Source organism: Oryza glaberrima, chromosome 11 (assembly GCF_000147395.1).
Source record: "Oryza glaberrima chromosome 11, OglaRS2, whole genome shotgun sequence".
In the NCBI taxonomy this organism is placed as follows: Eukaryota; Viridiplantae; Streptophyta; class Magnoliopsida; order Poales; family Poaceae; genus Oryza; species Oryza glaberrima.
This window is the reverse complement of record NC_068336.1, coordinates 1205584-1266531: the sequence shown is the minus strand read 5'-3', so window position 1 is coordinate 1266531 and position 60948 is coordinate 1205584. Positions and strand designations below refer to the sequence as shown.

The window sequence follows — 60948 nt, the reverse complement described above, 5'->3', positions numbered from 1 at the left end:
GCTGACCTGCACGATGCATGCATCAGGCATGCAGTGGCCGATTGCAGGCCGGACAAGCATCCATTATATTTTGTTGACGAAGCTGATCTGAAGGCGGCTGGCCAGCTACTGCTCCGGCCGCCTACCTCCGCCGTGCGTGGCCTCCTGTGCTTCACGAATCACGATGCAGCCTGCTGGTGCCCTGGAGGAACGGGTACCTGGCATCTCTACGTGGCATCTCCCGACGCCCCGCATTCGCAACATAAGCCGCCGTACCGCGTACGCGTATGTATACCTCGCGTCTTTACAGTCTACACTACACGTTCTTGCCCTCATTGCCACATACAATGTACACAAAACCCCAGATCGAATCTCACCCTTCCTTCTTACTCCACTTACTATTGCTAATTAATTCTCAACATGTATATGGATGATCCTGAATATTCTCAACTGGATATATACATTGATCTGATCAACTAGACTAGAGTCACTATTAATTAATAATCATCGATTAATTAAGTCCTGTTAATTCCCGATTCTGCCCTCCGCCATACCAAGTTACCAACCCACGGCTTCATGCAGCAACCACAGGTGCAATCCTGTACTTCCATTCGACTCCCTTTATATATATCATCAGTAGCTCCATACTTGAGCATCCTTGATGCTTCCCTTTCCTCCAGCAGCGCCATTGCTACTGAATCTGAAACATCTCCGTTGCTGCAAACTACAAGCCGCCACTAATTAATTAGCAAAATGGAGAAGCCGGGTGATGATGAGAAGCTGACGGTTCCTCTGTTGGAGCCTAAGCCGGCTACCAACAAGCATCAGGAAGATGATGATGCAGAGGAGGATGAGGTTGGATCGGTGAGGCGGCGAGTGGTGGAGGAGAACAAGAAGCTGTGGGTGGTGGCGGGTCCTTCCATCTGCGCCCGCTTCTCCTCCTTCGGCGTCACCGTCATCAGCCAGGCGTTCATCGGACACATCGGCGCCACCGAGCTCGCCGCCTACGCCCTCGTCTCCACCGTCCTCATGCGCTTCAGCAATGGCATCCTGGTAAGTCATGCCGCTGATTCCCTTTTTACTTATTATTACAGAGTTATCATTACACAGTTTTGGGTTTAAATTATTATTACTACGTTGTAACAATTCAAATTGATCTTTCTTTTTACCTGTTTCGTGTTTTCGGCAACTAGCTGTTTTTTATTTCTAAAAGCTGACTTTGATGACGTTAAGTTTTGACTTAATTGTGCCGATTCAGAGACTAACAGCGCCGCGCGCGCTGGAAGTTTTTTGTTGTGCTTTAATTTGCCCATCGATTAATTGAGACAAACAATGGATGTTCAGTTGCTGTCTTTATAGGTTCAAAACAGAGTGTTCGATCTTGTCCAGCATTGTTGTACTATAGCTAAGAAGCTATAGGCTCGATTTTTTTTTTAAAAAAAATGGATATAGTACATACTGCAGGAAGAAAATTAATCATGTGAGACCTTGCCTCCTTGGATTTTCAAAGTACCAGTAAAACTTTGAAGTAGACTCTTGACCTAGCCATCCTTCCCTTGCACGGCTTTCTCTCCAGACATTAATTAGTACTCCCTCCGTCTATAAATACTTCACGCTGTTAACTTTTTTAAACATGTTTGACCGTTTATATTATTTTAAAAAATAAGTAATTATTAATTATTTTCCTCTCATTTGATTCATTGTTAAATATACTATTACTACTCAAATTTTTTAATAATATTCACAAAAGTTTTTGAACAAGACAAACGGTCAAACATGTTTAAAAAAGTCAACGGCATCAAATATTTAGGGACGGAAGGAGTATATAGCATCTACCTCATGTATTCTTTTTGCCGGGTCTTTTTTCATGTGTATTCTTGTTGGATCTTCTGATATATATTTTTTTTCTTCTGTAATTAAAGTAGTTTGTACTACCTCTGTCTACTAGCTGTGCAACAATAGCAAAAGTCTTTACCTAGATTTTTTGAACGGAATATACAAATAAAACATAACCAGACCATACTACAAGTCACTCCTATGAAAACTTCTTTTTACTAAATATTAATTTGCACTATAAGTCATCTATTGATATGCATATAAAATATGCATATAAAAACAGTATATACTACAAATTAACTGTATATGCACATTGTTGTAAATTGCAGCTTGGCATGGCGAGCGCATTAGAAACGTTGTGTGGACAATCATATGGCGCCAAGCAATATCACATGTTGGGCATCTATCTACAACGCTCATGGCTAGTTCTCTTCTGTTGTGCAGTCATCCTTCTCCCGGTCTATATCTTCACAACTCCACTCCTGATTGCTCTCGGTCAAGACCCTGAGATCTCTGCCGTCGCTGGCACCATCTCTCTATGGTATATCCCCGTAATGTTCTCTTACATATGGGCATTCACGCTCCAAATGTACCTACAAGCGCAGAGCAAGAACATGATTGTCACTTACCTTGCCTTCCTCAATCTTGGGATTCACCTCTTCTTGTCATGGCTCCTAACAGTCAAGTTCCAACTTGGTCTTGCTGGGGTCATGGGATCCATGGTCATCTCCTTTTGGATCCCTGTGTTTGGCCAACTCGCTTTTGTCTTCTTTGGTGGTTGCCCTCTAACATGGACAGGGTTCTCATCCTCTGCTTTTACTGATCTTGGTGCTATTATGAAGCTTTCGTTATCGTCTGGAGTGATGCTTTGGTAAGTAACATGGTTACGTTTATGTGTATATATGAAATTTTCGACAAAAAAATTGATGATGGCAAATAGAAAGTTAATATTTTAGATGCTAACTGTTAATCAAGTTCTTTTATACAAATAATTAGAAGCTCATTAATTTATTCTCATTTTTCTTTTACCTTTTCAGTTTAGAATTGTGGTACAACACCATATTGGTGCTCCTCACTGGTTATATGAAGAATGCAGAGGTTGCTCTTGATGCTCTTTCTATATGGTAATATATTCCACTCTAATCTGTTGTGTATTAGTTTAGAAAACAACAACCAGATCATGTTGTATCATGTATATCATTGTATTGTTTTGTGTTTCTCCTCTAGTAATTGAAAAGGTTGCTTATTGAACATTGTTGTTTTCACTTGCAAACTTTGTAGCCTTAATATCAATGGTTGGGAGATGATGATTTCTATCGGATTTTTGTCTGCAATAGGGTAACTTCACGATCTCAGCTGTCACTCACTATGTGGTTCATCTAACTGATGCAACATGAACCATAAATTTGACATATACTTAATGCATGTACATTTTTAGAGTGCGGGTGGCAAATGAACTTGGAGCCGGGAGTGCAAGAAGGGCTAAGTTTGCCATTTTCAATGTGGTCACCACTTCTTTCTTGATAGGATTTGTGTTGTTTGTGCTCTTCCTTTTCTTCCGTGGAAGCCTTGCATACATATTTACTGAAAGTAAGGCAGTAGCAGATGAAGTCGCTGATCTTGCTCCCCTTCTAGCTTTCTCCATTTTGTTGAATAGTGTTCAACCAGTGCTCTCAGGTATGTTATTCCATTTGAAGGACAAGTATATCAAAGTAATTCAAAATTTAACAATGAAATTACTAATTTTCTAATTTTTCTATAGGTGTCGCTATCGGATCGGGTTGGCAAAGTGTAGTTGCCTATGTTAATGTTACATCGTACTACTTGATTGGTATCCCTCTTGGTGCAATACTAGGCTATGTGCTAGGATATCAAGCAAAGGTAAGGAATTTTTGTATGATAGAATTTCACTAGTTAATCTGGATTTAAGTTGTGTCCCTCACTTATGTTCATTCTTTTTGCAGGGTATTTGGATCGGCATGCTTCTTGGAACACTAGTCCAGACTCTTGTGCTTCTATTCATCACACTTAGGACCGATTGGAAAAAACAGGTTGCCTTTTTTTACCTCTGCTCATATTTTTTTCTTATCCTTTTTTTCTGATTAAATATCTTTTTTCAAATAATTTAAGGGTCTCTCTAGAAAATTCATGGGTCATTAGAAGAGCATATTTTTCTCATTTAATGATGTGCTTCATGTTTAATTTTTTCAGGTAGAGATTACTCGAGAGAGATTAAACAGATGGTATATGGATGAGAACGGACGATCACAGAATTCAATAGGAAATGCATGATATAAAACTTCTGCACACTTGTAAAGAATTTTGATGATTTATGAATCAACCTGTCAAAATGGGATTGTGCTCGGATTTAAGATTTTCAAGGTTTGAACTTTCAAAAAAAAATCATCAAGGTCACGTATCCACCAAAGAACAATTTTAATCATATGGCTTGGGGTGATGGCTTTTCCGCCAGGAAAAGTTATTGTATATAGTAAAGTCCATCACCGGTCCCTAAATTTGTACCGTTGTGTCATCCCGGTCCCTAAACTCGCAAATCGACTGTTCAGGTCCTCAAACTTATTCGACTGTGTCATCCCGGTCTCTAAACTTGCAGATCACTCGTTTAGGTCCTCCAACTTATTCAATTGTGTCACCCCGGTCCCTAAACATGACGGTCTAAAAACTTTATATAAAAAATAATTCATAACTTTTTCATGTGAACTCTAATGAAGACAAACTTTATATCAAAATTGTAGCCCTCGACGCGACCTACAACTTTGTAGTTGAAAAGTTTTTGAATTAAAACTGTTTAGGGTCCCAAAATATTGTTGCATGTTTATATATTTTTAAATTTTAATTTTAAAATTACATTTTGGGACAAAAAATGACTTAAAATAAAAAAAATTCAACTACAAAGTTGTAGATCGCGTCGAGGGCTACAAGTTTGATATAAAGTTTGTTTTCATTAGAGTTCATATGAACAAGTTATGAATTATTTTTAAATATAAAGTCTTTAGACCGTCCTATTTGACCCAGATGATATTCAAATCCAATTTTAGGGACCGGGGTGACACAACTGAACAAGTTGGAGGACCTAAACGAGTGATCTGCAAGTTTAGGAACCGGGATGACACAGTCGAACAAGTTTGAGAACCTGAATGGTCGATTTGCGAGTTTAGGGACCGGGATGACACAGCAGTACAAGTTTAGGGACCGGTGATGGACTTTACTCTACTGTATATATACCCCTTATCCTATTATTTCACCAAGCCCTTGCACAATGTGAGTTTTACATGATTTTTTGTATTAATTAGAAAGAGCTTCCATGTAAGTCGATTGTACTCACTAAGCTTTATTATCTATCGTGACTAAATTTATTGATTGAACTATCAAATATGAGAAACAGTCAAATTTCACAAAAAAAAACAGAGAGAAACTGGCCATTCCTGTTCTTTCAAATTCTAGCTTCTAGACCATAGCGATCACACTTTTCAAACCATTAAACACTAAAAACAAAATATTATATAAAAGTTTTATAGAAAACTAAAAAAATGATCATTTTCAATATCAAAAAAGACCATGCGCTAATTGAGTATCTGCTCCTATAAGCAAATCGGTTAATCCAGCAAAAAGCTATATCAAACGGACCATTCTGGCATAGTGTTTTGTGATAATGTTTCAATTTTAGAGCATCTCCAAGAGATAACCGATCATGTTACCTAAAGCTATACTATTTGGGAATTATGTCTAAAACACAGCCTCCAACATATATCCAATCATGGCCCCAATATTCCGACATGCCCAATCCTATCATTGCCCTGGCGTGGCTGATTGACCTGGCAACTAATGGAACCTCACGATGCCCTTTCTCGTCCCGACGGCTGGCGTGCACTCGTGTCCACCTTGCTGACGCGCTGGCCCAGTGATGCGCGATCGCCCAAGCCCTAGTGCTTGCAGGTCGTTTGCAATGTGACAACAGCTAATGGAACCCTCACAATGTCCTTTCTTGCCCCGACGGCTGGCGTGCACTCGCGTCCACCTTGCTGACGGCCCAGTGATGCGCGATCGCCCAAGCCCTAGCACTCGCAGGTCGTTTGCAACGTGACAAAAACAAAACAGATCGCTAGAAACAATAATTGAAGGAGAGCCCACCTAAGATGACATGACAAATTTCTAACATTTTGCAAAGGGCACTGCTATTGCTAGAGAGGCATGATTTTCGGGCCTATTTTTTTTAGAAAAAGTTCGAATTACGCTTGAACTATCGTGGTAGTACGAATTATCCACCTCTATTTAAAAACTAGACATTCTTCATCCTCAACTTTTTATACGGACGAATTATCCCCTGACAGACTCCGGAACGCTAGCGGTTTTGGTCATACGTGGTACACATGTAGCAGTCTAGTCAGCATTAATATATATATATATATAAGGTAGGGCCCACATGTGGCGACCTAGAAAAGATGCAGAACTGACAAGTGCCCTACCATTTTTTATTTTTTTTATGCTGACTGGATTACCACATGTGTGCCACGTTGGACCAAAACTGCTCCGGAGTCGGGTGGCCGGGGGGGGGGGGGGGGGGGTGGGGCCGTGGGGGTGGGGGAGGGGATGCAGCACAGCATGCAGCAAGGCCGGGCAAACATCCCATTAATGGACTACGTATAGAAAGCTTTAGTAGGATAAGAAAACATTGACAGCACATTAGGTGGTGTTCTTTTCTTGTGAAGATGAAGATAAAGATTATGTTTTTTTTACATAAAATGAGGTGATATTAACACATAATTGATTGAGTTTTAATTATTAAAAACTTGAAAAATAGATTAATATGATATTTTAGAGCAACTTTCATATAGAAAGTTTTCACACGAAACGCACCGTTTAGCAGTTTAAAAAGCGTGCCATAAAAATTTTAATCTTTATCCAACTTTTGTTGGAGCAAAGAACACGTGCTTGCCCTCCTTGCCACACGATCCAACTGTTAATTCCTGTTAATTTGATCACTCGTTGTCCGAGAATCCTAATCAGGAGTCACTGTTACTTACAAGGTAGTACAACTAATTTCCCCCTCTGTCATCCCTACCTACCCGCCATCTGCAGAACCATATATAATTTAGGGGCAATCTCACAGCAGGTTGTGTTAGAGAGAAAAGTATTAGAGAGGACTGAAAATATGCGCAAAACAAAACAAGTCACAAACACATAATTAATTAATTATTAATTATTTTAAATTTAAAAAATAAATTAATATAATTTTTAAAATAACTTTTTTTAAGAATACATACTAGCAGTTTAGAAAACGTGAGGATATAAAACGCGAGCATCATGCTTTCCTTTCCTTGCAGCCTTCCCTTCTTCAATTCACACAGCTACTAGATAGCAGAAGATATGATTTGATGCAATTGAACTATATTCCACGATGTTGAATTAAATCGTGAGTTAGCTGGTGGTGGTGTGCTGCCGATGGGTTGACGAGAACAAGGTCACAGGGCATGAATTGATGAATAGGATGGCCATTTTTTTTATTATTAACCTTTTTTGTGTTTAAATTTTAAATAAACATCCCAAAACTTATTTTTAAAATTTAAAACTTTTAACCACGCCACCCCGGCTGGCATAACGAAACTAAACTATCATAAACTATCATGTTCATCCTCATTTGACTTGACAATATTATTTCGCCACATCAGACCAGCCAGTACGATTAAAAGGTCTAGTTTTAAAATTAAATTTTGTAAGAGTTTATTTTTAAATTTTAAAAAATAAAAAGGTTCGAAAAAAAAGTTCATCGATGGCCGACACGAGACGGCGACTCGATGTCGATGGTGTCTCCATGCAATGATGTAACGTTTTCCTTCCCGTGATCTCCTTTTTCCGGGACGCATTGGTTGGCATCGTTGGATGAGGAATCATTTTTTGTAGCAACCACTTTAATTGCCAGTGACCGTGACGCAGATACATGAGGATGCACTGATGCAGCACAGCAGCGAGGCCGGACAAACATACCATTTATCGACGACGTTGATACCGGTAGGCCACATCGCTGCTACTACTTATATTACTCCATTCATCCAAGAAAAAAAAAGTTAAATTCTAATTGTACTTAAAACTGATGAAGATAAAAGTTACGTTGATGTATATAAAACGAGAAAGTTATTAGTATATAGCTAATTAAGTTTTAATTTTAATTATTATAGACTTAACAAAATAAATATATTAATATTTTAAAGTAACTTATGTATGAAAATTTTTGTCGCGGAAGCGTCTAGTATAAACTGGTCACATGAGCGCGAGTAGAGTGGCCAGCGACGTGATCGCTCCTCTGCCGTACGCCCGGCCGTGCTTCATGATGGTGGTGGAGGTACGTGGTGGAGATTACCTACAGTATCCGTCGGAAACAGAATACGTATGACTTTTAAAAGAGAAAGTACACGTGATTGCCCTCCTCGCCACATGCTGACATGCATTATGTTTACACACAACCCCTGCCTGAATCGATGATTGTATTCCCACACACAAGATAAGGATAAAGAAGATAATTAAGTATTTTACGTAAAATAAGATGGTATTAATATATAATTAATTAAGTTTTAATTATTAAAAAAATTAATTTGATATTTTAGAGTAACTTTTATACAGAAAGTTTTCGCACGAAAAGCGTGTCACGAATATTCAAAATTTTATCCAATTTTTTTAAAGAAAAGAACAGGGCTTGTGTAATTGTTTATTAATTTCTTCCCACACTGCCCTCCCTACCTACCCACCATCTGCAGCAACCACAGGGCCAATCATGTACTTCCTCGCTCGATCGTCTCTGGCCCAGCCATTAAACGGTAGATGGGGAGACTTGAGCATCATCGATGGATGCTTTCCTTCCTGCAGCCTTCTTCAATTCAGACAGCTACTAATATCTGCAACTCAAAGTATATTCCTGCTCCTATTAACTCCATCGATCTCCATTGTTGTGCACTGGAGAGCTAGCTATCAGAGCAGAGTAGCAATGGAGAGGACGACGGAGGATGATGAGAGGCCGACGGTTCCTCTGCTGGAGCCTAAGCCGGCGATCAACGGCGGCGGCGGAGGCAGCAACGAGGAGGAAGAAGAGGTTGGGTCGCTGGGGCGGCGCCTGGTGGAGGAGAACAAGAAGCTGTGGGTGGTGGCGGGTCCTTCCATCTGCGCGCGCGCCACCTCCTTCGGCGTCACCATCGTCAGCCAGGCCTTCATCGGACACATTGGCGCCACCGAGCTCGCCGCGTATGCCCTCGTCTCCACCGTCCTCATGCGCTTGAGCGTCGGCATCCTGGTATGCCTGATGACCACTGATTAATTATTCTTTGCTTATATACTACTCCCTCGGTTTCAAATTATAGGACACTCTTTTTTTAAAAAAAATTAAACTCGGTAACTTTTTACTAATAATCATATTAACTAAGTATTATGGCATACTATATCACTAGATTTATATTTTAAAATACTTTGATATGATGGCTAATTTTATATTTGTTGAGAATATGGAATAGAATAAAATAATGGTCAAAGTATAGTACTTAGTTTAATTACAGAGGGAGTACTTAATTTAATTACAGGTTTGTTTTCATTAGTACGTGTAACAGTTCAACTCGATTTTATTTCACATGATTGGTCCTTCTGCAACTAGCAACATTTAAAGACAAAATTTGATACATGATATTCACAAATTATGGTAGTATTTACTAATACGCACCATCAAAACATGGCTTTGTACGAGTACACCTTGAAAGGTGATAATTTATTAGAGAATATCATAGCTATTAAAATACACACCTGTGAGAGGGCTATTTTGGTCTTTTTCAAATATGCTAAAAATGATAAAATAATAATATGATATTTTCTAGCAAATTAACACGTTCTTTTAGGTGTCCTTAGGTCAAGCCACGTTTTAGGAGTATCCCTAACAAAATCACTCTTATAGTAAATTTTGCCAATTTTTTTAAAAACTAACTTTAATAATGTTGGAGTCATGACTTAATTCTATCCATCGAGACTAATAGCGTCACTAACTTTTCTTTCTTTAATTTAATTTGCACATTGATTAATTCGTACAAATCATGTATGTTTGATTTGCCTTTATAAGAGTTAGGCTCGATATAAAAAAGACATAAAACGTATCGAATAAAACGTATCGAAGGAAGAAAATTATATGAGATCTTTGCCTCCTCACATTTTTTCCTTCTTGAGAAGGGGATCATCAAATTATTCAACTTTCAAAACACTAATTAATATTTGAAGCAGGCTCTTCATCTAATCATCCACCCCTTAATCATGGCATTTTCTTCATGCAATAATTATATAGTGTGCTCTTTCTTTATTCTTCTTGGATCTTCCGTATGCTATCTTCTTCGTGCTACCTCTGTTAGCTAGCACTGCAACAATAACAAACTCTTTATGGTACAAAATATACAAATAAAATGTAAACATACCTTACTTTAAGTTATATAAAAATATTTATCTTTTACTAACAATTAATTTTTGTTACAAATCATCTTGTACAAAATGCATACATAAACAATTAACTATTTACAATTAATTGATAGTTAACCATACATATACATTGTTGTAACTGCAGATAGGCATGGCAAGCGCATTGGAAACATTGTGTGGGCAATCATATGGTGCCAAGCAATACCACATGTTAGGCATCTATCTACAACGCTCATGGATAGTTCTCTTCTGTTGTGCAGTAATCCTTCTCCCAATCTACCTCTTCACCACTCCGCTCCTAATTGCCCTTGGTCAGGATCCCGATATCTCTGTTGTGGCTGGCACCATCTCACTATGGTACATTCCCATCATGTTCTCCTATGTCTGGGGATTAACAATCCAAATGTATCTACAATCACAGAGCAAGAACATGATCGTTACCTACCTCTCCTTGCTCAACTTTGGACTCAATCTCTTCCTATCATGGCTCATGGTGGTCAAGTTTCACCTTGGCCTTGCTGGGGTGATGGGCTCCATGGTCATTGCCTGTTGGATCCCTATATTTGGTCAGCTCGCATATGTCTTCTTTGGTGGTTGTCCTCAAACATGGACAGGGTTCTCGTCCTCTGCCTTTACTGATCTTGGTGCTATTATCAAGCTTTCGATATCATCCGGAGTGATGCTTTGGTAAGTAACAGTTCTGTTTATGTACACATATGAAATTTTGTATAATTTTGATGATACCAAACAAAAGGCAATATGTTATATCTAACCTAGTGTTAACCAAGTTCTTTCCTACAGCTAATTTGGTAGCTCATTGATTCATTCTTGTTGTTCCTTTGCCTTTCAGTGTAGAATTATGGTACAACACCATATTGGTGCTCCTCACTGGTTATATGAAGAATGCAAAGGTTGCTCTTGATGCTCTTTCTATATGGTAATATGTTAATATATATACTATTGTTGCATACTAGTTTAGAAAATAATAGCCAAATCATGTTGTATCATGTACATCAATTTATTGTTTTGTGTTGATCCTTTAGTACTTGGAGAAATTGCTTGTTGAGCACTGTTGTTTTCACTTACAAAATTTGTAGCCTTAATATCAATGGTTGGGAGATGATGATTGCTATTGGATTTTTGGCTGCAACTGGGTAACTTCATGATCTTACTTGTTACTCATTAAGTGGTTCATCTGACTATTCCATTATGTCCTATAAATTTGACTTATACTTAATACATATACATTTTTAGAGTGCGGGTGGCAAATGAACTTGGAGCTGGGAGTGCAAGAAGGGCTAAGTTTGCCATTTTCAATGTGGTCACCACTTCTTTCTTGATAGGATTTGTGTTTTTTGTGCTCTTCCTTTTCTTTCGTGGAAGCCTTGCATACATATTTACTGAAAGTCAGGAGGTAGTAGATGCAGTCGCTGATCTTGCTCCCCTTCTAGCTTTCTCCATTTTATTGAATAGTGTTCAACCGGTGCTCTCAGGTATGATTATTTTATTTGACGGACGAATATATCAAAATAATTTAAACTTTCACTTTGAAATTACAACGTTTTCTAACTATCTATAGGTGTCGCTATTGGCTCTGGTTGGCAAAGTGTAGTTGCCTATGTTAATGTTGCATCGTACTACTTGATCGGTATCCCTATTGGGGCAATACTAGGCTATGCTCTAGGATTTGAAGTAAAGGTAAGGTCCTGGTTGCTATTGTAAATTTCATTAGGAAATCTTGGGTCTAAGTTGCGTTTCTCACTTTTATTAATTGGTTCTATAGGGCATCTGGATTGGAATGCTTGTTGGAACACTAGTGCAGACTCTTGTGCTTTTATTCATCACACTTAGGACTAATTGGGAAAAACAGGTTGGCTTTGTTATCTTTTTTGCTCATATTTTTTGTTATCTTGTATTTAATTATATCTTTTTCACATAATATAAGGGTCTATCTAGAAAAACATGTGGGACATTGAAAGAGCACACTTTTTTTATATTTTAATGGTGTGCTCCATTGTTTTTTAGGTAGAGATTGCTCTCGAGAGACTAAATAGATGGTACACGGATGATAATGGAAGATCACAAAATTCGAGAGGAAATCCATGATCTGAAACTTTCGCACATTCATAATGGAATTGAAAGAGTTCAAGATCCTTCGAGGTCACATCATCCATCATCCATGAACCAAACGTTAATCACAAGGCATGGATGATGTTTTTTTTTTTCCGGAAGTGTCAGATCAAGGAAGAACCACGATGTTAGTGTAGTAACCTTGAATATAAGCCCCTTATCCTTTTATTTTTAGCACGACGCAGCATATGCTTGACCTTTATGTGTTTTACATATTTTTTTGTATTTGTTGACAAGAGCATGTATGGCTATGTGCTTGCATGTGAATTGATTGTACCCATTGGATTTTGTTTTCTACCTTTGAGTAAATTTATGGATTCACTATCAAATGAGAGAAAATATCCACACTAAAAGTTGTGGGTCGTTTGTCCCTTTCTGGAATAAATTGCTTTGTAAAATGATTCCAGTTTTAAATAGCAGAAAATATGATTTGATGCAATTGAACTATATTCCACAATTATTCTCCTCTCCTGCAACCAAGATTTTTTTTAGCCATTTGACGCGCTTTATTGATATCAAAACACAAGCCATTTGACGCGCTTTATCGATATCAAAACACAGTTATAACGTTCACTACAACGTTTAGCAAGAAGCTAATGGGTTCAACCCAATTACAAGAATTCTTCAAAATGAAAGCATGATCTAGATAATTTATGTGCTACACAATTTGCCTCTTTATTACAATGTTAAATATGGAGATATTCTCTAAATCAAATCTAAGCATAGGGACATTGGCCTACTCTGCCATCATCTTAAAAAAAATGAAGAAAAAAAATGCTGCGTGGGCTGGGCCGAATAGACGATTGAACAACAGGCCGAAGAAACCAAAAATGGTGTAGCCTGAAGGTGAAGCTGTCAAGCACCCAAATGGCGGCGCCGGTGAGGTCGGTCCTCCCCGTCGTCCTCCTCGGCTGCGGCGGCGTCGGCCGCCACCTTCTCCGCCACATCGTCTCCTGCCGCCCGCTCCACGCCAACCAGGTACCTCGTCTCGTCTGACCCGTCCCCTTCCTCTCCGATTCGGTGCTCTCATCGCCCATACTTGTAAAGGGCGTCGCCATCCGGGTGCTCGGCGTCGCCGACAGCTCCTCTCTGCTCGTCGCCGACGACCTCCACTCCAACGGCTTCGACGACGCGCTCCTCGCTGATCTCTGCGCCGCCAAGTCCGCCGGCTCGCCCCTATCTTCCCTGCTCGCTCGAGGTATCCCCATTCTATTTCGTTATTCCTTTTTTCTTTTTTTAGAATATTCCATAGCTTCCTTGGGTAATGAATACTTTGTCATGAATTTGCATTTGTACACGTGATATTTAAAGTAATGGATGGTTGGATTGTGCAATTTTCAGGGCAATGTCAGCTATTCAACAACACTGAGGCTAGGAGGAAAGTCATTGACACTGCCAGCGTTCTAGGGAAAACAACTGGTCTGTGATCCTTCTCCCTATGCAGAATACATTGCGCGCTAAGTTTTTGAATTCTCTGGAATAGAAACCAGTGGGGAAAAAAAGGAATCTTTGATATGCTGTATGATTGTTGATTAGTTCCTTTTTTAAAAAAAAGGAGTGTAATATCTTCTTTGGTTCTTATCTTATGATCCTTTTTGCAGGTCTTGTACTAGTTGATTGTTCTGCAACTTATGATACTGTTGGCATGCTAAAGGATGCCGTGGATTGTGGATGTTGTGTTGTATTGGCAAACAAGAAACCGCTTACTTGTGCTTATGTAATGTCCTCCTTAAGTCTTCCATCCAGTATTTTTTGTCATTTTGACACATAAGTTCATGCTTACCAAATGTGTTCCTTTTTCATGCAGGAGGATTTTGAAAAGTTGGTCTCCAACTTCCGTCGCATAAGATTTGAATCTACTGTATGCATACGCCACTAGTAATTCCTTCATTTCACTATTAAATGTTATTATACTTTTCCCCCAATCTTAATGAAATTTGGTCGGCGTTTCTTTCGCCGACCCAGCAAAAAATGTTTTTTATATTTATTTTTCATGGAAATCCATTCATTTATTTGATCTGGGGTTGTATGATATGACTCTGGCCATATGATTAAGCACAGCCTTTTTTTTTGGCAATTTCTTTTATTATTACAAATGAGTTGAGGGTCTCTGCTGATATTTACTATTCCTACTCTTAGGTTGGAGCCGGTCTGCCTGTAATAGCTTCTGTGACTCGTATTATTGCCTCTGGAGATCCAGTTTCTCGTATTGTTGGCAGTCTGAGTGGTACACAGTTATTATTTTATTTGTTTGTAAAAGGTGTCTGTTTTCCAAATAGCAGAGCAATGTACACTTCCATTCCTATGATTCTGCAGGTACACTTGGTTATGTGATGAGTGAGCTGGAGGATGGAAAGAAATTTAGTGAAGTTGTGAAAACTGCCAAGTCTCTTGGCTATACAGAACCAGGTCTAAAAATTTATTCATTCATTGGACATTATAACATCAATGTGTACTCAGTATTCAATTCCTTATCTGTAATTACAGATTTCATATTTACCGAAAGTCTACTGATGCTTGTGATAAGTGCACTTACTCAGTTGTTCAATTTTGGTAGATCCACGTGATGATCTCAGTGGGATGGACGTAGCTAGAAAGGTTAATTTTTCATCTGATGAATTACATGCTACTCTACATAATTCACTTTATATGTGCCTTTGTTAACCATTGCCACAATTTTTTTCTACTCCTAAGTCCATGAACTAATATATCATGAGCTGCTGCTGTGTATCTGTTTTTTGTTTAATTGTGTCATACCATGATTTGATCCAAAATATATTCACTAGCACATCAATATCATAAATACTAAAGTTCAGGAAGGTCTATATCATGCACTTATCCTATTTGGAATTTCAATAATAACCTTGCATAGACATTGACATAAGGGAGGTTTATGTTCAGGTTCAGATGTTTTATTTGATTATTTCATTCTTTGTCAATAGATGATGAGGTCTAACAAGTTCATCTTGGAATGCAGGCATTGATCTTAGCTAGGCTTCTGGGGCAACAGATTAGCATGGAGAATATTAATGTATGCATATAATTAATCTTGATGGTATTTGCACTCTAATGTTTTGTGTAAACATAGGTTGGTGTGCATGGGCTGATGTTTTCGCTAATATAACTGAGGGTCTGAGGCTTGTAGCAAGTGTTTTCCTGTTATTCTGGCTGTTCAAAAAAACCTAGTTGGTTTAAAATGATGCATTTCTTGTTGATACCATTCTTGGTGATAGTTTGCCCGAAGCATTACTTGGAACCATCTTTTTCTCTTTAGTTCTACTTCTATAATATTTTGGCAACATGGATTCTATGGATAAGGACCGACACACTTCTACAATATAGGTCACTGGATATCACCATAGACTTGTGTTCAGGATTATTGGGGATTCCGATGAATTATACACCTTATGTATCTTATAGTCTGAATGAAATGAATACCCTCCAAATCTTGGAAGTTGTTATTTAGTTTATGTAGCCATTAGCTTTGTTGAGTGGCTGCTAGTTCAGTTGTTTTCTATGATACCAGAACTTTGATTTTGAAAGATTTTAACCCCTAAATCACTTATTCCCAAATTTTCTAATTATGCATAGACACTATATTTATGCATGTGTTATGTCATACATTCCAGTTAGAAGACCGCTTGTAATTGAGCAGGCACCCTGTTCATAGAAAAAAGATCAGGTGTGCTAATTTTTTGCAATTATCTTCAGGTTGAGAGTTTATACCCCAGTGAATTAGGACCTGATGCAATGTCCACAAAGGACTTCCTTGAAAGTGGTTTAGTACAGCTTGATAAAAGCATTGAAGAAAGAGTAAAGGCAGCATCTTTGAAAGGAAATGTTCTTCGCTATGTCTGTAAGATTGAAAGCACAGGGTATGTATCCTTTTATTGTGCTATGCCCTCTGAATCACTAATTAGTGTTTCGATACTAGCATACTATTGTCAGAGACACGTAGGCCCATTTCTGTGCATTTTGTAAAGGTTTTTTCAATGGTAGTGTAGAGTAACATCCCCATTTTGTAGGTGCCAAGTGGGCCTTGAAGAACTCCCGAAAAACTCTGCACTGGGAAGGTTGAGAGGAAGTGACAATGTGGTATGCTAATCCTTTTTATTTTCCTCTCTCTTTTTCTCTTTTATTCAACATCAAGCGGCACTGTGCAGTTGGTAGCCTCAAGGGCTGGTTATTTTCAGGTGAAAACAAAAGAGCCTACGAGTGTGAGCAGGGTCTGTATTGGCACCATTCCCCATTTCTTCTTTGCGTTGTTCACACGAGCTTGGAAGTTGGAACACTAAAACTACCAAAAACATTGTTTGTGTTGGCCTCTAACACGTTAGAAGTAGATTGATGAAATCCATTTTTCTGTTTTGAGAGGATTAAAGAATGTTTGATATGTGATTTTTTACTGTTGGTAGAGAGTGATGTGAAACGTAAAAGTGACGCTGCTTTGTTCTTGGGCAGGTGGAGATATACAGCAGATGCTACGAGAGCGCCCCTCTGGTGATTCAGGGCGCTGGAGCTGGCAATGATACCACTGCAGCTGGAGTTCTTGCTGACATACTTGATCTCCAGGATCTCTTCCACAAAACGGCTTGAAATCTATGTCTTTAGGTCGAACCGCAGAGTTGATTGTGAGTCGTGACTTGTGGGGTTCTTTTGGTCACAGTATTACCTAAATAAATCTTGAGCAGACATATCAATTTTTGTACTGTACGCAGAAGGTTTTTGAACAAATTTGGAAGTTGGAACCAATGAGCAGTGTCATCCTTTTACTTATGGTTATGCTTATCTGTATGGCTTATTAGCAACTAAAATTAATTTATAAGTAAAACTTTTATATACATATTCTTAGCGATTCAAAAGCAAATGCTATAAAATAAACTATAATAAAAAATCACAAAATCAATTTTAAAATTAATTTTAAATTTTAAATTTTGACTTATAAGTATTAACATAAGCGAAACGATGGGGCTGCTCATTTATCTTACCTTGATTGTAAATTTGTGATCTGCAATGCCCATGCTTGAACTGCCTTTTAAAATTTATCATTACTGGATTTTGGCAAAGATGCGGCGACAAGAGTTGTCTGGCTGACAGGTGGGGCATATGTCAAGGATGGTAGTGGGCCCACCTGTCATCCGCACGAGTGAAGGAGATTTGAAACTAGCCACCCTTGCATTTCAAACCCGGAAAAACCCCCCCTCTCGTCTCGTGTTGCTCACCCCGGCCGGCGGGCCGCCGCTCCAATCCACCACCCCTCCCATGGCGGCGGCCACCGAGCAGCACTGCGGCGGCGGCGGCGGCGACAAGGAGAAAGACCTCCTGTCGGCGGTGGTGGGCGACATCCGCTCCTACTCCGGCTCCGACCCCCTCCGCCCATGGCTCCGGTACTCTCTCTCTCTCTCTCTACCACTCCCAATCGATCGCTTCCCCTTCTCGATGCAAGTTGCTTGATGGATCGATTCGTTGTTTGCTAGGGGCATGAGGAAGATGGAGGCGGCGCTGCCGCCGGCGACGCTGCGGGCGAAGCTGCCCAGGTTCCTGCAGAAGTGCGCCCAGGAGTTCCAGGACGACGCCCGCTACCGCGACGATCCCCGCTACCTCCGCGTCTGGATCCAGCTGGTCAGCCACCTTCTTCTACATCCACCTATCCGCCATATGCTTCCTTTCCTTTTTACTGATGTTGTCATATATAGTGGATTTCATTTCATTGGGGATCTGTTGAGATAGCCTGAGGTTCATTTGGTTGCAGTTCCACACCAAAATCGATTTGTTTGGGGCTCGAGCTTTGCCCTGTGCTAATTGAATCTGCAATAGTTCGATAGCGATTTCAATCTGATGTCTTCATTTCGTACTATTGTTTGCTTGCTCATACTATAACTTGTATGTTACTCACAACATAAATCTTTTGATAAGAATATTTTCTTAGCTTATTATCTAGGCTTTGTTACGCACAACAGAGATCTTTTGATATGAATATTTTCTTGGACTGAAAGGTCCTATTGTGATATTTCCATATATTTTTTTCAATGGTGTAGATGGACCATGTGAAGGATGCAAAGCCATTGCTAAAGAAGATGGAAAAGAATAGAATAGGCCTTAAGAGATCCGCATTTTATATGGCTTATGCACTGTATTATGAGAAGCACAAGAGGTTTGAGGATGCTGAGAACATGTACCGCTTGGGAACCCAGAAGTAAGATTTTTACCACCATTGTTGTTGCTGGTACCATATTTTTGCGGTTATCATTGCTTAAAATTTAGTTCAACAGCTACATCTAATATGTCCTAAAGGAAACATCTGATATGTAATGACACATAAAAAAAAGTTCATGTACTCAATTCAATTGTCAATGGACGTATCTTAGATCCGCCTACTGCAAACCAATGGAGTAACAAATCCTTGGATTGCAGTTTGCAAGTGAAACCTCACAATAAAATTAATATGAATACGAAGTACCTTGCAAATTAAAGGTACCATTTACCATTTATCAATGTATTCAATAGCCTTGCAGAGCCTGTTGGGGAGCTGCAGAAAGCACATGAACAATTTATTCGGCGCATGGAACTATACAAGAGGAGGAAATCTAGAGTGCAGCAGGAACGAATGCCTAACAAGGTTCAGTCCATTGCTACATCAAAGAACGAAGTTGAAGGTACTTCTAAGTGGAAAAAAAAACATGTATCAGGCTATGCAAATCAATATTTTCTTATGTGACCAGTGTTACCTTTATCAAGCTTCTTACTGTTCGAAGCTTACTGATCAAGACTATGAAAGAAAAATACCTTCTTGGCAGCACTTTAACTATCATTATTCAAGATCCATACTTTTGAACTGTCTTTTTTTCATGGAATGGTTCTTGATGTTGGAATATGTTGCAGGTCAAAGCAGAAGTTGTACAGAACCGAAGTCCAATCCAGTGCAAAGATCAGGAAGTGGCTCTAATCCTCATTTGGGTTTTCCGCATCCGTTAGGGCGTCCACTATATAGAGGCACTTCAGGAGATACAAAGAGTTTGTCTCGTCATAATAGTGATGATACTGTAGTTGTAAGGTTTGTAGGCTCTGCATTGGTTGGGAAATCAGAAACTGAAGATGCATGCCATCATGGCCTTGTTGAACCCACTATAAACACTAAAGAGGCAATGGATGCTATCAGTAGCATGTTTTTGGAGCCATTGGAACCAGAAACTAAGCTCAAGAGGCGCTCAAATCGTGATAAACCAAGTTTTAATCAGGAAGCAAGTGCATTTGAGATATTTGTCGATGAAGATGAACCTAACAAGAGTGGACCCAGCAAACTCCAAGACAAGAACATGAAGCAGGATAATCCAAAGTTAAGTCAGCAAGCAAGCGCATTTGAGATCTTTGTAGATGAAGATGATCCTTACTGCAACAACCAAAAAATGGTGCAGCACAGGCACTTTAATAAGGAGAACACACAGGTAAATCAGAAGGCAAGTGGATTTGAAATCTTTGTTGATGAAAATGAGCCACATGGCAATGGTCGTAACGCCATGAGCCATAAGAGTACTGTATGTCCTCCAAAGCCATCACGTGATTCAAGGCAGCAAGCCAATTTTGACTTCCAGAAACCATTCGTGGGAGGGTTTGCAATACTGCCTGATGATGAAGATGAACAGCTTGAGAAAAATGATAATGGTGTTAAGATCAATTCTGGAACCATGCAACTAACTGATGATAACACTTCACTCTGTTCGAGACAAACTGATTCAAAAATAAGATGTGATGACTTACATCCAGCAATATCTGGACTTCGAGAAGACACGGTCTTTCATAGATTTGTTGGATCAGCTGTTGTTGGAGAGCCTAAAGTGGAAAATGCTTGCCACCATGGGTTGGTCGAACCAACTGTCAATTTAAAGGAGGCTATGGATGATATAAATAACATGTTTGGGATACCACTGAACTTCAAAGGTGAGAAACCTAAAAACAAGAAAACCACAGCATTGTCAGAGAGAAAAGCGGCACCCCTCAGTGGTTTCTCCATATTAGCTGATGATGAACCAGGCGAAAATCCAGCAGCCCAAGTTAAACCAAGCAATGCTTCCAAATTTGAATGCCAGAGTGGTCTCTTTGAGCCCACTATTACTACCCGCGATGTGATGGCTGAGATCAATGACATGTTCGGAATGCCACTGGACTTCTAAGACTAGTCCTTAAATGGAACAGAATAACTCTTTTGACAGAAGAGTTTTCCTTTACCCTCTCACTGTCTCCTTGAGAGTGAGGTAAGGTTCCCAAGATGTCAGAATATGAAATGAAGTGCTATGAAGTATATTGGTGCATTCTTGATGATAAGAAGAGCTTGGTTTTTTTTGTTGAATCCTTTGATGCACAGCTGTTGTGTCTAGTGAATATTTACATGAGTTATTGAAATTACAATTCTCACTGCTTTACTGATTCATATTTCCCTGATAAAATTTGAAGTGTAACAAATGGGCATTAGTTTGCTGATTTATACTCTTGGTAAATGAGCACTATCTCCTTGAATTGCAAATGTATCTTACTTTTAATGCCCTGAGTTGTTTTGCTGTATCACTTAAATGAGAATTCCTTTTTCCCGCTGTTGATGTAGTTGTTGCGGATGTAATTGATCTCTAGAATTTCCTCCAGAGTGTATTTTGGATAGCATCATCCAATCTGAATGCGGTATTGGGTTAACTGCTGCTTAAATATGATTATATTTTCCTATATTGTTTGTTCCACTGCTGTGATGCACGGTGATTAGTGAGCTGCAATCTCTGCATATTGAAACCAGTCTCCTGTTGTGATTGTTTGCATTTAGTCTGTAATCATTTCTCCCTACTTTCAATGGTTGTTCTTCAGCTGGTTGATGATAACTACAGGTCTGTATACGATTACATACCCATGATTGATTAATTAATTTGTTAATCCCATCCCAAAAAGAATCAAGGTAAGTATGAAAGAAAATCTCGCAGGCGTAAACTAGCATTGTTAATCCACATCAGACATGTACAGGGCTACAGGCTACAGACTAGAAAGAAATTCTACATCAAGACGACGACGGCGACATTAGGGGAAATTCACATCGAACCCTAGGTTAGCGGTGGTCGATTCATGGTCGGCCTATGCTGATCGCAGCAAGCCGGCCGGCGATGTCCACCCCGGCGGGGCCACCCTCCTCCCTTGCCACGCGCAGCCCGGCGAGCCTCTCCGCGAGGCCGTCCAGTGCGGCCAGCGACTCCGTCACCGGGGAGATGGCGCCGGAGACGGCGGCGCAGGCGGCCTCGTCGAGGAAGCACAGAGCGAACTCGTCGCCGCACTCCGGCTCCGCCCAGGAGAGCGTCTCGCCGTCCATCCTCTCGAAGGCGTCGCCGGGGAGGATCGGGTAAGCGAACACGATGCGCTGCTGGGCGCCGCCGTCGGGGCCGGCGTACAAGACGAGGGATCGACCCTGCGGGCGGAGGAATCTGACGGCGGCGTAGGCGGCGCCGAGGTTGTGCCATTGGCCGCCGCCGGTGGCGGCGGTTGCTTGGCGGTGGAGGAGCTGGACTGGGTAAGCGTCAGTCGCCATGGGAAGAGCTCGAGATAGGGGAATGTTTCCGGAGGAAGACGAAGGAGAGGAAGGTAATTAATTCATCGGTCTGTGCGAGAGATGATCTCAGCCGTTGGATTATGTTTAAGCCTAAACGCTCCCAAATCTGGGGTACTAGCACCGTTGGATTATGTTTAGGCCTTAATTCGGACAAAAAAAGATTACCACTAGGGTTCTATTCTGGGACAAATGGTTTGGTCCAATCAGCCCATCCGAGTAGCCCAACTGTTTGCATGCGAAGGAAGAGAAAGAAAAAGAGTCGGTCGATCTTAGCAGTTCGTCTTCAACTCTTCATTCCAGTGTCTAAATAATTAAGTGCTGTTTAAATATTTTGCGATCAAAATAATTCAGTATTAAATGTACCTGAATTTCAAACTAATTCAGCCGTGTATACCATTAAAAGAACTCATGCCTGTGGTACCTTGTACTATGGATGAAAATCACAACTGTTCTATCTATCCAAAATATAATTCAGTACTAAATGTATCTCCTCCTTCATTTCATATTATAAATTATTTTAACTTTTTTCCTCAAACTTATTTAGATTTGATCAAGTTTATAAAAAAAATAGCAACCTCTAAAGCTTTATTACATGCAACATTAAATATATTATGATAATATGTTTATTTTGTGTTGAATAATTGTTATATTTTTCTACAAACTTAAGAAAAAAATCAAAGCGAATTATTATATAACGGAGGGAGTAACTCATATAAAGTGCATTGTGCTTTGATTTTAAGTTAAATTCATGGCATTTGCAGTTGTATTAGGCATCTGTCTAATAGCTTGTATATGAAAGTACAATTTCATATATCATAATTTTCAGTGGCTGATCTTGAAAAGAGAATGTGAAGGAGCCAATATAAAAAGTTCCATCCAGTCAAAAAATATAAAAAGTTCCATTTCAAGTAGGGTAAGGGCTATTATACTATGTTGTGTAACAACAGACTCATCATGAACTTCACTATAATTTTTTAAGAGCAGGGAAGGCAATGACCAAGGTAGGCCTCTATAAAGCTCTTCCACCCATAATTTTGCCTATTTAGATGGCGTTGATATGATTAAAAAAATACTTTTCTGTTATACCATGTTCTTTTAAGAAAAAATATCAGATTATTAAAACAAATTATTTGGTCTATGCTTCAAAAGAATATGTTAAAAGAAATATTCTTTTTATTTTTTTGCGGGGAAAGGGAGATATATTACGAAGCTATAGAGTCAGCACCGACAAGGTGTGAGATGAAATTACAAGAATCATCAGGCCAAAAGGCTGTTAAAAACTCACACCTCTCTCTATTAGCTAAGATATGGCTAATACGATTCTGATCACGATGGATTTTCGACACCACCACCTCCCTATTTCTAGCCATGAGGCATTTAACTCCTTGACTAGGAATATATGAGGAATATTCTTTTTATTTGACTTTAGATCACTTGTTTTAAACTATTTATTAAGTTTATTTTTAAAAATTATGATACTCCGCTGCAATAATTCAATGAGTAATCCAAATACAAATCAAATGAGGCTTTAATTTACCCATTGCATGGCAGACACGTACGTGCTGCTATATAGCTGATACATATTGCCATATTGGCATGTGATTCTCAAAAATAAATCGACCCTTACAAAATACGTTGTGAAGTTTCTAACTCATCAAATGCCTCTGAAACTAAAAAATAGAAAACGAAACGTGCAAGTTACGGATTTAATTTTGACATAATTGTGTCATGTCGACTCATCACAGGATTAATATGTATATTAAATTCCTTTTCAACCCTTTAATACTTTGTTCCCACAACAGTGGTCCTCCAGTTCATAACACCACATATATATGTATATTATATAGCAAATATATATATTTAAGCCGTGAGTCCTTTTCTCTCCGTTCGATCACTCTTCATCTTCTAAACATATTGCTCAGCAGAATGGTTGTTACAACCTTGACTCGCCCAACTTTCAAACTTATACCTTTAAAAGAACTCATGCCTGTGGTACCTTGTACTATGGATGAAAATCACAACTGTTCTATCTATCCAAAATATAAATATAAGGCATAATACTTTTTTTCATGTCTCATAATATAAGGTGTGCATACATGCACATACTAACTAGCACCTCTTTATTCTCTAACTTTAGATATATTTTTTAAAAAAGAAAAAGCTCTACCATTTAGTCCTCCAGTCACATTACATGCATGTATCGAGGTGATTAAATCCTTTTTTTTTCTTTACATTGGTAGTGATTAAGACAACAGATGGGACTAAAACTTTTTAGTCCCTATTACATCGGATGTTTGGACACTAATTATAAATATTAAACGTAGACTATTAATAAAACCCATTATATAACCCTGGGCTAATTCGCGAGATGAATCTATTAAGCCTAATTAATCCATGATTAGCCTATGTGATGCTACAGTAAACATGCGCTAATTATGGATTAATTAGGCTTAAAAAATATGTCACGCGAATTAGCTCTCATTTATGTAATTAGTTTTATAAGTAGTCTATGTTTAATACTCTAAATTCATCCGATATGACAGGGATTCAAACATCACCTAATTGTACCTTATATTTTGAGATGGAGTAAAAAAAGCTAATTGTTGGTGACCAAATATATTTTTGCTGGTAGCCAGTTTAGGCACCATCGACCGAAGGTCAATGAAAATAGAGTATTTTCACAAGTGAAAATTAGCCGCTTGTGAAAATACGGGTATCAAAAAGGCACCACATATGAAAATCAATCTTCACACAGACAGGATGCTTAAAGGGTGACTAAAGGGTTGAGCAGCTAGCTAGGAAGCACGTGGGAAATTGTAAATATGAGAAAAAGGAAGTGATTGGTCGATTCCATTAAAATGGGAGTGGGCCGAGACAACGTGGAACTAGAAACGCCCACAAGATGCAAGATGCATGACAATGTATGATGCAGTGATGTACATAATTATTATGATATAGTGCATAAATATATATAGCACTAATAATATAATTCCTCGTGACCTGCAGTGTGATGGTGATAAGTAGATAATAGTGATTGAGATTTGAGAGAACAGATCGATGGATCATGTATATCTGCAAAATTTCTACAGGAGGGCCTGGCTTGCATGATCTGTCCATTATATGTTTTGATACCAAACTATATACTTCCTCCATTTCATAATGTAAGTCATTCTAACATTTCTCATATTCATATTGATGTTAATGAATCTAGTTAGATATATATATATGTCTAGATTCATTAACATCAATATAAATATAGGAAATGCTAAAATGACTTACATGGTGAAACAGAGAGAGTATATCATAATAAATAAATGCAAATTGGAATATTTTTTGTCTTATTTTGGTCCACTAAAAGGCCATGCACATCTATATATATGGATTTTATTTCGTCATTCACAATATTATATATAAACTGCACATGGAGTGTATGCTGCACAGACCTTGCTGACCTTGGCCGATTAATTGGGTTCTCACACTCTCCCTGTGCCTATATATGCATGTGGGCATTCTGGCAAAATAGTTTGGATGGAGAGCTAATGGACCTACCATCATAAGCACAATGTGTGAGACATACATATATAGTAGTATATCTCAAGCACGCTGGTCCATTTTACACCACGAATAGAGGGGATCCGTACGTATAAGTCAGAATATGTAACGTTATATACGGAATAGTCTTTTACACAATACTCCTTCCGTCCCAAAATATAAGAGATTTTTTAGATGGATTTAAAATATCTTAGTATTATGAATTTGAACATGCTAAGATATATCGCATCCAACTAAAATTCCTTGTATTTCGAGTACAATAATGGGCATGGCATATTTGAGGTAACTTTAAATTCTGATAAGCAAGGGGTAAGAATCTAAAAAATCAACCTCTAATGAGATATGACGTTTTCTAGTTCAGTGAGTTTGAACATATATTTATTATACTAGAAAACGTCACATCCTATCTAGGTAGGCCTTTTATAAGATGGGGTAGTACAGAAGAAAAGCAGCTTTTGGGATTAAAAAGAATTATACTATTTGGAGAGTTTCTGATTTTGGGAGAAGTTACAACTGTCAATATGTCCTCCGAACAAACCCGCATAAAAGGACTAACCTGGCTATATATTGCATTGGGATTTTATGTCTCTAAACCTTACTCAGCTAGCTACGTGTGTTCAAATCATATTTTTCTCTTCAGCTTATCACTCACAGCCAAACTTAAATTTTAATATAAAACTTAATTTTAAAGTTGATTTTGATGTTTTTTATCATATCTATTCAATTGGCTTTTTGAGAATACATATATAAAAAAGTTTACTTATAAATTACTTTTTAAGTCGCTAATAAGCGTTACGGCTTATAATCAATCATCTTTAGGGAAAAAAACGATGGGAGTGCATCCTTCTTTAGAAGAATCGGTTTGAAATTTTATATATACTGAAATAGATATTGGCAGTATAAATAAATTTTCCATTTTATATAATTCAGAAATATATTTTTATTTCTAGGATTAATAAGTCTAAAATTCGAAAGTCATACTTACCAAGTTGTATGTGAGGAAAAATCTTAAATTTCAGATTTACTATTTATATGTTAACAATTCCAACATTCAGATTTTCTAAATATCAACTACTAGTAACTTGCAATAGACTTTAAAAGTTGCTAGCTAATAATTATGTTAGTTTTTTGTAATGCAGGAATGAGTTCATACGAATTGAATTGCTAATTCTTTTTCTGTTGTTCCGTATTTTATTTGTTTATTACGGAAGTTTGACATATATTGGTGTGCGTATTCTTTAATTAAATCCCAATGCGTAGGAAGCGACACTCTGGTGCAAGGCATATGCCTCCTGCCTTAGCCTTATGTTTCTCCTCATGATCGTCCAATCAATTCGACAACATATAGGAAGATGCAGATTTTACCTCAGGTACACATTAGTACGCTTTTGAAACTGCTAAACGACGTATATTATACGAAAACTTTCTATATAGAAGTTACTTTAAAATATTAAATAAATCTTTTTAAAATTTATAATAATTAAAATTTAATTAATCATGTGTTATAATAGCTTTCTTGATTTGTAATCTTAAGCCTTCTCAAATGCAGCCTAAGAGTTACAGAAGTGGATTTTCATCTCTTCATTTTGTGCATGTCACCCAAAAAGTCATCAAAAAAAATTAAAAAAAACAAATAGACATGATAGATTAATATGAAATATGTCATTTCATAAACATGCAAAAATTTCAAATTCAACGTATGTAAGTAGAAATGAAAATAACAAAAAAAATCAATTTTTTAAGCTATTTGTTAATTTGTATGTTTATATCTATCATACCAATGTTTTTTCAATTTTTAAGCTATTTTAGTGACATGCAACAATGAGGGATGTTTCTTTAAGGGATGAAAATATATAGTTTCCCAAGAGTTATATATAGTTGGACAGATAAATTGCTTAGGGTATAGGAAATGCCTTGAGAAATTAAGTTTGAAGAGTCATATCCATGGGTGACTTGCATGCGAAAAGTCAGTGTCTTTTAAATTAGACACAGTGAAACCAAGCAGTAGTACGTACAGGTTGGAGCTAGCTATACAGAGATACAACAGTCTTTCTTGCTAGCTTTAAGGTGTGGCCGTGTCATTGTCACTGATTCATGTGATGCTGTTGACAGAAAGAGAAAGCATCCTACATACATATAGCTAGACAGATCGATCGATCGACCAGATCAACTGAGACTTGCTAGAAAGTGAAAGTAAATCATCTCATCGATCGATCAGAAAGTGGCTTACATCGGAGATAGCAAGTGAAAAGGAGCTCACTCACTCCCAGTCACTCAACTCCCAAAGTCCAAAGTCTCCTAGCTATATATATCTCTACACTCAAGCACACTGTCGGAAGCTCAGGTAGCACAGAGAGAGACGATCGATCGATCAGCTAGCTGCAGCTTCCAGAAAGAGTAGTTAGCTCGATCGATCGATCCGGGAAGGAAGGATCGGAGTTAGTGAGTGAGTGAGGAATTGTAGCCATGGGACGGCCGCCGTGCTGCGACAAGGAGGGGATCAAGAAGGGGCCATGGACGCCGGAGGAGGACATCATCCTCGTCTCCTACATCCAAGAACACGGCCCCGGCAACTGGAGATCGGTTCCCATCAACACAGGTACATCCTAATTCCCCAATTCTTTGCAGATGAAGCTTAGCCATGGTGATCGATGATGAACTGAGAAGAAGCTGAAGTTGTGTGGGTGGATGGATGGATGCAGGGCTGATGAGGTGCAGCAAGAGCTGCAGGCTGCGGTGGACGAACTACCTGCGGCCGGGGATAAAGCGCGGCAACTTCACGGCGCACGAGGAGGGGATCATCGTCCACCTCCAGTCGCTGCTCGGCAACCGCTGGGCCGCCATCGCCTCCTACCTCCCCCAGCGCACCGACAACGACATCAAGAACTACTGGAACACCCACCTCAAGAAGAAGCTCGCCGCCGCCGCCAACTCCACTTCAGCAGCCTCCAACCGCCACCCCATCTTCGCCGACGCCACCTTCCCCTCCGCCGCCGGCAGCCACACGGTGAGCAGCAACTCCGATGTCAACCAGATGGCAGCCATTGCTAGGCGCTCCCCCTTCGCCGACTGCCCATCCTCCTCCTACGCCTCCAGCATGGACAACATCTCCAAGCTGCTCGACGGCTTCATGAAGACCAACTCGCCGTCGCCGCCGCCGCCGCCGCTGCAGCACTATGACGGCGGCTATTACGACGACGTCAAGCCCGCCGTCGATGTCGTCGGCAACCCCTTGCTGTCGTCCTTCGACTGCATGTCCGGCGCCGACCTGGACTGCTGCTTCGACGTTCATCAGCAGCAGCCGGCGTCGTCGTTCATGGAGTACGGCGGCTATGGCGGCGGCTACGGCGACGAGAGCAAGCAGCAGCTGATGAACCAGGCGGCGGCGCCGCTGTCTTCGATTGAGAAGTGGCTGTTCGACGAGGCGGCGGCGGAGCAGGTTGCCGACCTCATGGACCTCTCCGATGGTTGCTGCTCCGTCCCAATGATGTTTTAATTAGCTCAAGTAATGAAAGAAAAAACACTGTCACATTCGATACGTATACTGTGCACATCAATAATTAATTTTATATTAATTAGCTAGATGCATGTCTAGGTTAAACTATTGTTGTTACTATACTTGAAGCTAGAAGATTTGTTTTATTTGTAGTTTTGGATGTGTGACCGGTTGTACGTGTGTCACTGGCATCAAACGTCAGCACAAGAATAAGAGAGATAGCAACAGGAATTAACAGGCGTGATTATATATGTAAGCATGATGTAACTCATCAAGATTATTTGTTAATTATTCATTTTTCCAAAAGAGTTAATTCATAAAAATATCTCTACAGATTGTCTCCAGTAGCCAAACCTACCACAAAGAGCTGAAATATTGGAATATAATATCGTTGTCAAAATCCCTATCCAATCCTTTGTTGTTAGACTCCTGTTTGGATCAAAGAGGTCTTTAAATGACAATCTTATCTTCCTTTCTTAATTCTTAATTTTTGTTTTCCATAATTTCAGCAATGTTGGATGGTAATTGGACTACTCTCACAATGTATAAAGTTCACTTTAGAGACTTAAGACTCACCTTTATAGCTTTATGTCTGCATTGTGATTGCTCTGAGGGAGTAACGGAAGGTACCATGCATATTTTCTAATGTAAATTTGATACCTCTTGAGATTATGAAATTTCTCTACTAATATAGTAATAAGTGCTCCTTCTTGTCTAAAAGAAAGTTATTTTGAATATTTTTAAATACAAATATGCTATCTAGTTCTTTAGCAGAAATTTTACAAAATTACATGTGTAATACTAAGAAAACTATTGTAAATTTGGTTTTTATGGTCAAAGTTAACTCGTGTTGATTGCACACCTTTTAAAACGACTTCGAGACCAGAGAAATGGTGAAAGTTCCAGTTTATTTTTTGGTTCTGAATGGAGTGGACTGGTGTCTGGTGCAATGATTTATGAAACAGTTTCTTCGTCCTCTTATGTACTTGCCGTATGCCCATATGAATGCAGATACTATACTATTCTTACAAAGAAGCTGCGGAGAGAGGAAGCTTAAACAGACTCCTTACCTGTCGGCAACTGTGTAGGTGGTCCCCCGATCACATTCAGTGCAAACGAAATCAGCTCCTAACTTTTTTTTCTTGCCCTGTTCTCATTCATTGAGTGCAAAGATAAACAGTGCCCTAATCTTTCGTTTAATGCCGGACCTACCCTGCAAATTACACCAATGTTAGGGCAATTGGACAAGTTAGGTCCCTCTCTATGAGTATATTTTTGCAAATAGCTAGGCTTCAGAAACTTGTGTGTTGATGGTGCATAGCTACTCTAGGTAGTCATCAGCATCACAGCAAATGCAGCGTTAGCTTGTTAAACATCAACTAAAACTCGTAGATGGTACTGTACTACTGAGAATAGTGGTCGATGTCCAGGAAATTGAGTGATTATACCTGATTATGACATGGCCTGTGTCGTGTCTCTCTCTGTTACACGTCCCTTTTATGCTAACCTGCAGAATCCTCTGCTTCTGCCTAGTGAACCTGCTTCAGTGTACAAATTACAAACTCCAGATCGCCTATTAAATTGTACGTAAGACGAGAGGAAAACCTGGCATTGCATGAACAATTAAGCTGATGAAGTCTCAAGTCTCAACCTGTCCTAGCCTGGCTCGGTGATATTCTCAACTGCCTGACGCCAATCAGCTAGCTTGGTACAGCAGCTATGTGCTTTTTTGTGTTCCAGCCCCAGATCAGGCAGGCTTTGGACCAGCGGGGTGAGCCCGACCAGGTTAGATTTTTCCTGGCCCAACCGCATCCAACCATGCTGCCATGGTCCATAAGAAGCACATTACCTTCATGGAGTTCTTCAACAAATGCAGGACTACAATCCTTCAGTCCTGCCAAGAAAGGAAAGCATTATGATCAGCCATACCGGTTCAGAAAGAAAAATACTCTCAAGATCTCCACATGTTCAAGTGATTCAAGTCTACTAATTCAAAACAACATCTGGAATTCTGGAAGTAACTAAAATTTGTTGCATAGTTTGTATAGAGTTGATCGAAGGATTGGCCATAATTACTGTATGTTCAAATCACCCTGTAAAATGATCTCCAGAAAAAGAAAGTCATGCTTAAATGCTTAATAGTAGAAATTATAAAAAGGAAAGGAACTGCAATTCTTAACAACATGATAGGTATTGAGTGGAAGTATACATCTCAGTCCGTGTATCCATCAGAGTAGATACGGGACCAAGGCAGTACAAATATAGCTCACGTGTAATTAAGAGTTGCCAAGGGAGTGTGCCATGACAACCAACCGGCAGCTAGTGCCAGCTACCAATTAAATATGAGAGGTCTATCTGTGTAACCTCGGGGGAGTACATAGACAAGCTCAATTCATTCTTCTAGGAAGCATCCTGTAGCGGTAAGCAGGAAAGTGTAAGCATTAGTCTTGTCAAATTAAGAACAATTGACACATTATATGCATTTTGTGACAGAAAGTAAAACCGACGTTCAGTTCTGAAAGTGGAGGTAGTGCTACTGGCGTATGAACAAAATCCATTCCAAAAAGATAAAGATCAGTGGTAGTCAACAACCAATAGCATGGCAGTCTAACTGCAAAACTATACCTCAAAGTAGTTCATCGACACTAACAGCAAAAGCAGTCTTAATGTGTAGAGAACTAGTTCTTGACAAGTCCAAGTGCACATTCTGTAACTACTTCGTCAATTAGCAGGCATAAGTTGCCATCGTCTTTCTGTCAGAATAATGGCACATACTTGAAGTAGAATTCTGTTGACACCAATTTGACCCCAGCTATAAGTATCCTGATGAGTACATATACACAGCATATGAAAGGTATTTATCAGGTATTTAATTGATCTTTAATAGTTAGGTGGTGTAAAAAAGATCAAAGGACCCAAATATTTTCATGCATCAATATCTTAATCAAGAAACAATCTCAGGTAACACAGGAATGGCTTCCAATCCAGATTTTGTAAAACATGGATTTATATGTCACAAGGTAAAATCTATGCTAAACCTGACAACACAAAAGTGAGCATGGGTTAAGTAACTTATCTTTACATCTCCAAACCTTGCTAGAAAACCAAGTAAATGGTGACTAGCAAACTCCAAGCAATTGTTTATAACCGCACAAAGACACAAACACTTACCACGTTACAATGTAAAACCAAATCAAGATGCCTAGCTGTGGATGAAATAGTGAACTAGTTTATAATAGTTACTCAAGACATTAGAATCACCTTCTTAATTACTCAAGAAAATATTCAGTTTGCTAATAATTCCACTACTTTACTAGTCAAAATAACTGAGTAAAATGAAAATCAGCCATTGATTTTTGTAGCCTTGTAGGTAGGAAGACAGTTCTAATTCCGTGTCTAATTGAAGGGGGGATCTGTACAGAGCAAACATTGCAAAGGGACTTAATTCAAGACTGTAAATAGATTATATTGCCAATTTAAAGAGCGTGGTGTTGTAAGTTGTGTGTGTTGTGCGGTTGTTCGGCAGGTGGTTGTTTTTTCTTTTCCTTGTAACCTGTCTGAGTTTTTACTTCTATTTATTGAAACATAATTGGTAATTCTCCTACCGGTTTAGTTTTAAAAAGAAAAAGAGTAGATACATTTTGCCAAAAACTTGTAAAATGGTACCATTGTACTAATTTTTCATTCCATGGGGACAGTTAGTAAAAACTACTCCAGTGAGTAACACCACCTAAATGCTTGACCCCACTTTCCATTGTCAAAACTATTCAATTTGCAAGGAGATATATAACCATGAGTCCATGACCTATGAGAAATTGAAAGAACAAGAAATAATTATTCATGAACTTTTTCAGAAGAGATCCATCCATTCAAAAATGAAAATATGAAAATATGACCCAACTTTGTGAATTATAGAGTATAGATACAGTTTCAGAGAAAAACACTAAGTGGCATGGAATATACATTACTTCCTCCATTTCACAATGCAAGACTTTCTAGCATTGCCCACATTCATTTAGATGTTAATGAATCTAGACATATGTATGTGTTTAGAAAGTCTTATATTGTGAAACAGAGGGAGTACAAGAGAATAACGTTGGCTCAGCCTATTATTCATTACTACGTCGTTGCAGCAAGGACACCTTTAGGCAGTTCTTCAGTTTGTTCATATATTAGTTCACATGAAAGGACAAACCTACAGCATAATCATCACAAATAGTGAGTAGCTTACCTCCCAACTACTAACCAAACTAGCACCACAAGGACCACCTCAACAAGCCAATTCTTTTGCTATTGAGCATGACTGCCTGAACACCCTAGCTACTGCCTTCAGTAAAGACTTACAATCCTCTTACCTTGCTATTATAAGAATGTGATGTGCATCGTTCTTTTTAAACAAATGTTGTCATGCTCAGAAGTAAGACTTCTTAAATGCGATAGCTAAAAAGAGCAAGAAGATCCACCATCAGTATATTCTGATGTTACACATTTCTAATGTACCTTTTTTTTCAAGAAACCTATAGTGCCATATACTTTGTAGTGGTTGCATAGAGTGCAATGCTTATACTAATCAATAATCATTTGGAGTTGTTGGATAAGTGGATGGATCTCGTATCTATCTGTACAGGTGACAACAAACTGGAAAGAATACAAAGACAAAGATACACAAGTTGAAGATGTCTATTCTCAGAAATAAATGTAGCTACGTCTGCTATGATACACATGTTAGTATTTGAGGACTGCTAGCCAAAATTAATGAATATTCAAAAAATATGTGACACTCTTACATACTTAAGATTGGAATTTAGTAGAGAAAGCTAGTATAACATAGAGCCGCAACAAGGTTGGTGCTTTCTAGTTACCTGGATTTTGATAACATACTCTGTGCAGAACCATCTTATATAACATATCCAATACGATATGCCTCCATTCATGAAACATCGTTAATTTGTTAGGTAAACCAACGATGTTTATTTATACCATAAATTAAAGAACAAACTAAACCATTTTTCAGAACCTTATTTGGTGCATCACATCATAGGCAGATCTACATTTATTGGAGAGTCATCCCGTAACCAACTACGCAATGCAGATTTTCCCAACAGTGCACTATCAATTGGCCTGATATGTGGTGGCACAATCCCTGTTTCCCTGCTATATGTTCCAACGAAAATGTCAAGGTCCTATTCAAGAGCAGAGAGCTAGATAAGATGTTGAGCCATTTGGCATATCTAGTGTCCTCTGCTGCAAGTTGAAAAAATGATAGATAGCAATATCTACTTGTTGGAAACATTAATATGAATTTATCATTTTAGGCATATGAGTTGATTGAACATTTTGAGATAGGTACAACTACGATAGGTGACTGTCATGTGGTATATATGACCTGAGTCAGAAGAGATATCATGGTTTGGTCAGTTAACATTGGTTCCCAGAATCTCTACAACATTGAGACTTGAGAGTTTGACCAGCTGGAGCCATGAACAGTGGATTGTGCAAATTTGCCGCCCTTCACACCGCATTCTCAATAGTCTTTAAGAAAATAACAAGAAATCAATAACCTATAAAGCCAATTGCTTTCTTTCTCTCGAAACCATCAACTTCAAATCAGATTTGTTAAAAAATAAAAGACTTAGCTTCAAGGAGATAAATCATAAGAGATTAAGAAAAAGGCTAAGGCCATTTTACAAGTAACTAAAAGAAATTAACTAAGAGCATCTGCATAAATTAACTAAAAGAATTTTTCTAACTCAAATAGAAGGCCATTTCAACCAATATAAGAAAATTTACTGCCAGGGAATCTTGACCAATCAGTTGTGAATTTTTATTGGTTTATTATCAGTTAATAGGGATTTGACTTCTACTGTTGACTACTAGATGAATTCCATGAACACTTTTGATGTATAAGACTTAGTGTAAAACAAGTAACGACCATCATGCTCTTAATCTGAGTGGAAGTTGTTGCATCAGCGTAGTGGTTCTTGAAGCACAAGAGAACCAATGAGATATGTTCTCTAAGAAAATGATGTACAGTTGCAAATATAGACTAACAAATGCTGTTACGATCTTGCCTGCTTTTAGTAGCCTTGTGTCTCGTCAATCAGAATTTAAAAGGAAACATCACACTAAATATTCCAGTCACATAGAATTAGCATAGGACCACTAATTGGTTGCAGGTCGTACAGGAATATAACTATGGAATTTGAACAATCAATTTGTGGTTTGGCAATTGAGAACGACCTACTTAACCTAAAGGAGAACATCAGGTTCAGACCACATAAACAACCCTAAGCAAGGTATGGATAAACCTAGTTGAAAGTGGCTTTTCTGATGGAAACTAAACACACATGCAAAGCACTCATTTGAATTAACCGTTACCAATCGACTTGATGCTATGTGACAGCAACCGTATATGATCTCCTTTCCTGCAGAAAGCACCGGTACAGCTGAGGGAGGACAACAGTGGCAGTGCACAATACATTGTTAGATGTCATGTCATTTTCAAAACCTCAACTTGTCCTTGTGGCACCAAACTTAGTTAAAAGATTAGTCAATATCCCCTTATCCTTGATCAATGTACAATTGGTCATTCTGGAACTAGACACAGGAACATATGAGCTATAAATGGGGGAAATTGGGTTGGTAAGTAGTAGCAAATATATGAGCGAATTTAGCTCAGGGAAAGGATGGAGCTTCTGTAGAAAGAAGTTTTTTTTTTTCCTGATGCGCTGTATATATAGGACGCTCTGTAAATTTGTGTTACTGACCTAACCTACCGATGCCAGTGATGCGCAAAGCAACAGAAATTTTAATCATTAGCAGCGAACCAAAACCGAGCAGATACTTAGGGAAGAGATAAAATAGCAAATGAAGGATGTTGAGTGTGGCTACCGACAAAGTTTCCTGCGATGCTGGCTCGACCAATCTTGCACGGTGCCGGTGCCGCCGGCGAGGCTGTACATGACCGGAGACTGAGACTCCTGTGGAAGTGGTAGAAACTGGAGACGGCGGCCTCTTCTCTGCCCGTCCCAGGAGCAACAGCCAAACTGGAGAGAGAAAAAGCACAAGTGGGCCATAAGATCTGGAATGTCGCCTAGTGGCTAGGCCCATCCAAGCCCATTAGGATTTTATTTCATCGACCAACTGGCAAGTCAAGCATGCTCTCATGAAATTGTAACAGGCAAAAGCAAAACCCAATTTGTTCTGTTGAGAAGTTTTATCTTCAACCTTGCTTTGGTAAATAAGACATTCCCCGACCCATTTCCAGATACCAAAACTATGGCGCATACCTACGCATTTGGCGTTCTGATATGCAACAGACAAACCTACAGTAGAAAACAGAGTCTGATTTGCGGCCAAATACCTAAACATGTTCACCAACATGAAAAAGTAACAGAGGAATACCTTGATACCATAAAGTTTACTTGACGAAATTGCAATGCAAAGAAAACCACAACATAGCAAACTGCATGCATGAGTAAGATTGTAAAGGACAAGAGAAATGGAATAGAACTTCCACTGCTACCTAGAATATCAAAAGGCAAGCGATTTTAGGGACTAGGCCCAACTTTCAGATGGAAAGGAATTCTAATTCAGTTTCCCCATATCCAAAGAGGTAAGCCCCAAGCCCTCAACCCCTGTCAACTGTGGGAGAACAGCTAACAGGAAAAGAGGATCTTCAGAATTTAGATAGTCATCTTATTGGACGGGCAGGTTTTATGTAGGGGAAAAACAGTAAGTCATTTAACAAGTCGCAAACTTATTTTCTTGATCTAGATCTATAATATAAAGTCCAACATAACAAAGTACAAACTACCAAGAGAAAGGAGCATCTTTTCCATTTCGATCATCATGAAATGGTTATCTGCTACACTTTATCTTTACCACTGTGAATTTGTAATAATAATTCATTTAGATTAAGAAAGATTATGTTAATCCTGAGATAGACTAACTATTTAACTTAATTATGTCAAGCAGCAGAAGATATTGCAGAACATCTGATATTGTGAAAGTAATAGTTATGTGAAGCAGAAGACCGTATAGCCAAAATCCTTGTATGGCAATCAATAGTGCAAAATTGTGAAAGAATTGCAACATAGAACATGTTCAGGATAACTACAATCCGTGTTCTAGATTTAACCGTCTTCAACCCTGACCAAGAGAAATCAAATGCTTTAACAAATATATTAATAACAGATTTTCAGTTAAGAGATTGAAAAAATAAACAAGTTAGGGGAAGGCACTTATCAGTTATACACTTAAAAAGAATATCAAGTAACTGCAATGATACATAATTGATTACAACACTATTCTACAGCAGAAATTGCAAGCTTATGCGAATACAAATACAAACATCAAGCTCATCTAGTAGTAAAGAAAATCAGCAAGCAAATATACCTTGCCCCTTGTGTGTCAGAATCAGGTTTGTGTCTGAATCTATTGATCTATCATTTTCTAATAATGGAGCAGTTACAGTGAGGAAACAATCTTCCCTTCAATAACATAGTATAAAACTCAGCCGTTGAACTACTAGACTTTGAAAATCAAGCAATGCTTGCCATTGCCCGGCTGCTATCTCTAACTTAGTGAAGATCATGTGGTAGCAGAAAAAATAGAGCATGCCATGAACGACCACTCCACCAGCCCTCAAGCTCCTTTATTTAGAGTTTGGGAGAGAATCAAGCTTCAAGCTCCCATCTTCTTTGGGGACTGAAAAGAATCATTAGCGCTAGACAAACACATGTCATCATAGCTTCTCTGTTAACCGAATCATGAAAGAGCTGACAGCAACAACGTCAAGAACAATCCATGATGACTCAAACATGTCATGGAAATAGTCTGCACCAATCTCCTCGGCAGCTGACCTAAATGCATTACCAAATGCATTCCCCTTAACAGCCCCCAGCCTTGGCTTCCCACATACCCCCACAACAAGCACTTTCTCAGGCTCCCTTGCTAAGCAAGCGCAGATAAGTGGCTTCATCCTTGCTCCTCGCTCTCTCAGTGCGTCCATAAGGAAAAAGCAGAACTTGGTAAGAGCCTGAGGTTGGCATAGCTTATCCGTATCCACTGGATCATCAAGCTTCACCCACCGAAACTTCTTTGCACTCCGAATGAACCCGGTCTTGGTAATCGCCGAGCTTCCTTGCCTCAGTATTGCCCTCTGTATCTCAATTGCAGACTGCATCCCTTTCCGCAGCTGATCGACATTGCTCAGCGACAACGCCGAGTATGCAACCCAGAATTGCTCAGCAGCAGAAGACCCCTTGGAGTCCTTGGACTCGGCATTTAGTGATTCAAGCAAAGCTGTGACGCCATAAACAACATCTGCAGCAGAAACCTTGGAGCGGTAGCCATGCACCCTCAAGAAACTCCGGTAATAGAACTCGGTGAGCCCATACTCAGGCAAGAACCGATCAAACTCATCACGCATCTTCCGCTTGACCTCCATGCTCATGTACTGGAACCTCTTCTGGCAATCGGCGAGCGGGAATCCCATCCTTGCCAGAAGCAGCTTGAGCTTCTTGAGGCCATTGTCGCTCCAGGTCTTGAGCTTCGTCGCGACATACGACGAGCAGAGCATGGAGTCGAACAGACTCCACTCCCGGAGCAGCATCAGCCGCGGCTCGTCTTCATAAGCGATGCGTGAGGCCTCCGGCGCCCGGATCTTGGTGCCATCCTTGAGCGTCACCACAGCGCCGATGCCAGATGGGTCGAGATTGCCAGATCCATTGATGTGCTGCTCGAGCTCCATGACGGCGGCCTGGTAGCGCTCGTTGGTGATGCGCTCGTGGACGAACTGGTCGGTGAGGGAGACGCAGGCGAGCCATAGGAGCTCGTTGGTGTTCTTCCGCAGCGCGTGGGCGAGCTCGTACATGAGGCACCCCGACGGCTTCCCGTGGAAGGTACCGAGCCGGTAGTACTCCCTCCTCAGCTTCCCGAACAGCCTCTCCGGGTCGCCATTCGCCTCCGCATCGTCGGAGAGCCGCCGCCTCTTCCTCCTCCCACCCTCGCCATCGGAATCCGAGTCGGAAGCATCGGAGTCTTCGTCCTCCTCGGCGACGCGGAGGTGGTCGTCGGCCTCCCCCTGAGCAGAGAGGTCGGAGGCGTCGGCGAGGGAGGAGACGTCGAAGTCGTAGGAGAGATCGGCGGTATGCTCGTCGTCCGTGGTGAAGAGCACGACGACGCGGTCGTTGGCCGCCGAGAGATTGTGGAGGTGGATGGGGCGGTGCGAATCCACGACGAACGCGGTGGCGGCGGGGGGCAGCACGGCGCGGAGGTCGCGGTGGGCGCCCCAGTTGATGAGGAGGAGGCAGAGCGGGTGGGAGGCGGAGAAGGAGGCGAGGAGGGAGGCGGCGGCGGCGGCGGAGGCGACGGGGTAGATGGAGAAGCGGATGGAGTCGGCGGAGAGGACGTGGGTGAGCACCTTGAGCGCGCAGAGGGCGTCGGCGTCGGCGGCGGAGGGGAGGATCAGGAGCGGCGAGGATGCGTCGGCGGCGGACGCGGCGGCGGCGGCGCGGAGGCGCGCGTAGAAGGAGTCGAGGCGGAGCTCGCGCACCATTGGCGCATCAATCGAAGTGGTGAATTGGAGGATTGGGGATCTGGGAGGAATGGATAGGAATTTGGAAATGGAGAAGGGGACAAAGAGAAGAAGAGGTGAAATGGGGAATTGAATTTGGGTTGGAGCGGGGCAGCGCGGGGAGGAATTCGGAAATTTTGGGTTTGGGAGGGAAACCACTCGATCGAAATTGGGTATTTGGGGATCTCACGATTCGAACCACAGCGAAGTTTCAGTGACCGACATGTGGAGCCGATTGCTCGTAGGCCGTCGTAGAAGAATTGCTCTTGGGCCGCACGTAAACCGCAACTCCGTTCCGGCCCAAGTAATATGGGCTTCACGTAAGCCGCGGTGGCGTTCCGGCCCAGTTCCGCCTGCCTTGGTCCGGCGGATCGTCACCTGCGTCGTAGGCCTGCACTTCTTCCCCCCAAACGTCGCCGCTCCGTCCTCTCCCTCCTCCCGCGCCACCCCGCATCCCCACTCAGCCGGCCACTCCGCCGCCAACGCCAGTGCGGAAGGGGTTAGGAGGGGAGAAAGAGGAGAACCCCGCTCTACTAGGGATGCAAGCGGGGCGGGCAAGTGGGTTTTTTTTAGCCCGCTTATCTCACTTCGTTTATTTTTTCTTCTAAATTTTGTAGCACCATATAAGAAATGTACTAGCAAGTAGATTTTATGTGGGTAGCGGGACTACCCACTTGCATCCTTACGCTCTGCTACGCTTGATAGGGAGAGAGAGAGATTGATAGAGAGAAGGAATGGCATGCGGGCTCCATTTTATTTTTTTTAATTTATTTTGTGATTGGACTACCACGTGGATGTCTCGTCAACGATAGTCGTTTTGGACCGTTTAATAGTTGGACAAGTCGGCATATCTTGTTTTCCGATTAAGGGATACAAATTAGATCCATCCACTAGTTAACGGAGTTAAAGGGGTCATTTTCCATGTCTGAATGGCCATGGATTACTGAGGATTATCAGCATGTAGGCCCAGTAAGTGATGAGATCAAATACTACTAGCTTTTGCATGTTGTATGTGCATGAGTTGATTCGAAAATTACAAATATTATCTATATCTACATACCTGAATATATACACAAACCAATCATGTTCAAAGTCGAGACATTAGTTGATTGGATATACATGTTGAGCTGCAAAAAGAACTGTTGCTATTGCTAGCTCCAATATGTGTTTTGGCATACCTGCATGCCGCCTCCTATTATTTGGTACGAACGGGCCCAAGCTAAGCTAGTAGGAGTAGCGCTGAATCCAAGATTGTAGCTCTAGTTTCACACGCTAGGTACTCCTCGCAAAATTGGATGGAACTCATTTGAGTTGTGTGAGCTTTCGGTTTGGGGCCACATCAGTCGAGAGAACGATTTACCACTTTTATTTACATGTTGAACTATGCTTAAATTGATTATAGTGAGGAGTAAATTTAACTTGCGGTAAATTAATCTGTCAGGTTTTTATCTTGAATGTATATATAGTATTAGTAGTTAATTGTTCTCACATATTGTCCTTGTCAATCTTCATATCTAAAAATACACTCTTTAAAGAAAGGATATAGTAGATGAGAAAAATACTAGATAGACACACATCAATTCAATAAAAATATAGTATAAGACATAATAATAATCGTAAACAAAAAGATATGAAAAACCAAAACAAAATGATGCAAGGAGTAGAAACATAGAAAGAGAAAATAGAGACTAAGATTTCAAATATAATGTCTCATGCATGCCACCTCAAGTCCTAATCAACGACAACTTAGTAAGATTAGCCTTTCGGTGTCATTTTAACTTTGGTTCACACGCGTCAAACAAGTTCATATATCAAATGAGCGTTTTACAAGTTCATATATACTAACTTTTAACTAATACTTCATCCGTTTCACAATGTAAGACTTTCTAACATTACCCACATTCATTTAAATGTTAATGAATCTAGACATATGTATGTGTTTAGATTCATTAACATATATATGTATGTGGGCAATGCTAGAAAGTCTTACACTGTGAAACAAAGGGAGTATAATTTAGAGATGGTGTTTTTTTTCCCGAATCATGTCAATTAGAGATGGATGCTTCATTACTTCATAAGCATGGATCAATATAATATCATGATGATATTGTGTAAAGTACGCCAATTTTTACATGGTTTCGTAATTAATTGTGGTCTCAATCACTATAAAAAGACGATTTTTCATGGCATCACCCTATAATTTTCGTTGGCGGCCATACGTAAAAACCGCCAATAAAAACGTAACGAGGGGTGGAGCCTATGGACTGACAATGAAAACTGGCCGCGCTAAGAGATCTGCCATAAAAAAACTCTATTTTTCAAGGCGAACCTCTTAAGTGTCCGCCAACGAAAATCACGTTTTCGCTGGCAGTAGATAAAGAGGACCGCTAGAAAAAATCCACTGCACATCTCACCGCCCACCAAACGCCAAATAAAATCCCTCTCTCCGCCTCTTTCCATTCTCCCTCGCGTCTCTCCTTCTCCCTCCCTTCTCCACCACTGTCGGCTGCTATCGCCACCCCACCCACTCCCAGTACCGCCGCCGCCGCCATGCCTTGGGAGCGCGCGGGGAAGGGGGGTGGCGTCTCTCGTCATCAGCGGCGCGGGGGACGGGGCGGCAGGAGTGGATCCGGCACCTCCTCCTCTCTCCCCACCGATGGCGGCGGCAAAATGGAGGGATGGCGGCTCGCGCAGGCGACAACGATGCTTGGGAGAGGCGAATCTGGCGCTGGCATGCCTCAGGAGTGCGGATCAGGCACCGGTGGGCCTCCAGAGGGCGGATCCGCGGCCGCCAGGCCTCGAGAGCGGCGTGGGGAAGGAGGAGGCGGTGGCTCTCGGCATCAGCGGCGCGGGGGAGGGGGCGGCGGGAGTGGATCTGGCGCCTCCTCCTCCCTCCCCACCGGTGGCGGCAGCAAATAGGAGAGATGGCGGCTCGCGCAGGCGGCGGCCATGCTCGGGGGAGGTGGACCCAATGCCAATGGTGCTCGAGTCCGACCACGACAATCTCGAGTGCGACGATGCCGGTGGCAGGTTCGCTTGGGCCAACGACGGCCAGCGGATTTTTGTGATGTTATGTTGCTGTTAATATGTTGATATTTGTGATGCTCTGTATTCTGATTGTGCTTGAATGATGTTCATGTCCATTTTCAAATTTTTTTTGGCAACTTCCTGGATGAGATGGTAGAAAGGGATTTTGGGGATTTATTTTTTTTCTCAAAAACCATTTTCACTAGCGGTTGGTATAATATTGCTGACTGCATAAGTCTATTTTTACTGGGAGTTCACTTAATCTTGCCGCCAGCGAAAATAGATTATTTTCACTTACCTTTAGACGTTGACGGTTAGCCTAGCCGCCAGAAAAGGCATATTTTAGCAGTCAGGAAAAACCTTTTTTTTTTCCTGTAGTGAATATGCCTGGATCAAAACTCAACTATCAAAAGCCATACATGCAGCTAAAGCATCGGCATGCATGAAGCACGCGCAGTTCACCATCCATATATATATATCCTTTTAAATAATAAGTTTGCAGCTGACATGTCAATTTCAATGGCCGCGCTCTGCAGCTGTACTGTACTTATCTCGCTCGTGCGTGCACACCAACTACACTGTAACTTTCTGTACGTGATAGATGGATATCAATATACTCTTATCCTACGTACGACAGGTCGACAGCTTTCCTAGCTAGCCGCCTGACGCCTCTATCTCCAATACTCCTCATTCACAAAAAATTGTGGACTCTTTAGTTATAGCTACCCGCAACTGATCAGCTCAACAGCATGATGTGCATAAATTTTGCTGTTGCCTGCATGCCTACGTGTCGTGCATATGCATGCTTCAAATTAAAGGGAGCATGTATAATATAATTGCCAACAATTAAAAGAGGTTCTAAAGAGCTTACAAATTATTGGACACTCGATCCTTATTACCTACTCCCTCTGTTTCACAATGTAAATCATTCTAGCATTTCCCACCTTCATATTAATGCTAATGATAAATTCATTAGCATCAATATGAATGTGGGAAATTCATTAGCATCAATATAAAGGTGGGAAATGCTAGAATGACTTACATTGTGAAACGGAGTAAGTAGTACTATATAAGTTGCAATTAGCATGCATGTTCTTGCTTCATATGAAGGTGTGTATTGTCTTTATTTAGGCATATATGTACTGCCTTATTTCTCAAATTAATGGATGATGTTTTGAATATCGACATGCATGATCCTTAATGCACGTCTTTTATTATTATTATTTTAAACTAGACATTTATAAAAACTTATATAAAACTATAACTATAGAAATTTTTATAAAAAATCTACTAGGATAACATTCAAACTTTAAAATTCCACTATTTTTGTATTAATGGTTTAAGATTTAGATCAGGCTTGACTACACATATTCTAGGATATCATCATTTTAAGACAGAGATAGTATCAAATAAAAGAGGAGTATACATATTTTAAATATTTCAAATCTATTCAATATTTAAACCAAACATATATGCATAGACCAGGTATTCCTAAAGTGTTTTTCAGTAATATGCTATAATTTAGTATTATCTCCGTTTTTTAATAGATGACACCATTGACTTTTTATCACACATTTGTCCATTCATCTTATTAAAAAAATTACATAGTTATAATTTATTTTGTTGTGCGTTGTTTTATCACTCAAAGTACTTAAGCATGATTTATATCTATACATTTACATAATTTTTTTTTGAATAAGATGAATGGTCAAACATATGTTCAAAAATTAACGGTGTCATCTATTAAAAAACGGAGAGAGTAGTAAACAACATGCAGCGACTAGATGAAATAAAGAAAAACGTGGTGCCTCTATCTCACAGAAGTATATAGAGAGAGTTGCATGTATATTCAACTTCCACTGCATGTCAATTATATATGCACAAAGCCTAGAATAGATAGGATAGAGAATATACATTAAATTGACTCATTGACTCCAAACTTATCCATTTCAATAAAATCCAATATTAAACGCTATTCCATGCATGCTCATAAAAGTAGACCAACCAAAGCAGCAAGCCGCCATCCACCAGCCATAAAAACATAATAAAATTAACAATAGTTGTATGCGCAACGCATGGGCTTTCTTCCATTTTTCTTTCTTCATTTCTAAATTCACTTAATTCTAGACGGTTAAGATTGCTATAGGATCCATTCAAATTTTCTCCACGTATTTCCGTTGTATGCCTTCGTGAGGTATTTCTCTATTGTTGCATTCCTTCTACTTGCTCAGTTTTGATAAGCCATTTCCATTCCCGTCTGTAATGGATTTGTTCTATGATATCCGATGCTACCACTTCACTCCCACTTCCCTATATCCAATGGCTAGGCCCCACCACCCCCTCCAAATCTCTCTTTCCTTGTTAATAACTTATCCTCTTCCCTCCGATCCTCACCCTATAGTATTCTTCCACCCCTACCCATTCTTATTGGAATAATCTAATAAACTAGGGGTTCTTGTTGCATCTGTCATCAAATATCTCCTCCCACATTATCTATCTTCCTTCATCACCATACTTGCTTTGGTTGGTGGTTAAAAAATGGAGATAATCCAAGAAATGTCATTGACAAACGTGCAAATCCAAAAATACCATCGACAAGTGTGAGTTTCAAAAAAAATCCATCCTACAAACGACTTTGTCCCAAAAATACCATCGTCGTTAGGGTTCCGTATATCCCGCGCCATTAAATATTATAGGATGAACAATGTCTTTAGCGGCGTGGAATGGACGGAACCCTAACGACAGATAGCATTTCTTGAAACTCACACTCGTCGATGGCATTTCTTCAAACTCACACTTGTCAATGACATTTCTTAGATTTAGACGCTTATCAATGTCATTTCTTGGATTATCTCTAAGAAAATGTGGAGGTTCGATCTTGAATCAACCAATGTATATATGTAGTACAACTAAAAAGAATAAAGATAAACTAAATAGAATAAATATTTTATTAGGGAGCGCCAAAAAGTAGTTGCGTAGATATATATCAAGAGATAGACTCATATAATGCACAAAAACCAAAATATATGTGATATCCAAATCACATTGCATATGCATCAAAAGCTGCCAACGACCCAATCTGCCAATCATACACTGGGACACATGCAAGAGGATCGATCGTGTGGTTGTTTCTGCATGATATGTGTCTATGAAAGCGAACTAGAGCTACATATCATGATTTATATACCTGGCATGCATAAATTAAAGTTTTGTTTTGGTAGATGGATGTTGGCCAAAGAACAAGTCACATGGACTTGGCCCGTGCTTGCTCACTCGCCTAAAAATGGACCTGACCTTTTTGGAGGGTCAAGTATAGTAGGTGAAGAATATATGGGCATGTGTATATACTCCATCCGTCCCATAATATAAGGGATTTTGAGTTTTTGCTTGCAACGTTTGACTACTCGTCTTATTCAATTTTTTTTGAAATTATTATTTATTTTATTTGTGACTTACTTTATTATCTACCGTACTTTAAGTACAACTTTTCGTTTTTTATATTTGCAAAAAAAAATTAAATAAGACGAGTGGTCAAACGTTACAAACAAAAACTCAAAATCCCTTATATTGTGGGACGGAGGGAGTATATACTTTGTTAATTAGTTAGCTGAGAAGAAGAAAAATGAGAAATACACCAACTTTGTAATAAGCACAGTAAGTTAAAGAAAATTATATATATATAGTTGCATGACCGTGTAATCCAGTTGATCACTCATGGATATAATTAAATTTATTCTTAATCAAAGTCAAAAAAATTATCCTTAATCCACTCGATCTGAAAAGCATAGATAAGAGAAAATCCTCAGAAAAGTATCAAGAAACATTGTGATTTCGGCAGTGACAGTCAGATACAGCTATGACAGCGCTGAAAATGATGCCAAAATTGACATTTGACAACAACTAATATCTCCTGCATGCTCCAGAATAGACAGTACACTGAAAAGATTTAATCTGAAGCAGCTAAATTGTATACCTAAACTCTGAAGAATTGACTAGTAAACAGTACCTCTCAATCTTCTAGAGCACAAATTTTGACAATTTGACCCTTTGCAAAAACTATTTTTACAAATAAACCGCTGCCAAAACTTATTTCAGATCTGACTCTTTTGCTCAACGCCAAATCATGTGGCGCTGAACTTAGACATCTCCACGCCACGTCAGCTAGCGCTGAATGCCATGCCACGGCGGATGGGAGACTAAGTCAGTGTGCCAACGTACATTCAGCGTCATGCTATTTACCCATGATGCAGGAACCTAGTTTCTGTTGTAGTGTTATTGCCATTAGCCTAGCTTTATTTTAACACTCAAGCTATGCTAGGTAATCACTTTAACGACAGAAACAACAAAAAGGAGTTGATGTTTAAACGGCTAACAGTTGACCTGCAGACTTAGAGTATATATATAGCTCTAATACTTTTCAGGCATGAATATCCAAATGATGAACCCTCACACATGCTAGGGACAAAATAACATACTATAATAACCGCACCCAGTGAAACATATATTAGACCTTTTTTTTGGGGTAAAATTGTGCTATGGCAGCTCAGAAGTCAGAAAAAGAGAACAGCAGTGTACTAAGCAGATGATAACCAACAAGAAAGTACCAACTGCTGAAAAAATCTGTTCCCAGCATATGAAAGTTAAGTGACAATTAACTCAGATATACAACTACTAATAGTCAAACAGAAAAGCACAGTTATTTTACAGAATATAATTAAGATGTTCATCTGAATATAATCTGTACATGGACACAGCAGTTACATGAACGCTTCTTATGCGTATGCTTTTTAACATATATTATGTTACATTACACACCATCAATTCACCAAAAATCAAAATATGAAAGAAAAAAGGAAGAGAACTTTTTAATCGGTTCATACACAATCAGATTCATTCATCCACCGAATCCTTTGAATGCCAAATCGCCAATACCACCTTACCTGCTGATGATGCTGATCTACTCGCACGACGAGGCCGAATCAAATCCACGGCGATCACCGGCGGCCGGTGCCGGAGGAGGTGTCGGAGGAGCAATCGCATTCGGCGGCGGCGGCCTCCACCTCTCGCCTGTGGAAGCTCCGGTGGCAGCCGCAGGCGGCGCAGAGGAGCGCGGCGGCGGTGCCCTCGGCGCCCGACGCCATGAACTCGCGGCAGCCGTCGACGGCGTGGCCGCCGATGCTGGCGGCGTGGTTGCGCTGGCACTCCCTGTACCGCACCACCTTGTTGTTCTCCTTCCTCCCCGCCGCCGCCGCCGCCGCCGTGCTGCCGTTCGCGTACGGCTTGGCCGCCGACCGGTCTTGCTGAGGCCCCATCGATGATCACCGCACAGATATCACACCTCGCCGCCGGCGAGCGTCGACGACGTTAGGTGGCGAGGAGAGGAGGAGAAAGGGAGGAAGAAGAGAGGAATGGAAAAGCTTTGGTATCACGGCTTTGGATGGTACGTACTTATATGGAGGAGAAGAGAGGAGATGAGCAAAAGTTTATCTTTTTCTTTATTTTTTCTTTTTTTTTGAGAGGAGGTTTCTCTTTTTTATTTTGTCTTGTTAATTACTTTACATGTACTTTGCTTTGTTGATCTTAAATATATTACTAGTGCGTGTACTCTTTGCTTGTTTATGCATATTGTTCACTTGCAAACAGTTTACCTTTTTTGTCAAACTAGTCATGCACAGGGACTAACCCTGCACTGGTATCATGAATTAATGTCTTTGAGAAATTGAAATCTTTGGTACCACTTTCTATTCTGTACAGGAATAGTACTTTTTTTGTATGATGATTAAATCAGCAAGCAATTAACTTTGGTTGAACATATTAGTGGCCATGAGAGGAGTACATTGAATTGTTAATCAGTAGATACTCACAGTTATTTTTGCTTATCTTTTTTGTAAGTAGACAAATTTGCACTCGTATTTAAGTTGGTTTCTCAGAGAAGCATTGAGCCTTTTGAACTTATTCTTTATTATATTATTATTTCCATAGAAATGGTCATGTTGAGCACGTTGGCACATTAAGCATGATCTAGTAGCTAGTTTTGGTTGTTATTTCTGTTGCTAGTGCTAGAATATTTTCACTTGGAAAAAGCCATATCTTATCTTGTCCTCTTGTGCTATTTGCCAGTACCAAAAGGCAACTGCAGAGCATTCAGTTTGGTGACTCGTGTGTGCCATTTAGTTAAGGACCACCATGACCAACTAACTAAGCATTTTAAGTAGGTCCTTTAGTGGACAGGATTAGATCTGAATTGACTTGACGAAACGTCTTATGCGTCTCTTAGGTTGATGGAGATTCGTCTAATTGCTAAGATGGTGACCGGTTCTTGTTTACTGACATGGACATCTTGAAGAAAAGGTGAAGTAGTGCGGGGGAGAAAGTCAAAATACAGAGATTCAGTGACTTGTGCACAACACAAAGCACAAAAGAAGAAGGAAATTTAGGGATGAGAGGAAGTTTCTTGGATCCACATGGGAGGTTGGATTGAGAAACACTCTTCTCCAATTGACTCTTCTGTTCATCATCTGTCTCCTACTTGCTTGTGCCACCTTCTCCTCCATTTTTCAGGAACAAGTCTGTCCACTTGATCAATGGTGCCAAGCTGTATTCTCTGTTATGTAGAGAATTATGGTATGGGACCTTCCTGTATGTCTTCAAAACATACCTAATTCCAATGATGCATATATGTCCTACTGCCCACATTTGAGCATGATGAAATCATGCCAATTATTTTTCCTTGAAACAAAATCGTCAGGAGAACTGCCAATTATATTTCAATAAATATAAGTAAAAACTCCAACAGATTAAAAGAAAAATAGAAAAAACAACCTCTCGACAAGGACAAAGCCTTGCCGAAAGCTTCAAACGGTGGGCGGCTAGAGAACTAAACTTACAACACCAGCCCGCTAACAACTAAACAATGACGGAGCACAACACAGAGCATCGTTGCCGAGCTCATTGCAAAAGCAACACAGCTTTGGCTTTGTTGCGAAATCATGCCACTTTTTCATGAATTACCTTTAACCTCACTATCAATCAACCACATTTGATCTGTGTGTGACTGCCAGCTCTTGTCACAAACCTAAGACTTTAAGCTAGTTCTTCCATGCTTGGTAAAACGACATCTAATCTACTGAATGCAATGAACGTGGATATTGTCCCAGGTTGAGGTTTGGTGATATATGTGAAAGATTCCATGACATCTGCTTTATCAAGTTGAGATCTCTCCTCAGGAAAAGGAAAAATGATGGGCTGTAGAAACGATAAAAGTAGAGCACTGATCGCCGCGACAAAGATACAGAATGGTCGTATTCAGCAACCAAACTTGTCTTCTGTAGTGGAACTGGTCATCAAATAATTTATGTCCGCTCTATCAAAAATAAGGAAAGAATTAGGTGCTCTAGTGACAAAAACAGCACACATTCTTTGCTTTGCTTAACTTTTAATTATTCAGGTGAAAAAAAGGAGCGTGTTCTGACCAGGGAATACCATTCTGAGCCTTGTCAAGTTTGTCAAAGACTAGTAAATTAGGCGTCCTTACAAAAAAAAAAGAAGAGAGGACAGGTTTTTGCATGAACCGTGAAGTAGATTTGTTAGATTATTACCACCTAAAAGTATAAGAAATTTAATCAAGTAATTCGAACGAATTCTGCTTCTGATCTTGCTGGCATTATCGATGGACTAGTTAATTTTTCTCTCTCTCAGGATTCTAGAAAACATCACTGCAAAAATGAAAGGAATATCTCAAACTAGTACCACACCTGAAGTCCTTTTCCTTAAAACATAATCTCTTAAGACCCTATGATTAGTACAACGATGTTTTTTTATATCTCCATCAACTTTAAATAATTTATAATATATCGTTATACATGTGCCATTGTCTCTTCAGTTTAAAAATTAAAATATGCACTTGATGAAAAGTACTATTAGTTCTCTCTACAGGGGGTTATGCACTAAAGTTCTAAACAGTCCATGCTCATATTTAGTTACACCCAAACAATGAACTTGAGTAAAATGCAAGAACTACCTTATCATCATAAGCTGAAAGAATAAACATATAGTGATATGGTTAGTTATACCCCACGGGATGCACCACATGAGTTAGTCATGACAACCAAATCTTTGAAAAGTTAACCAAGTACACCGGATTAAATGGATTTGCCAAGTACTACTCTTGAATCTTGATGCTTGAGTAAGGAAATAGGGGGCTCAATTTTGACCTTATGAAGTACTAGTAGCAACAACATTAGGGTCTACTGGCTGGTGGATAACGTGGAATTCGGCTCCACCAATCAAAATCAAATCAAATCAAATCATTACAGAAATATTAGGACAAAGCTGGGGCACACCTCACTTTAAGGTTCATCAACTCTTGTGTCTTCTAATGCTATCCTCTGGCGATTAGAATGTTTGTTATTATCAAAGCCATTGCCCATGAAGAGCAATCAAGGATCAGATGTACACGAATGGTTTCAGTCGCCATCACTGGAATAATAATTCAGCTCATCATACTAATTTGTTTTTTCAGCAAATGACATGTACAGTAGTGTTGGATAGAAGCTGAGAAGGATGTGAAGGTGCAGGGTCCCCCACGAGAGCTGTTTATGCTTTGATGTGGCGATCCAACAACATACAGTGGTTGTTGCAAATTGGCTGGCGTCCATTGCAATATTGCATTGCAATGCGACGGATGTGAAATTGGCAAATTGCTAGGTGCATGTGAGATTTTGTGTTTGTGTGTGGCGTGCAATTGAAGGGCCTTTCTTTTCGGCCAGCTTGTCCTCCGCACCGCAAATCTGGTTGCTCGCATCAATGAATGTCCCAGCCTGCATCGATGTCTGTCAAACTCACAATTCACAACTGGATTGTTCAACAACTTTTCAGCAAAGATTTTAAAGAACAGTTTGGTTTGTTCAGCAGGTGCAGACTTCAGAGACATTTAGCACAATTGTGATTAGAAACCAGGCAATAACGTTTACGCTGATGCTTATCTGCAGATGTCAATAAAATCGGTGGATGATACGCTAGGTGAGCGACTGGAGAAGCAAGAACAGGGTGAGTAGGGTCAGTGTGCCTGCCACTGTAACACCGTGAGATGGATGTTATCTGGTTGGCGTCCAATCAGGCGTTGCGAGCAAGCGACACTCTGAAGCGGGACGGAAGGAGTTGGTCTCGGAGACAAGAGGCATCTTTTTATCTTGCAATGCAATCGATTGATCTCCTCCTATTCTCTTCTTCTTCTGTTGCTAGTGACTAGTGATGGCGATTGCAATAGCAAAACGAGATAGCTAGCATCTAGTACTACTACCAGTTGTTGCTTCTGGGATTCCTTCCCCATTTCATTCGCTCAGTTCTTGCTTCTGGGATCATCGCGTGGCATCTCATGTATGGTGCTAGTAGTTTTCTTCTTTGATCTTGGAACATCAGAGCGTGGTTGCTGACGCGAGCCTGACAGTGAAGCAGTGATGCATGCGTGACAAGATTGAGATTTGAGAAGAGAGGCCTAAACTGAACTGAGGCCAAGTTTAGTTCCAAACATTTTCTTCAAACTTCCAACTTTTCCATCACATCAAAACTTTTTTACACACACAAACTTTCAACTTTTCCATCACATCGTTTCAATTTCAAACAAACTTTCAATTTTGGCTTGATCTAAACACACCTTGATATGCAGCCCGGGAGGAAATTAACGGGCCTGCTAGTACTTATAGGCCTTGTCCAACAAACATAGGAATAAGTTCACCTGTCATCCTTCAACTTTACACCGAGTTTCTTTGACATCCCTTATCCTCAAAACCAGAAATCTTCACCCCTAACAATACAAAACCGTACAATTTAGGTCCGACGGCAGTATAGACACCTGATTTTGCTGACTTGGCATCCTAGTCAGCAAAAGAAATAAATAAAGTATGTGGGGCCCACATGTGAGAGAAATGATGTGGGCCCCCATCTCTTCTTTCTTCCCTTTTCTCTTTTATTATTTTCTTCTCTTCTCTTGTCTTCTTCAGCGGGTACCGCGAGTGCACGACGACGGGCCGAGACGGGCGAGGCGACGGCGGGCGAGCGCGTAGTGGGCAAAGTAGGCAGGTGTGGCATGCAAACGCGATGAAGGTGGGCGAGAGCGGTGGTGGCAGGCGAGCACGATGGCGGCGGGCGAGAGCAACGGCGACGACGGGCGAGCACGCAGCGGGCGAAGTAGGCAGGTGTGGCAGGCGAACGCAGTGGAGGTAGGCGAGAGCGGTGGTGGCAGGCGAGCACGAGGGCGGCGGGCGAGCGTGGCAGCGGCGGCTGCTGCTGGCGCCCCGACGTCGCCTAACTTCGGCGGCGCCCGTCCCTTGCTTCGATATGCGAGGAGAACAACGTCGACCTGCTCCGTTTCGCGGGGCGGCATGAGCACAACGCGAGCGTCGGCCGCGCATGCCCACCAACTCCCGCGTCATCCCCTTCGCCTCTCGCCGCCGACGATGTCATCGCACCAGCCGCCTCTCTCACCCTCTCCCGCTGGCGTGGTTGGCATCCTATCTCCTCTCCTACGACGACGACGACAACATGGAGCTGGATGATGGAGGAGCGCGGCCGGCATCCTCTCCCCCCTCTCCCACGACGATGTCGACGAGGAGGCGTTGGGGCAGCAAGGGGATGACACCGGCGAGCACCTTGAGCACGATGCAGCCTCGTCGCCCAGCCGCCCCTACCTGCTTCGCCTGCCGCCGCGCTCGGCCGATGCCACCGCCCCTGCCTGCTTTGCCCGCCGCCGCTCTCGGCCGATGCCACTGCCTCTGCCTGCTTCGCCCGCTGTGCGCTCGCCTGCCGCCCATGCTTGCTTCGCCCGCCGCGAGCTCGCTTGTCGCGCTTGTCCACCGCCCCTCCTGCCTGCTTCGTCCACCATCGCCCCGCTCGTCTCAGCCCCGTCGTCGCGCTACCCGCTAAAGAAGACAAGAGAAGAGAAGAAAATAAAAGAGAAAAGAGAAGAAATAAGAGATGTGAGGCCCACATTATTTTCTCTCACTTATATGTGGGCCTTATATACTTTATTTATTTATTTTTTTACTGACTAGGATGCCACATCAGCGAATCAGGGTGTTTATACTGCTATAAGGGAACGGTTTCGTATAATTTAGGGGCGAAGATTTATTGAGGATAAGGGATATCAGATAAACTCGGTGTAAAGATGAGGGATGGCAGGTGAACTTATTCCACAAACATATGGGCCGACTGCTTATGGGCCTCCAAACGGCCCATGAGTCTGCTCGCAACAGTCTTCTTCCCCTTCCTTTCCCTTCTCATCCATGGCTACTCCAGCCTAGGGGGAGTAGGGAGATCGATCCGCCTCCGCCTCCGCCTCCGCCATGCTCCCTCCTACTCCACCAATCCGGCCATGACCAGGGCTCGCCGCCATGCCTCCCCGCGCCCGCACCCTCCTCATGCCGCTTGCGGCGGCGACGCTCCTCGTCGCCTCCACCATCTTCCTCTTCGCCGCCACCGGCGCTCGATGGCGACCCGCCGACACCGGCCTCCCGGTCCCCGCCGCCGACTTCTCTGCGGCCGTTATAGAGAGCGCGGTGACCGACGCCGCCGCCGCGAAGGAGGAGCTCTCGTTTGTTGACGAGAATGGCCGCCCCGACGACCCCGCCTCCAGCTCGGCGGCCGCCGCGAGATGCGACCCGAGCCACGCCGCCGTCAGGGTCTTCATGTACGACTTGCCGCCGGAGTTCCACTTCGGCCTCCTCGGCTGGTCGCCGCCGACAGATGGAGCCGCCGACGCCGCCATGTGGCCGGATGTCGGCAGCGGCGCCGCCGCCCCGCGGTACCCCGGTGGGCTCAACCAGCAGCACAGCGTCGAGTACTGGCTCACGCTCGATCTCCTCTCCTCCTCGTCGCCGCCGTGCGGTGCCGCCGTCAGGGTCGCCGACTCCCGCGACGCCGACGTGGTGTTCGTGCCGTTCTTCGCGTCCCTCAGCTACAATCGCCACTCCAGGGTTGTGCCTCCGGAGAAGGTGAGCAGGGACAAGGGATTGCAGGAGAGGCTGGTCAGGTATCTGATGGCGCAGCCGGAGTGGAAGAGGTCGGGTGGCGCCGACCATGTCATTGTCGCGCACCACCCGAATAGCTTGCTCCATGCCCGGTCAGTGCTGTTCCCGGCGGTGTTCGTGCTGTCTGACTTCGGGAGATACCATCCTAGAGTAGCCAGCTTGGAGAAGGATGTCATTGCCCCTTACAAGCATATGGCTAAGACGTTTGTGAATGATTCTGCTGGGTTCGATGACCGTCCGACATTGTTATACTTCCGGGGAGCAATTTTCAGGAAGGAGGTAACACAATTAATAACTTTGCTTGCTCATTCAAGCTCTACAAATCAAGTTCATGCTCTCTGAGGTTAACATAATGTTGATAGCGGTGTCTTGTTTAGTTTCTTTGCTTTCCTTGAGTATTACAGTTTTATTGCAGCTGCTATCTGAAACGACAAGAACTCATCTTTTGTGCCAAGGAAAGGCCTTGTAGGCAAACTAGACAAAACAAACCTTGACAACTTCCAGGGTATAGAATGTGTGTTTGCTTGTTTATGGTAAATTGTGTACATAAAGTGTTTGTTTAGCTCCTTTTTTTCCTCTTCATGATACTCTTGTGCAGTGGCGGACCCAGCATAAAATATTAGCTATGGCGGACTTTCTAAATGTACTTAGCACCGAGACATTTTTTTATAAAAAAAACACGAACATATACCAAAACATTAGTATATAATGTATATGATAAAAAAAATTAGTGTGCATATCCAATAAAACTATAAGTAAATAATTTACTGTTTTCAATATAGGTGAAGATTGATTCCTGGAAGGTGAGCCCCTAGAGCCATCCAAATGTTCCCATTCCAAATTACCCTCCAAATATTTGTGGTTAGCGTTGAAAAAATAGTAATTATACGTTTGCTCAATTCCTTAAAGAACAATTCCAGCCGATGCAGTTGCATCATCACTTGGACAATGCATGATAGCTTGTTCCACCATACCAGTATTAGCTTGTACTAGTACTAATACTAAAAGATTAGTGCTTATTGCCCCCATCATCACGGTAACCACCAATGAAACAGTCAGTAGTTTTGTTGTTTAGTTGATAGTTACTGTTGGCAGATAGTTATGGCAGCTGCCACACCTTGCCACAAGGGAAGGTCCACCACTGCTCTTGTGTATGTTGTTCTTTGGTCACTGGGGTAGTAACCGATCAAGCGCATGTTTTGTCTACCTGTACCTTCCTAAATTGGATTAAAGTCATGCATCCCTCCTGCATGCTCCCTCAAAAGAAAAAAAGAATGAGAATTGGTCAGGATAGGTTAATAGAGGGTGGGCTAACTGCTTCAAACGTGCAAATGGAGCTTGTTGGAACTGCAATATTCTGTCTGACTCAAGGTAGACAAGAGTAGTTCCATTTGTTCAAAGTGCAGGACTCATGACCCATTCATGAATTTTGGAATAAGATACGTTTTGACTGCACCGGTGCAGAACTCATGATCTTATGATCCATTTACGAACTTCTTGCTGAGTATGACTACGCTAGTAATCTCCAAAATTCCTAAGACCAGCAAATTAACAGATGTTACAAATATATGAATTGTCAAAAGTTTCTGTCAAGTTAGACAAGAGTAGTTCTGTTTGTTCAAAGTTCAGTACTCATGATCCACTAATAAATTTGGACTAAGATATGTTTTGACTGCACTGGTACAGGATATATGATCCATTTATGTTCTCTTACTGAGTATGTCTACATATTAATCTCCAAAATTCCAAAGACCAGCAAATTAACAGACGTTCCAACATTTGAATTGTCAAAGGTTTGAATGCTGAGATATTAACAGATGTTCCCTATTTCAATCATCTGGATTAAATAAATTTACTGTGTCAAAACTTAATTATTGTCAGCTGGATGTGCATCCTTTTCTAAAAGCTGATGTTGATACATGTATAGTTTAGGTTACTGGTTTATCTGTATTCTCTATATGTTACAAAACTAGTGATTCATGGACTAATAAATTGTGTCATTTTTGTCCAGGGAGGGAACATTCGGCAGGAGCTACATTATATGCTCAAAGACGAAAAGGATGTTTATTTTGCCTTTGGAAGTGTCCAGGACCACGGGGCCAGCAAAGCCAGTCAGGGAATGCACGCATCAAAATTTTGCCTAAACATTGCAGGGGACACCCCTTCTTCCAATCGCCTGTTTGACGCTATAGTAAGTCATTGCGTCCCTGTTATCATCAGCGACGACATCGAGCTTCCTTATGAAGATGCATTGGACTATTCGAAGTTTTCCATCTTTGTTCGCTCATCTGATGCTGTGAAAAAGGGTTACTTGATGAGACTTATTAGAGGAGTAAGTAAGCATCAATGGACAATGATGTGGAGAAGGCTGAAAGAAGTGGATAAACATTTTGAGTATCAGTACCCATCCCAGAAGGATGATGCAGTCCAAATGATCTGGCAAACATTGGCTAGAAAGGTGCCAGCAATCCGCCTGAAGTCACATAGGTCTAGAAGATTTTCTAGATACGATAGAGGAGGAAAATAAACATGGAGAAGATCCATAAGTCTGAAAGATTTTCAAGATCTGGCACAGGAAGAAAATAAACAGGAAGGCGGTGTATGCATGTTATCTTGGGCCTTGGCTAATCTAACTAGCATTTCACTGACACATCCGTTGCACACGTCTCATGGTTTCATGAACATAATCGGATTAGCAAGGAACAGTGAGATGTAAAGATATCATGTTAATTGTTGGTTATTCCTTAGAAAGAGGACCCATAGCTTAGGTTAGGCTGTCCAACGGAAGTGTATACTGGCAGGCAAAAGATTGTTGTTTTTGTAACATATACTCTTAAAAGTAAATTAAAAGAGGGTGGCAAAGTTCTTTTTCTGAACATGATGTTGTGGCATTAGATTTGGTCATATGCGAGATTAAGCTGTCTTATGTATTGATGAGTAAGTTTTGCATTTGCTGTTGGCACTATGCTGGAGCTGTATCATTTCATCTGTTTTCTGCATTCATATTTCCATGTATCACATGAAGAAATCCTGCATGCAAAAGGTTCATCTGTTTTCTGCATTCATATTTCCATGTATCACATGAAGAAATCCTGCATGCAAAAGGTCCTTGGTTAGTTGGTTTGATCAGCTCTTGGGCATCAGTTATCGTACCCTAAGCTTGCAATAGAGCACACCCTTCGAGGACGCTATTGTTGAACTGAAATAAGGTCCAAGAAAAGCTCAAAAATCACGGGCAAACTCTTGAACAGAGATTGCTTTCTTCCCATATCCTGATAGCAGCGAAATCTGTATTACAGCTCTATTCTAATGAGCTGTCTGCAATTATGCATGTATCTGCAATTATTCTAACGAGCTACCTGAATCTGCAGTTTGCCGCTGGCAATCATCAGGAAAATAAGAACCACAGGTCTCTTTTAACAGGGTAACCATTTATACATTTGATATGAACAGAAATAACATGGTTCTTGTTCAGAGTACATTTGGGAACAGGGAAAGCAGAGCAGGTGATCATACAGACAACCAAGCCTGACTAACAGACCTCTAATAACCAAGCTTAAGCTAGACTTAGTCAACCTAAAAGGGAAGTATCAAGTCGGTGACAAACAGCGATAGATCAGGAACAAATAATGCAGAAGCCATCGACAACAACTGGTAGTAGAAAAGATTAAATGTGATCTTCATGATTGCATCAGTTTTCTTCAACATACTCGCCAGCTTTCAGTTGTTGCAACTTCACACCAACGTTCAGAGTCATATTCAGCAGTTATCCTGCTTTGCTTACACAGCAGCTAAACCTGCCCACTATTAAAATTTGTACAAATTCAAAAGATCACATCAAAGTGACAGTTTTTGCACTCAAAACAAGACTTGTTATCTATGTTCCAGATATAACAACGGAATGCCATTACTCCATTAGAATGATGATCACATAAAGGCCGTGCATCCAATAGACGGATTGCAGGCACTGTTGTAGTGCTCTGCACGGCTTCTAAAACCCTACAAACTTTTGCAATGTTGCAAACCAAGAAAAGATGCTGAGCTGATTCAGGTTGATACACAAGTCAAGTCATGAGGGCATTTTTTTTTTAACTTTGAACGTTTATTTAGTAAAAACCACATTGTGGAAGAAAAACCACGATTTTCAAAAGGATCTTGCAATTAGAGTCCGCATCAAAGTTCAAAACCAAGGAGAAATTAGAGTCCACATCAGCCATGCATAGCAAAAAAGACATGGATTTTAACAGTGCGTCTTCCAAATTTCTCAAGGACACAAGAAAATATTTGATTTGTATATCATTGAAGGGACTGTCCTCAAACCATCAAGGTTCCGTTTGGTCCACAGAATAGAATTCTGTATATCATCCTCTTTAAGCTAATAATTGATTGATATAAACCTACGACATCATTGAAAACATGGCATGCTAATATACATGACATTGAACTGTAGTGGAGGGATACTATATGGACATACTCCCTTGTTTCACAATGTAAGACTTTCTAGCATTGTCCACATATATATAGATATTAATGAATTTAAACACATACATATGTCTAGATTCATTAACATCTAAATGAATGTGGACAATGCTAGAAAGTCTTACATTGTCAAACGGATGAAGTATTTTAAAACCAAACTACAAACTAGGATGAAAACAAGGATTCAATGATAAATAAGCAAAAATTGGATATGCCCAAACTCACAAAAGTAAGCTCAACAAATACAATGCTAACATATCTATGCACATGTTCAATTGCAAACATTTGTATACTACGGTACTACCCTAAGGGCATCCACAATGTGACCAAAAAGCAGTCCTTATAACTCTATATGGGTACCTTTACCATTGTGGGAGGTGGCATTAGGAAGAGCCATATGATAAGCTATCCATAGCTATAAAGACCACCCATATAGATTAAAATATACTATCTCTCTCCTTTTGCTTCTTTCATGAGAGAACTATAGCATTTGGAAGTAATTTTTTTTAGAGTGTGGGTTCCATCTTAATGTCAATTGCTATCTATATACATTGTGGAAATAGAAATAACAAAAGACCACTTATATGGGTCCCACCTATATAGACTACTTGGTCCATATACATTGGTGATGCCCTAACACATTCTACACAAACAAAAAGCGCTTTTACATCCACTATTGCCAAACAGGATCTACGAAACTACTCCATTGAATAGAAGAACCACGCAACACACATTGACTAATACGAAAACAACTATGATGAATAAAATCCAAATAAAAAAAATCGTCAATAAACAATGGCTGAAAAAACGCAAACGTTGTTATATGTTTGTTGTTTGGGTGAACCCGCGCGGCCATCATCGCACGCGCTCCGACCGCGGGCAGTCGTCATCGCTCACCGCCGGCGACTGCCACGGGAACCGAACCCGCCTCTTTCCCCCAACAAAGCGCGCCACCTTCCCGCCAACCGTACGAGGACGTCGGTGGCGGCGCGAATGTCGGAGAGGCGACTCCGGCCGCCGCGGCGCCGCCGGACGGCAAGCTCGGATAAGATCAAGTAGCGTTCGTGAGGGTCGAAACCCTAGCTCGCCGCCGCCTCCCCCCATGGCCTTTTACAAGCGAAAAACTCGCCCACAAGTTGGGCTGGCGAAGGCCCAACTAATTCTAGCCCGGCCCATAGTGGTCCACTAACTATCCCCCATGGCCCACTAGAGCTAAACCCTAATCCCCTCGCTATAAAATCACTCTCTCGAAGCGATCTCTCCCCTTCGCCGCCGCCTCTCTCCCGCACCAAGCCGCCTGAGCCCTAGCCGCCGCCGCCGCCGCGCGCCACCACCGCCGCAACCATGGCCGCCGCGCTCACCCGCCCGCCGCCAGGCACAGTCCAGTGCTTCGGGCGCAAGAAGACGGCGGTGGCCGTCTCCTACTGCAAGCCGGGGCGCGGGCTGATCAAGGTGAACGGCGTCCCGATCGAGCTGATCAGGCCGGAGATGCTCCGCCTCAAGGCGTTCGAGCCCATCCTGCTCGCGGGGAGGTCACGCTTCAAGGACATCGACATGAGGATCCGCGTCCGCGGCGGAGGGAAGACGTCGCAGATCTACGCGATCCGCCAGGCCATCGCCAAGGCCCTCGTCGCCTACTACCAGAAGTACGTCGACGAGGCGTCCAAGAAGGAGGTCAAGGACATCTTTGCCCGCTATGACCGCACTCTACTCGTCGCCGACCCCAGGCGCTGCGAGCCCAAGAAGTTCGGTGGTCGCGGCGCCCGCGCCAGGTTCCAGAAGTCGTACCGTTGAGCGCTCGCCG

The 60948-nt window shown here is 41.1% G+C and overlaps 10 protein-coding genes across 11 annotated transcripts in view; 7 read left to right on the top strand and 3 right to left on the bottom strand.

Annotated features, from left to right (window-relative positions):
* Positions 1 to 554: 554 nt before the first annotated feature.
* On the top strand, positions 555 to 4189 carry LOC127754872 (protein DETOXIFICATION 21-like). The gene is made up of 8 exons (XM_052280463.1): positions 555 to 1032; positions 2145 to 2686; positions 2853 to 2939; positions 3097 to 3153; positions 3254 to 3492; positions 3578 to 3696; positions 3780 to 3866; positions 4027 to 4189. Exons 1-8 carry the CDS (start codon positions 733 to 735, stop codon positions 4105 to 4107), a joined length of 1512 nt encoding a protein of 503 aa, XP_052136423.1. The 5' UTR covers positions 555 to 732; the 3' UTR covers positions 4108 to 4189.
* A 4439-nt stretch (positions 4190 to 8628) lies between these two features.
* Positions 8629 to 12734, top strand: LOC127754871 (protein DETOXIFICATION 21-like). Its single transcript, XM_052280462.1, has 8 exons — positions 8629 to 9118; positions 10421 to 10962; positions 11126 to 11212; positions 11373 to 11429; positions 11530 to 11768; positions 11855 to 11973; positions 12059 to 12145; positions 12301 to 12734. The coding sequence occupies exons 1-8, from the start codon at positions 8816 to 8818 to the stop codon at positions 12379 to 12381; spliced, it is 1515 nt and encodes a 504-aa protein (XP_052136422.1). The 5' UTR covers positions 8629 to 8815; the 3' UTR covers positions 12382 to 12734.
* Positions 12735 to 13200: 466 nt separating this feature from the next.
* Positions 13201 to 17181, top strand: LOC127753776 (uncharacterized). 2 transcript variants are annotated; one of them, XM_052279199.1, is made up of 13 exons: positions 13201 to 13383; positions 13453 to 13603; positions 13747 to 13824; positions 14007 to 14122; positions 14213 to 14266; positions 14545 to 14632; positions 14722 to 14814; positions 14963 to 15003; positions 15383 to 15436; positions 16117 to 16280; positions 16431 to 16500; positions 16599 to 16631; positions 16867 to 17181. In XM_052279199.1, exons 1-13 carry the CDS (start codon positions 13273 to 13275, stop codon positions 16999 to 17001), a joined length of 1188 nt encoding a protein of 395 aa, XP_052135159.1. In that variant the 5' UTR covers positions 13201 to 13272; the 3' UTR covers positions 17002 to 17181. The 2 variants fall into 2 exon arrangements, with proteins under 2 accessions (XP_052135159.1, XP_052135160.1); XM_052279200.1 differs by lacking the exon at positions 16599 to 16631.
* A 431-nt stretch (positions 17182 to 17612) lies between these two features.
* LOC127753737 (uncharacterized) lies at positions 17613 to 21010 on the top strand. Its single transcript, XM_052279160.1, has 5 exons — positions 17613 to 17792; positions 17883 to 18027; positions 18444 to 18601; positions 18913 to 19061; positions 19288 to 21010. The coding sequence occupies exons 1-5, from the start codon at positions 17668 to 17670 to the stop codon at positions 20574 to 20576; spliced, it is 1866 nt and encodes a 621-aa protein (XP_052135120.1). The 5' UTR covers positions 17613 to 17667; the 3' UTR covers positions 20577 to 21010.
* A 301-nt stretch (positions 21011 to 21311) lies between these two features.
* Positions 21312 to 22222, bottom strand: LOC127753738 (uncharacterized). Its single transcript, XM_052279161.1, has one exon. The coding sequence runs from the start codon at positions 21962 to 21964 to the stop codon at positions 21506 to 21508; it is 459 nt and encodes a 152-aa protein (XP_052135121.1). The 5' UTR covers positions 21965 to 22222; the 3' UTR covers positions 21312 to 21505.
* Positions 22223 to 27630: 5408 nt separating this feature from the next.
* On the top strand, positions 27631 to 29264 carry LOC127755269 (transcription factor MYB60-like). The gene is made up of 2 exons (XM_052280927.1): positions 27631 to 28136; positions 28240 to 29264. The coding sequence occupies exons 1-2, from the start codon at positions 28004 to 28006 to the stop codon at positions 29031 to 29033; spliced, it is 927 nt and encodes a 308-aa protein (XP_052136887.1). The 5' UTR covers positions 27631 to 28003; the 3' UTR covers positions 29034 to 29264.
* Positions 29265 to 36211: 6947 nt separating this feature from the next.
* LOC127755268 (uncharacterized) lies at positions 36212 to 39732 on the bottom strand. The gene has a single exon (XM_052280925.1). The coding sequence runs from the start codon at positions 39592 to 39594 to the stop codon at positions 37780 to 37782; it is 1815 nt and encodes a 604-aa protein (XP_052136885.1). The 5' UTR covers positions 39595 to 39732; the 3' UTR covers positions 36212 to 37779.
* A 7603-nt stretch (positions 39733 to 47335) lies between these two features.
* Positions 47336 to 48081, bottom strand: LOC127754933 (mini zinc finger protein 1). Its single transcript, XM_052280543.1, has one exon. It carries the CDS (start codon positions 47949 to 47951, stop codon positions 47634 to 47636), a length of 318 nt encoding a protein of 105 aa, XP_052136503.1. The 5' UTR covers positions 47952 to 48081; the 3' UTR covers positions 47336 to 47633.
* A 5840-nt stretch (positions 48082 to 53921) lies between these two features.
* On the top strand, positions 53922 to 57541 carry LOC127755456 (probable arabinosyltransferase ARAD1). Its single transcript, XM_052281136.1, has 2 exons — positions 53922 to 54944; positions 56677 to 57541. Exons 1-2 carry the CDS (start codon positions 54030 to 54032, stop codon positions 57190 to 57192), a joined length of 1431 nt encoding a protein of 476 aa, XP_052137096.1. The 5' UTR covers positions 53922 to 54029; the 3' UTR covers positions 57193 to 57541.
* Positions 57542 to 60407: 2866 nt separating this feature from the next.
* The window catches only part of LOC127755597 (40S ribosomal protein S16), a 727-nt gene continuing 186 nt past the window's right edge, over positions 60408 to 60948 (top strand). Inside the window, exon 1 of the mRNA XM_052281285.1 lies at positions 60408 to 60948. This exon is cut by the window's right edge and continues 186 nt beyond it. Coding sequence (XP_052137245.1) covers positions 60489 to 60938 — 450 coding nt within the window. The 5' untranslated portion in view covers positions 60408 to 60488 and the 3' untranslated portion in view covers positions 60939 to 60948.

What these genes read in the sequence shown, in the direction of transcription:
- LOC127754933 (XM_052280543.1), bottom strand. Translation starts at nt 47,951, where the DNA reads ATGGGGCCTCAGCAAGACCGGTCGGCGGCCAAGCCGTACGCGAACGGC.
- LOC127754871 (XM_052280462.1), top strand. Translation starts at nt 8,816, where the DNA reads ATGGAGAGGACGACGGAGGATGATGAGAGGCCGACGGTTCCTCTGCTG. An exon ending in CTTGATGCTCTTTCTATATG is followed by an intron (nt 11,213 to 11,372) that starts GTAATATGTTAA and finishes CAAAATTTGTAG; the next exon opens with CCTTAATATCAATGGTTGGG. An exon ending in GGACTAATTGGGAAAAACAG is followed by an intron (nt 12,146 to 12,300) that starts GTTGGCTTTGTT and finishes ATTGTTTTTTAG; the next exon opens with GTAGAGATTGCTCTCGAGAG.
- LOC127753738 (XM_052279161.1), bottom strand. Translation starts at nt 21,964, where the DNA reads ATGGCGACTGACGCTTACCCAGTCCAGCTCCTCCACCGCCAAGCAACC.
- LOC127755269 (XM_052280927.1), top strand. Translation starts at nt 28,004, where the DNA reads ATGGGACGGCCGCCGTGCTGCGACAAGGAGGGGATCAAGAAGGGGCCA. An exon ending in ATCGGTTCCCATCAACACAG is followed by an intron (nt 28,137 to 28,239) that starts GTACATCCTAAT and finishes GGATGGATGCAG; the next exon opens with GGCTGATGAGGTGCAGCAAG.
- LOC127755456 (XM_052281136.1), top strand. Translation starts at nt 54,030, where the DNA reads ATGCCTCCCCGCGCCCGCACCCTCCTCATGCCGCTTGCGGCGGCGACG. An exon ending in GAGCAATTTTCAGGAAGGAG is followed by an intron (nt 54,945 to 56,676) that starts GTAACACAATTA and finishes ATTTTTGTCCAG; the next exon opens with GGAGGGAACATTCGGCAGGA.
- LOC127753737 (XM_052279160.1), top strand. Translation starts at nt 17,668, where the DNA reads ATGGCGGCGGCCACCGAGCAGCACTGCGGCGGCGGCGGCGGCGACAAG. An exon ending in TCCGCGTCTGGATCCAGCTG is followed by an intron (nt 18,028 to 18,443) that starts GTCAGCCACCTT and finishes TCAATGGTGTAG; the next exon opens with ATGGACCATGTGAAGGATGC. An exon ending in ATCAAAGAACGAAGTTGAAG is followed by an intron (nt 19,062 to 19,287) that starts GTACTTCTAAGT and finishes AATATGTTGCAG; the next exon opens with GTCAAAGCAGAAGTTGTACA.
- LOC127753776 (XM_052279199.1), top strand. Translation starts at nt 13,273, where the DNA reads ATGGCGGCGCCGGTGAGGTCGGTCCTCCCCGTCGTCCTCCTCGGCTGC. An exon ending in CGTTCTAGGGAAAACAACTG is followed by an intron (nt 13,825 to 14,006) that starts GTCTGTGATCCT and finishes TCCTTTTTGCAG; the next exon opens with GTCTTGTACTAGTTGATTGT. An exon ending in TCTTGGCTATACAGAACCAG is followed by an intron (nt 14,815 to 14,962) that starts GTCTAAAAATTT and finishes CAATTTTGGTAG; the next exon opens with ATCCACGTGATGATCTCAGT.
- LOC127754872 (XM_052280463.1), top strand. Translation starts at nt 733, where the DNA reads ATGGAGAAGCCGGGTGATGATGAGAAGCTGACGGTTCCTCTGTTGGAG. An exon ending in CTTGATGCTCTTTCTATATG is followed by an intron (nt 2,940 to 3,096) that starts GTAATATATTCC and finishes CAAACTTTGTAG; the next exon opens with CCTTAATATCAATGGTTGGG. An exon ending in TGCTAGGATATCAAGCAAAG is followed by an intron (nt 3,697 to 3,779) that starts GTAAGGAATTTT and finishes TTCTTTTTGCAG; the next exon opens with GGTATTTGGATCGGCATGCT.
- LOC127755268 (XM_052280925.1), bottom strand. Translation starts at nt 39,594, where the DNA reads ATGGTGCGCGAGCTCCGCCTCGACTCCTTCTACGCGCGCCTCCGCGCC.